The sequence below is a fragment of the Gorilla gorilla genome, chromosome 15, assembly GCF_029281585.2.
Source record: "Gorilla gorilla gorilla isolate KB3781 chromosome 15, NHGRI_mGorGor1-v2.1_pri, whole genome shotgun sequence".
Lineage (NCBI taxonomy): Eukaryota > Metazoa > Chordata > Mammalia > Primates > Hominidae > Gorilla > Gorilla gorilla.
The window spans coordinates 99,387,600-99,459,688 of record NC_073239.2 but is presented as its reverse complement, the minus strand read 5'-3'; the positions used below and the strand labels follow the sequence as shown (position 1 = coordinate 99,459,688).

Below are 72,089 nucleotides of genomic sequence, written 5' to 3'. Positions count from 1 at the left end.
TAAAGAATAAACATATCACATTATTCAATATATATTCATGATAAAAATGTTCAGCAAACTAAGAATAAACCTCTTCGAGGAAGTCTGCAAAAACCTATACCTAACATAATGTACAATGGTAAGAAGGCAATGATATTCTCTCCCAACCTTCCTATAAAACATTATACTGGAAGTCTTATGCAGTGCAATAAGCCATTGAAAATAAATAAAATGTAGACAGATTGGAGGGAAAGAAAAAAACATTTTCTTCATTCTTATGATGCCATCCCTATGTAGAAATTGTAATATATATATATATATATACAAAAAAAACTAGAACTAGTAAGTTATTTTCCTGATCACAAGATACAAGTTAATTATTCAAAAAAATTAATTGTACATCTCTATGTTAGCAATGAATGGTTGAAAGTCCATTTCTTTTCAAAAAGTAGCACTTATAATATCTCTACAAAAACATGAAATATTTACATGAAATCTAACAAAATGTATGCAGGATTTTGATGATGAAAACTATTCAGCATTGATGAAAGTAATCAAAATAAATACTAAGTAAATGGAGAGATATACTGTGTTCCTGAATTGGATACCTCCACATTGTTAGGTTGAGAATTCTTCCCAAACTAACCTATAGATTTAATGCAGTCCCAATCAAACCTCAGCCAAAATTTTCATATTAGTATACTAGCTAATTTTAAGTTTTGTATGGAAAGGCAATAAACTGAAATAGTAAGAATGATTATAAAAAAGAAGACCAGAACTCATTATATCTAATTTTAAGACTTAGTATCCTGTAACAGTGTATAAGACAGCATGATATAGTCCTATATACAAAATTAACCCAAAATGGATGATAAATCCAAATATGAGAACAAAAACCATAAACATTTTAAAAGATAACCTAGGAAAAAAATCCTTACAATATTAGATAAGGTGTATATTTCTTAGACAGAATACTAAGATTATGATTTACATACACCAAAAAATGATGAATTTCAATTCATCAAAATATAAAACCTCTGCTCTTTGAAAGATATCATTTAAAAAATGGAAAAGAAGATAATTAAGAGAACCCACGAATTGTAAGAAAATATTTTCAAATCATATATCTGTTTAAAAATTGTATCCAGAATATGTAAAGGAATTCCAAAACTAAAAAATGCAAAAACAACCAACCCATTAAAATAATGGCCATACAATTTGGAAAAACACATCACCAAAAATATATATAGATGGCAAACACAATTTTCTCAATATTATTAACCATTTGGGAAATGGAATTCAAACCCACAACGTAATACTAATAAACACTCATTAGAATGGTTGAAAATGAACAGCAAAAGCAACAAATACTGACATACCAACTCATGCCTGTAATCCCAACTCTTTGGGAGGCCGAGGTGGGTGGATCATGAGGTCAGGAGTTCAAGACCAGCCTGGCCAAGTTGGTGAAATCCCGTCCCTACTAAAAATACAAAAATTAGCTGGGCATGGTGGCACACACCTGTAATCCTAGCTACTTAGGAGGCTGAGGCAGGAGAATCGCTTGAACCTGGGAGGTGGAGGTTGCAGTGAGGCGAGATCGGACTACAGCACTCCAGCCTGGGCAACAAGAGTGAAACTCCATGTAAAAAAAGAAAAAGATGCAAAATAAATAGAACTCTGATATATTTTTGGTTTAAATACTGCAAAGTGGCTAAAACAACTTTAAGAAACCATTTGATAATATTTCATAACATTAGAGCTATCCCACTCACTGGTATTTATACAAGTAAAATAAAAAATGTACGGTCACATCAAAAGCATGTATGTAAATGCTTATAGAGGCATTATTCATTATTAACAGAAATTAATAACAAGCCACATGTTCTTTAGTATTGCCTGTGATATATTTGCACAATGAATTACTACTCAGCAGCAAGTACTGGTACTGCAACATCATGAATGAACATCACAGGCATCACGCTAAGTGAAAGAAGATAGACTTTGAGTCTACCTACAGACTGCATACTGTATCATATCCTTTACATTGGAAAAGACAAAATTATTCAGACGGTAAAAATATTGGTGTTGGCCAGAGGATGAGGAGAGAGATTGACTCTGAAGAGGCTTGGGAGAATTTTTAAATACTATACAACTATTGTATACCTTGATTGTGGTTGTGTCTACATGAATATATGATTCATCAAAAGTTGCAGAATTGTGAATGAAGGACAGATTCTATTGCATATATCTTAAGTTATAAAATTAAAACAAACACATCTGCTTATTTTCTATGTTTATAAAAAAACTGATGATCTTAATAGGTGAAATAAAAGCATTTGATAAAGTTCAACATGTATAAATAATTAAAAACATCTCATAGCATACTGTAATTAGAAAAGAACTTCCTCAATCCAATAAAGAGTATCTACATAAAACCTTTAACAAAGAACAGACATAATGATGAACTAGAGTAATCAGTAAAAGAAAGAAAGAAAAAGTTTCACTTCTGGAAATGTAGAAATAACTTTATAACAATTTGCATTTAACATGATGTGTACATAGAAAATCATGAAAAACTTTGAGCTTTAATAAGTGATCTAGCAAGGTTTCAAGTTAAATTGTAGATATACGACAATTTTATTTTTATACACCACTCATGAATAGTAATGAAATTTTTGAGAATTATATACAGCTTACAATGTCATCAAAAAGCTTCAAGTATCTACCAATAAATATAATAAAAAATTATAAAATCTCTATAATAAATAACACAAATCAACATCAGGAAGTTTTAAATATCAAAATAATGGGAGAAACACAGCCTGTTCAGTTAATGGAGTATGCAATATTGCTAAGAAGTCAAATATCTGTTCATTCTTCTATAGAATCTCACTCAAAGATTAAAGCTTTGATTTGTTTTTGTTTTTGTTTTACATGTGAAAACTAGTGAATTGTAAATTTTACATGGAAATCTGCAAAGCCCAGATATCCAAGACAATCTTGAAGAAGAGGAATAAACCTTGGAGATTTACATAGAAGGCATGATATTTATTTAAACTGATGTTAAGCAAAGCCGCAGAAATACAGCATAGTCTATTAAGAATAGACTCTACAGGCACCATGCCACACATATATGATTAACTGACATGCAGTGAAGAATGAATGGCCTTCTTATTAAATGGTGCTGGGAAAATTGAATTTCCACTCCTACTGCACATCTTATATAAAAGTCTACTTCAGGTGAATTATAAATATAAATGTTCAAGGTAAAACAATATCGATTTTAGACTAAAACATAAGAAAATATTTTTATGACCCCAAGCTGTCAAAGGCTTCTTACAAGGAATATGAAATAATAACAAAGGAAAAAAGTAAAAGATCAATGGGGCCTTATTAAAACTAAGAACACGTCATGAAAAGAGAACATTAAAAAATTAGAACATCACAGATTGAGAGAATGTATTTGTACAACACACAGCTGACAACTTGTGTTTAGCATATTAAAAGAAATCTTAGGAATCAGTATGAAAATGACAGACTAGTTGATAAATGAGGAGAAATTTAATAATTGCTTCATGAAACAGGATATACAAAAAGCCAATGGGCACATTAAAAAGAGGTCCTCAGTGTAATAAATCATCGTGAAAATGGAAATTTAAACCAATAGGAGGTGCTTCCAATTTCAACCAGGATGAGAATAGTTGGGACAGCCTTGCTGTCCCTCTGAAACTAACTAAGAATCTGGGAAAGGATGCGGAACAACTATTCTGTACTATTGGACAGCACACAGCTCAAGGATGTGTTCCCTGGGAGATGGGGAAGACTCAAAGCGAGCACTAGAATCTCCTCAGCTTTCTGTTGGAAGGCAATTTCCAGACCACAGCACAGGAATAATCAAGCAGGGTACAACATAAAGAAACCAAAACGAGGATAAGGCATCTGGGATTTGTAGGCAGGGTACCAGAAAGGGGGAAGCTATGCAGAGAAACTGCTCCCGAAATCAAAATGACCCCTTGATTCTGAAGCTGAATGGTGAGTTTTGCATGTTGAGGGTGAAACTGCACAGGGCTTGGCAGAAAGCTGAACTATTCCCAGACCTAATTCCAGTTTGGGAGACATACAAACCAGCAAAATTAAAGACCTCATGATATACCTAGGGTATTCAGTATAAACCATGGGAATGACATAGCTTCGTAATAGGGCCAAACCTGGCCTTGGAGCAGTGTTTCTCAGCCTTGTCACTGTTGACATACTGGCCCAGAAAATATTTTGTTGTGGGGCTTGTTCAGTGTACTATAAGATGTTTAGCATCATCTCCATCTTCTTCCACGAGGCACCTGTAACCTTCCTCAGTTGTTTCCAACAATATTTCCAGACATTGTCAAATGTACTTTGTAGGGCAAAATCAGCCGTAATCAAGAACCACTTCCCTAGAGTAAAAGTTATCCTAGACCTACCCTAAAAAATGAAACTTTCAACCTTGGCTTGAAAAGATCAACTTCCCCGCAAGAGAAGTTTTCTGCCTCTAAATAAAACAAATTTAAAATTAAAAAGAAATAACAAACAGCATCAAGCAACAATGCAACATTCATGGGGTCTAGTATTCTTTCAAAATTTACTAAATATGTGAGGAGCAGGAAATTGTGACTGGTAACCAGAGAAAAAAGGAGTTAACAGAAGTAGAGCAAGAAATAACAGGTAATTAAATTAGCAGATAGAATTTCAAGTAGCTCTTATAAATGTGTTCAAGTATTTAAATGATAACATAAATATAATGAAAAGTTGCAAGTAGATAAAAAAACAAAACTTTGTGATTAAAAGTAAAATATCTAAAATGTGAAAAGATACTGATGGGCTTAATAGCAGATTAGACAATAAAGGGAAGATCAGACTACCTAAGGTCACAGCAATAAAATTTATATCATAAAAGCACACAGACAAAAAAATACCAGAAAATAATTAACAGAGCCTCAGTGACCTGAGGGACAATTCCAAGTAGTTACATGGATTAGGAGTTTCTAAAAGAGGTAGAGACAGAAAAAAGAAAAAAGATCTGAAAATACAGTGGCCATTCGTTTTCCAAATAGAGAACATACACACCCTATAAATCCAAGAAGCACAGAAAGTTCCAAGCAGATTTAAACATAAAGAAAACCACACCAAAGCATATCATGAGCAAATTGCTGAAAACTGGTATTAAAGAGAATATCTCAAATACATCTAGAGAAAATATGATACATTAAATATAGAAGAACACAAATAAGAATGAGTAAGATTTCTTATCTGAAACAGTGAAAAAAATTAGAAGAATATGAAGTAGCATTTTCCATAAATGGTACTGAAATAGTTGGACATCTGTACGAAAAAAAAAAGAAACTTGTTTCTTACCTCACATGAATGCATGTAAAATTGTGAATGCATCACAGATCTAAAAGCAAGAGCTAAAACTATAAAATTAATAGAAGAAACATCCTTATAATTCAGGTATAGGTAAAGATTTCTTAAATAAACACAAAATGCATATTTCTTCAAAGGAAAAAATTAACAAATTAAAATTCACCAAAATCAAAAACTGAAAGAAAATATTTTCAATTCATTTATCTAACCAAGGTCTTGTGTCCAGAATCTGCAAAGAATGCTTAGAATTCAATCGTTAGAGAATAGCTTCATAGAAAATAGGCAAAACATTTTAAAAGATATTTCATAAAATATATAAATGTCAGTATGTAAAAATGCTTAATTTTTAAGTCATTTATGACTATAATAATATTTAAAGATTAACACCAACTGAACAAAAATTATTTGTAACTGAAATATATTTGATAGATAAATTAAAAATACTTATATCAAGTATTAGAAAGTATGGGATGCAACTCTAATTCTGACATATTGATGTTGGTCATATGAAATAGTCCAACTACTTTGGAAAAGAGTTTGGCATTGTGTTATAATGCTGCGTAAATGTCTACATACAACCCAAATATTTCGCTCCCAGCTATTTGTCTATTGAAAAGTTAAAATAGGTAGCACAAATATTAGTAAAAGAATGTTGAAAGAAACATCACTAGTAATGGTCTAAAACTGTAAATAATCCAAATGCCCATCAAAATTGAAAAAAATAGCACACACTGTAGTATATGCTTACGATGGAATACACAGCCACAAAGATGAATGAACTATAGATATTCAGAACAAGAGGAATGGATAGCAGAAATTTGCTGAGTGAAAGAGGGGGAATAAGGATGTATATACTTCAAGATTGCATTTTATGTAGAACTTTAGTAAACACAAAGCTCACCTGTAGTGACAGAAAATGGGACGAGGACCTGTGGCTCAAGATAGGTGGGATGACTACAATGGGCATGGAAAATTTGGGAGGATTATAAAAATGTTCTGTGTTTTTGTTGTGATGGTGGTCATGAGGATAAATATACTCATGAAACTCTATACTAAAAATTAATAAAACTGGTTTGCATTATTAATAAAATGTTACATCATTAATTACTTCAAGTTAATTCAAAAATAGGTTATTATTACCAACCCATCATAAAGGCTACACTGATGACAATCAGAACTCTCAAGCAATGTTGGTAGAAGTACAAATAGATACTTTAAAAATATTTCACAGTACTGCCCCAAACTGAACATATGCATACTCCATGACCCAATACTTTTTATTCTAGGTAAATACTCAACAAAAACATGGATGTATGTTCACCAAAAGTCATTTGTAAAAATGCTGATACCAGCAAGCCTTGAAAAAATGCAAACATCTGTCAAGAGTAGAATGAATAATAAATTGTGATGTATTCATTAAACTAAATCTGTTCAGCGGTTAAAACAAATAAACTGCAGCTCTACCTATTGTATAAAAATAGGGATGAATCTCACGAGCATAATACGTCCACTTTCACTCTCTGGACATTTATAATAAAGTGAAAAAAAACACAGAAGAAATGCAAAATATCCTACAGTTTCACAAAGTTAAGAAGTTGATTACTTTGGGACACTAATATATTAATGTGCACAGTAAAGTCTCTGAGTTGCTGTGTAGTAGTTTTCTAGGCCTGCCATGACAAAGCACCACAGACTGGGTGGCTTGCACAACTAAAATTTACTTTCTCAGAATATGGAAGATAGAAGTCTGAGATTAAGATGTCAACACGATTGTTTCTTCTGAGGCCTCTCTCCTTGGTTTGCATGTGATTGTCTTCGCCCTGTCTTCACATGGTCTTCCTCCTGTATGTATCTGTGTCCTAATCTCTTAGAAGGACAGAAGTCATGTTGTAGTAGGGCCCACCTTAATAGCCTCCTTTTTAACTTCATTACCTCTTTAGAGATCCTACAGTACAGTTGCTTTCTGAAGTACCTGGGTTTAAGTCTTCAACATACGAATTTTAGAGGAAACATAATTCAGCCCATAACCAAGATGTAGATATCATTTTTTGGAGAAGCGGGGATGTACGTTGTTTAGCCTACCACAGTATCCATTGTATGTATTGAAATAACCACTCTCCCATGCAGCTAGAATGGTACTAGTTATGTGTCAGAAGATTCTTAATTCTTCATCCTCAGAAGAATTAGAAAAATAGTCATTTGAATCATTTTCTGTCTTCTGTGGTTGAAATGAGGAACTTTGGCCTGATCTCAAGACTGGAGGATGCTATAAGAAGTGTTACAGATGTTATCATGGCAAAAAAAAGTCCTACTTGCAAGAATGAATGCAAAGTCACTTATGGAATGCAAAGTCTGTGCCAGGCACTCCTATGTGCTTTCTATGCATTAACAGATTTGAATTTCACGAGAACCCTAACATCATTTCAGATTTTCACATGATGAACTAAGAAGTTCAATTATATAGTTATGGAAACAGAATTACTAAGTGGGAGACCCAAGGTTTGAACCCAGGAAGTCTGGCTCCAAAATTAATACTCTTAACCACCATACCATTAACACCTGCATCTACTCAAAGTCCCGAAGTATTGGTTTGCCTTATGCAATTGTCTGAAGTTGCATTTGATCAAGGTTATATTTCCCAAGCAATTCCTGTTTAATGCTAAGCTAACAGTTCTGTATTGATCACATTTTAAAAAATAAAGCTGCTGCCTCTTCTTGGGTATCCTAAGAATACAATGCCATTTCCACATGCTCCAAGCATCTACTGGTTTGATTGGACTCGTGCTTTTTCTGTTAAATATGACTTAACGTAGGCTGGCATTTTCTTTGGTTTCAAATTATTTTATTTTATACAAAGATTTCATCTTTCTAGTGTTACTGTACGGGGAAGGCATTTTACCATAATCATAGTTATTATATTTATTTAAATTTTAAATAACTGATAATTTAATTTTCACTCTAAATAATATGATTGGTGAATTACATTACTTTATGCTGAAACCAGAATGATGGCATGGCCAACACCTATGGTTTGGATAGGAATTAAACACTAAGTATATTTGTACAAAGGAATCTAATGATTAAAGTGAAAGGATCATTTTCTAAGATTCTAAGAATTAAAAAGAAGGCTCATAGAGATTGATTTAGAACAGTTATGCTTTGCCGAAATCAGACACAGAAGTAAAATTACTACTGTTGTTCTGTGGAAATTCTAGACCAGACCACAATTTTTGGTGGTGTGAATAATACTGCAATGCATGTCTTGGTTTGAGGGTTATTTAAATACCTAACCTTGTTATTCTTATGGTTCATCCTTAAGACCTATTTTAACAACATCAAATGTATAACAACCAAATAATTTCAGGATTTTGCTATTGTCACTTTAATTCAGTTTTAGTTTAAGTATGGTTATTTATTCCAATTTAATGCATAATTCTTATAATTAGGGCTTGAATGGGATTAATTTTATTCTCTGCAGCTCTTTATTGCTTTGTTATGTCTAGACATACCACACATCTGCAATAAACATGAGTTTGACTTCTTAATGCTATTGAGATGTTTACATCATTTACATCTTAGTAATCCATCCATCATAACAATGTCAAGCAAAATTTACAGTCCTGGTGCCACTTTGAGTGACAACATCACAAAAAGAAGATTGACCGCAAGAAACCCATAGGTGGCAAAGGAAGTAAGGCTGTTTTCTATCCAGAAACCAGTCTGGCACATTTTTTATTGTGTCAGAGCCTTTTCCGCAACTGGTGCTGGATAGAAATTTCTTATCTTGAAGCCATTCAAATAACAGAGAAAGGGGACATCTTGATCTTTATTTTTCCAATACGTTTGCTTGTTTAAAATAATAAATAACATAAAATGCAGCTTTTAATTAATGGTTGATCAAAAATAAGTCCCAAAGCTTTAGGGCAATTGTGAACTAAATATTGTCATTTGATACTTGAAAAGCTATGATAAACTATGGTATTAATTTTTAAATCGTTCATAACAAAAGATCTTAAATTACTTGGCAAATTTTAAAGATTGTTTGAAGCCTTTGCTTTTAATCTAGTGATATTTCTGTAACACTATAATCTGCTATGAAAAGATATAGTCTGTACTTGTCCACGCCAGGACTGAATTGCATCTAAAGAGATAACTGAAAATCCACCTATTGTGTTTATGTATAAATGGGACTATTTTCATCTACCCTATTGACCTTGTTTAAAAAAATATATATCACAGATTGCTATTGAGGCAATTTCCAAAGACTAGATTTTCATTTTCCTGTAAATCTCACAATTCTATTTATACAAGAATTTCCATTATTGTACATATCAATATTTGCATTTTAAAGGGATTATGCATTGGTTAGGCAATGGGAGAGAGTGACAGCAGGAAATGGATTGGAAAGACAATAGGAGAGGGGATATGATATGCAGTAGAAGGCCTCTGGGATGCTCAAATATGAAATACAGTTTCCAGTTTCATAAGTTCCTGATTAAAAGGAAAACATAACAGCAAGACTGGAAGGGCCTAGATTGATTTTTTTTGAAATAGTGCCCACTCATAAAAGAGGGAATGTTTTTGAAATAAAATGATACTAAGAAACTCTTTTTATTTGAGCCAGTTCAATTTAATCCGCACTCAGATATTTGGAAAACATTGGTTGAGCAGAAAAACATGAGGTTATGAACTGTGTGGTATCAGGTAGAATTTGTAAGGCAAACGAGAGCAGATATTGAAGTAACGCTACAAAAAAAAAAAACCCTTAAAATTGCATTCATATTAGCATATCATTCAAACAACAGGTAATATACGTGTTTAATTCTTGGTATTCTTGCATTGGTTTTTCATGAGAAACCTCCCTGGAAGTTAAAAAAAAAATTAACTATATTGAAGTGGAATATACAAGCTGTTTAAATGAGTAACCTGTTTATTAAAAGGCCTGAATTGACATCTGGGTACTGCACAGAGTCATCAACAAATATGCATTAATCTTACTCTATTCGAGACCTTGCAACAGACACGGTGGGAGACTCAAAGATAAATGTGACTTGGCCTCTCCTATTGCTGAACTTGCTCTCTACTTTGGGCCATGAGTCATTCTAAGTGGCACATGTGAGGTATCACATTTCCGATGGGATTTTAGAAAAAAAGATTGATTTCTGTGACCTCGGCTGGTGAGGAAAGGCTTCGTGGAAGAAATCAGACTTGACCTAGATGGTGAAAAAAATGGGCAATAAATAATAACAATAATAACTCATAAGCTATATAATGTTTTATTGGTATGAAAGCACTTAAATTTGGCATTACCTCATTCATCGCTCACAATGGAGAAACAGCAAGCAAACGAGTCTGTCACAGGCAGGATGCAATTGTGGTTCAAGAACCACAGAGGACTACTAGTAGAAGGGAAAGCTAGGGTCAGATAGAAAAGAACCTTGAATCCAGAAGCTATACATTTTGGACTGTTAGGCTATTCAAGTTTTTTGGTGGTGGTGTGTGTCTGTGTGTGTGTGTGTGTGTATATATATTGAAAATCGGGTTGTGTTTTCTCCTTAGGTGGATTGAATTGTATAGATTTCTCCTTAAAGTTCAGAAAAATACAGATCATGCAGAAAATATCTTTGCACGATTATCTTATTTGGAAAGGCATCTAAGACTCTTTTCATAATTGGCAATTTCAAACTGGAAGCAGCATTTATTCACATAATCTTGTAGTTACCACACATTTTCTGCCATATAGGAATCATATGTCTATAAAGTGTTTAGCTGTGGAAAATGAATTATTAAAAAAAAATCCTCTTGGGCAAACCAAGGGTGCACCATAAACAAATGCCCAGAAGGAAAATCTTAGAAGATTGAGATTATTCCATCAAATGAGAATAGTGCAGTCTTAATTCGTATATTCCTTTTCAGAACTGGTTTTACTCCAAAAATATGCAGGGAAAAATCTGCCAGTAGAACTAGCAGAGTCAGTGAGAAACTAATCAAAAGACCTCCACTTAGAATAAAATGAAGACAAATAAATGGCACTTGTTAAGAACCTGAGATAATTACCTGAACTTTTCAACACTTGACAAGTATATATGATCCAGATTAACAATGTCTAGTGATGTAAGGGAAAGCCTTTGCCTTCCTGAGGCACAATGAGTCTGTGCCTTTCTTACTCTACAATTCATATATATATTTTTTTCTATGGGAATCACTTTACATTGAATAGATGACAAATAATATTTTGGGCCTATATGACACAATAGTTTTCAGAGCCACCAAAAATGTGAACTCTAATCTCTAGCCTTTTTATAAATGCTAATTCATCTTCCAGATAATATCCACGTGATGTTAATATAACTTATCAGACATTAAATATATAAAAGATTAATTAATGTACATGAAACTTAGTTACAGAAAAATTTGGCTATGAAAACCAATGATTTATTTTTTAAAAAAACTGATTTCTCATAAGTGAAAACTTCTAGATAAGTTTTAAGTAAAGTCATCAGTAGGAGATGAATCTTAAGTGAACATACCCATACCATTTTGGTAGCGGAAAGGGAATCCAAATTTTTTAAGTATGTGCTATGTTGCAGGTTATAGTAAATATTTTAGTTTTAAGTAAGCACTTTACAAACCTTATCTTATTTAGTAATCTCACCTTTTTTGAAATATATGTTCATAATCTTTTTTAAAAATGGAGAAACTAAAATTCAGAGAGATTCAATAACTTGTTTAACTTTACACATCCAGTCTATGATACCAAATCAGGGTTCTTTTTGGAGATCATGTTGCTTTCTTTCTTATTTTATGGTTCTCCTTTATCCTATCTCCCTGCCATCCCTCATATAAAGCATCATGTATGTAATCAGACATGCAGGACACTCATGCTAGTCCCATGATCCCGTTTTCAAAATTTATGTAGAAAAAGGTCCATTAGCTTCATTTTAGTAAGTTGCAAACAACTGTCAATTCCTACATAGATGTTCATTCATGGGAAAACACAGAGGCTCTAACCATTGATCCACGAAAATAACTGGGTACTGGAAACATAAATACCTACTAGTAGTTGTGAGATATTGGTAAAACGCCTTTAAAATTATGGTGATTTCTGGAAAAGTATTGCTGATGACTCCTCGAATCATATTGAGTAAACAGCTTCAATTATTGAAGGATATCCAGTGTGGTTTTGCCTACTATATGTGACTACAGAAATTGGGGGGGTCATTTTTAGAAAGTATAATTTAAAAAGATAACGCCTTATGCAGTGTTCTATAATTTACTGTGTTCCCTCATGTACCTTTTCAGATTTGAAAGTCAGAAGAAGCAGGCAAGTATTCCTATTTTCTCTATTTAGAGAAAACAATCAAGCAAATAAACCACCAAACCTAGATGGGGAAGAGACTGGCCCAGGTGCTCCAGTGGTGAGTGATAAAGGATGCCTTATTGTTCCATTTGTGAATCTTTCTGACCAGACACTTCTTAACCCTTCCAATCTTTTCCCACAACTGAAATTAAATATACAGAAAATACTGCCCTTGCTCTGCCTTTGAAATCACCAGAACAATCCATAGATTTCCATAGTTATAAGAAATTGTTTTGCTTTGATTTCTCCCTAAGACAGGAAGGAGACCACTTTAAAACGTATTCAAGATGATTACATCTGGGTTTTATAGAGCAGTTATTATTGTCTTTGTCTTCTATTAAATGGGCCAATGAGAGAAGAATTGAGTTCAATGAAATAATTTAGATTAGCCGTATATGTAAAATTCCATACTGAAAATCTTGGGAGATTCAAGAGACAAATTTTAAGCAAAACTGTAATATCATTTCCTGATTTCAGAATAGAATTTTATAGAAAATAAATTACCTTCCAGGGTCGTCTCTCCATCTTAGATAATAGGATCAATGATCATTTATTATGTGAAATTTAGGATATTTTAAAATCTTCCTTTCTGTGCCCAGTACTTGAGTCAATATTTCATTATCAGTAGCAATATGTTTCATTTTTAAAGGCAATTATTGCCGAATATAGATATTCTCATCTCTTATTCAAATGGCTAGAAGTGGAACCTCTTGTTTTGCAAGGGACAGTGAGGCTATTTTGGTCCACATGAAATTATGACAAGCCGAAAGCTTCTGTCTTTACCTATTTTAACTCATTTTAATCACTTTGATGACTGTAAAGTCATTTAAAGCAGTTAACTTCATTGCCCATGGTAAAGTTTTTGCAATTCAATAGCGTGATGTATAGGTTGGATTTGTGAAGTAAAGTATTAGAGATTGAAATCAATGGAGATTAACTTTTGTATTAGGGGAAACAAAAGCTCACTGACCCTGAGAAGGAAAAAAAGAAACTAGGCAAGATGAACTCCCATTTATGGATTTGTTCCAAGATTCAGCCTTTTCCAGAATCTTTTTCTTTTTTTTTGAGATTGAGTCTTGCTCTGTCACGCAGGCTGGAGTGCAGTGCAGTGGCTCGATCTCAGCTCACTGCAACCTCCACCTCCTGAGTTCAAGCAATTCTCCTGCCTCAGCCTCCAGAGTACCTGGGATTACAGGCACAGGCCACCAAACCCGGCTAATTTTTGTATTTTTAGTAGAGATGAGGTTTCACCATGTTGGCTAGGTCGGTCTCGAACTCCTGACCTCAAGCGATCTGCCCGCCTTGGCCTCCCAAAGTGCTGTATTACAGGCGTGAGCCACCGCCCCCAACCTCAGAATCTTTTTCTATAGAAAATTAGTGGAGACAAGACCACGTTCTCATCCCTTTAGAAAAGTAATGTGTTGAATATTAAGTTCAATAAAGAAAACTAGCATAGTCAGACATATATAGCTATAATGCTAGTGTATTCTTAGTTTGAGCTTCAATTAGTTCTACATCATTCCATTAATAATTTTGGCATTTCTCAGATTATGAAAACAATATGTAATAATTCAAAAAATTACAAAAAAATTGCAAAACAAAACTAACCCAGTATCCCACCATGAATACATAACAATTTGATGTATTTAAAAATTATATAGACATTCGTGGATTATGTGGCCTATGAAGATTTCATGATACTTCATTACAGAACATTTTATCGTGAAATATTTGCATAAAACATGTTTGAAGATTGGAAACTTGTATTTTTTTACTTTATCATAAATTAATCACTACTTACATTTACTTTATACATTGTTACCAGAAAGGGGGCTGGATCCAGATCCCAAAAGAGGGTTCGTGGATCTCATGCAAGGAAGAATTTGGGGAGTCCATAAAGTGAAAGCAAGTTTATTAGAGAAATAAAGATACAAAAGAATGGCCACTGCATAGGCAGAGCAGCCTGAGGGCTATGGGTTGGCTATTTTTATGGTTATGTCTTCATCATATGTGAAACAAGGGGTGGATTATTTATGAATTTTCCAGGAAAAGGGCTGGCAATTCTGGAACTGAGGGATCCATTTCCATTGAGAGCATATAGGGTTACTTCTGGATGTTGCCATGGCATTTGTAAACCATTGTGTTCCGTCTCGCTCTGTTGCCCAGGCTGGAGTGCAGTGGCACCATCTCGGCTGACTGCAACTTCTGCCTCCCGGGTTCAAGCGATCCTCCTGCCTCAGCCTCCCCGAGTGGCTGGTACTACAGGTGCGTACCACCAGGCCAGGCTAACTTTTTTGTACTTTTAGTAGAGACGAGGTTTCGCCATTTTGGCCAGGCTGGTCTCGAACTCCTGACCTCAGGTGATCTGCCCGCCTCGGCCTCCCAAAGTGCTGGGATTACAGACATGAGCCACTGTGCCTGGCCTTGGCAAGTTTTGATGGGCTTCTTTACAGCATCCTGTATTATCAGCAAAATCTTTGTGACCTGTATCTTGTGCTGACCTTCCATCTCAGACTGTGTCTAAGAATGCCTAAACTCCAGAGAATGCAGCCTAGCAGGTCTCATTCTCATTTTACCCAGCCCCTATTTAAGATGGAGTTGCTCTTGTTCAAACACCTCTGACACTATTTTAAACATAATAAAGCAATATGTAATCACTGCAGAAATCATTCAAATATAGAAGAAAATAAAACACATATATTTTTCAAAACAGTAAAACTGTGAGCTGTGTGTGTGTGTTGTAGGATATCTAAATGAAAGTTTTATCTAAAGTACCAATCCCTAGGTCAACATTCCAAAGTGAAGTGAGAGACCATGATGCTGCGTTTACAAGAAAGGTGTTCAAAGACCATTATGAGTCTTTTAACCCCTCACCAACGTCAAAGGAAATAAAGGTCAGAGTAGATTGAAGGTTAGAGTAGGGTTATTATACTGTTGGAATTATTAAGGTTAATTAAAAAAAATACTGCAGGTGTGCTATGAGTCCTATATTCCCAAATAGAAAAGATAGTTGTTTTTCTTTCCCTTCTTTCTCTTTTGACCTCAAGTCCAAAAGAGAAGTACAGTAGCTTTTCTGGTGTCTGACTCCTGCTTAGGAATTCTAATTCAGAAAGATTGCTTGGTTAAGTGTTGATGGTGAAGCAAATAGAGAGATATCTGTTTCAGGACTATCCTTTCAGCTTGTTAGGGCAAAGATTATGTTAACGTATATTGGACTGAGTATTACCAAATCTGGCCAAGAAAAATATAGGTGCCCAGTAAAATTTGAATTTCAGATAAACAATGAATGTACTTGTGATAAATATTATGTGTAATAGTTGAGATATACTTATACTAATAATTATTTCTTGCTTATTTAAATTTCAAATTTAAGTATTTGTCCTGAATGTATCTGTCAGCTCTACTTAGACTACATGAGGGCCATTTGTGATAGAGATCCATAGAGAGGTGGTGTTGGAGCCTGTCCAAGGAGGTTCTGAGAGGGGTAAACAGACACAGTAGAAACAAGCTGAAAGCACTACTATATGCCCAAGGGCTGACCCAGCAATAAACAACTCATGAGACTTGACCTGCCATTATTATTAACAAAAGAAAGGTTCTACAAGCCAGGGACATCCAATACTATGGAGAGCAATGGTCGGCTCTCTAGAAAGCCCATGAAGATGCTCAGATCAGTACTCTGTCGTAATTCTGTGAGGAAAAAAAATGTAGTATGCCATTTTGTTCATAAAACTGATATGATAATAGTACACAAAACAAGGATCATGCAGTTTTTCACATTTTAAAATATTGAAAGTTTCATTTCCAGCCCAATTTGTATACAAACATTAAACAAATATATGTATGTATGCATACATACATAGCAGTCCTCAAAGACACAAAAGAAAGGCTGTAGCATCTGTAAATGAAGACTGTAATCATACTAATGATAGCTTAATCAATTGTCCTCAGGAAATCCAGGGAAATAAGAGTCTCTTTTTAAATAGGTAAACAGAGACAGAACACATCAGGTTAATTGGAAATCATAGTTATTTATTCTTCAAACCCTTCTTCTGTTAAAATGCCTTAGATAACTCCCTCAATAATTTCTCAATTTAGGGCAAACTCAACCACTTGGATTATATACTTGCCTGCTGATATTGTCTATACCATTAGAGTAACATTTATTAGGCTGTGTTCACATTAATTTCATACGGAGTTTTTAATAGGAGTTAGAAATGGTTATAAAGTTTTGGTGATGTATGATTTTCGTTTTAAGGGAAGAGTAGGAATTATTCAGGTCAAAATGAAGGAAGGGTATTTTAAGTCAAGAGAACAGAAATTGCAGAGACACAGAGTATTAAAGGAAAACATTAATCAAAAAGTTAAGATGGTCATTGCAGTTGAACCACAGGCTGTCTTGCCAGGTAGTTAAGAGGTATGAGATAATGTAAGATCACATTGTGGAGAGCTTTTGTGCAGGACAATTACCTGTATATTTAATCTCAAATATGGTGCAGTGCCCAGTGACAGTTTCAGAAGAGTTAAATAACCAAATTTGTTTTAACTATATTACACTAATTATTGCATAGAGAAAAATGCCAGAAATTGATAACTAGTGGCCCTTGTTCTTTATTAGGCCACGTTCTGTTTGATCATTGCTGCATTTTTAAAGATAATGTGAATGCGGAAAAGTTGAAAGCATTCCCTCTGAGAACTGGAACAAGACAAGGATCCCCACTCTCACCACTCCTCTTCAACATATACTGGAAGTGCTAGCCAGAGCAATCAGACAAGAGAAAGAAATAAAGGGCATCCAAATTGGTAAAGAGGAAGTAAAACTGTTGCTGTTTGCTGATGATATGATTGTTTATCTAGAAAACCCTGAAGAGTCCTCCAGAAAGCTCCTAGAACTGATAAAAGAATTCAGCAAAATATCCAGATACAAAATTAATGTACACAAATCAGTAGCTCTTCTATATACCAATAGTGAGCAAGCTGAGAATCAAATCAAAACTCAACTCAAATAAAATACTTAGAAATATACATAACCAAGGAGGTGAAAGACCTCTCTACAAGGAAAGCTACAAAACACTGCTGAAAGAGATCATAGATGACACAAACAAATGGAAACACATCCCATGCTCACGGATGGATAGTCAATGTTGTGAAAATGACAATACTGCAAATTGCAATCTACAAATTCAACTCAATTCCCATAAAAATACCACCATCATTCTTCACAGAATTAGAAAAAAAAAAATCCTAAAACTTATGTGGAACCAAAAAAGAGCCCAAAAAAGAGTCAAAGCAAGACTAAGCAAACAAACAAACAAAAACAAGAAAACAAACAAACAAAAAACAAATCTGAAAGCATCACATTACCTGATCTCAAACTATACTATAAGGCCATAGTCACCAAAACAGCATGATACTGGTATAAAAATTAGGCACATAGGCCAATGGAACCGAATAGAGAACTGAGAAATAAACCCAAATACTTACAGCCAACTCATCTTTCACAAAGCAAACAAAAACATAAAGTGGGGAAAGGACACACTTTTCAACAAATGGTGCTGGGATAATTGGCAACCCACATGTAGGAGAATGAAACTGGATTTTCATCTCTTGCTTTATACAAAAATCTACTCAAGATAGATCAAGGACTTAAATCTAAGACCTGAAACTATAAAAATTCTAGAAGATAACATTGGAAAAACCCTTCTAGACCAAGAACCCAAAAGCAAATGCAATAAAAACAAAGATAAATAGCTGGGGCTTAATTAAACTAAAGAGCTTTCTCATGGCAAAAGGAGCAGTCAGCAGAGTAAACAGACAACCCACAGAGTGGGAGAAAATCTTCACAATTTATACATCTGACAAAAAACTTTTATCTGGAATCTATAATAAGCTCAACATCACTAATGATCAGGGAAATGCAAATCAGAACCACAATGCAATACCACCTTACTCCTACAAGAATGTCCATAATCAAAAAATCAAAAAAAAAATAGATGTTGGTGTGGATGCAGTGAACAGGGAAGACTTCTACACTGCCAGTGGGAATGTAAACTAGTGCAAATGCTATGGAAAAATAGTGTGGAGATTCCTTAAAGAACCAAAAGTAGAACTGCTATTTGATCCAGCATTCCCACTACTGGGTATCTACCCGGAGGAAAAGAAGTCACTATACGAAAAAGATACTTGCCCACACATGTTTATAGCAGCACAATTCGCAATTGCAAAATCGTGGAACCAGCCCAAATGCCCACCAATCAACAAGTGGATAAAGAAACTGTGGTATATATATACAATGGAATATTACTCAGTCATAAAAAGGAATGAATTAATGACATTTGCGGCAACTTGGACGAGACTGGAAATTATTATTCTAAGTGAAGTAACTCTGGAATGGAAAACCAAACATCGTATGTTCTCACTCATAAGTGGGAGCTAAGTTATGAGCATGCAAAGGCATAAGAATGACATAATGGACTTTGGGGACTGAGGAGGAAAAAAGGTGGGAAGGGGGTGAGGGATAAAAGACTACAAATTGAGTGCAGTGTACACTGCTCGGGTGATGGGAGCACCAAAATCTCACAAAACACCACTAAAGAACTTACTCATGTAACCAAACACCACTTGTTCCCCAATAACCTAAAGAAATTAAAAAAAAATTTTAAAAAGAAGATAATGTGACTAGACAGTGACGATGTTTCAGCACAACACAAGCCCTTTAGGAACTGCTTGCATCGTTAGGCACCTCTGTTACCTGCTGGCCCCTAAGGACTTCTAAGATTGTGACTCTTAGTGCAGATGAACTGGAGTGATGAAGAGACTGGTTCCGAGCTCAGCTCCATCACTTAATGGGTTGTGTTACCTTCACAGTTTCTTCATTTGTAAATGGAGGTAAAAATATTGCCTATCTCATGGGATTGCTTTGAGGACTAAATGATTTACTGCATCTAAATAACTTAGCACAGAGCTTGGCATATAATAAGTGCTTAATAAATATTAACTATTGTACTTAACATTATGATATCAGTTAGGGAGCTTGAAAAAAAATCCATGTCAAAGATAACTGAATTCTTGGACTAAAACAGAGAGGAGGTGAAACAGATTAGTTGTAGAGATACTTCTAAAATTATCATCAATAGAATTCTAATTAGATAGAAAGTTATGCAAAAGCAAAATAACCCACTGAAGTTTAAATTGCATTCATGATCTAATGACAACAATGGTGGATTGATAATCAGACAAGCTGATAATTTCTAGAAAAGGATCTTCCTGTGCACCATCAAATTAGAGTAGATAAGCATCTGTACCTCTCTGTTTTTACACAGGCTCTCTGTGTGTGATATAATGAGCCACCCCTCTGGCTATGCAGGTCACAGATGTATTTATGCTGAAATCTTTTAGGTTCATATGTTCATCTTGGAAATATGATGTTGTAGAACCTCACATTATAGATCCAAACCATGGACACCTTGGCCACATTTCATAACTGTGTTCAGAAATGCTCAGCTGCCTTTTCATTTACTTTTTATAAAATGTCATTGAAATCAGAAGAAGATGACACAGGGTTCTGTAGTTAGAAGTAGGAAAAAGTTCTGCATTTTCTGCTACTCATGTCTTCAATTAAACTTGTTGTTTTGGGACAAACTCAAACTAAACAAAAGCAACATCTCTGGTATAGACCTTATCTCCCAAATGCTATTATGGTGCTAATAATGTTGACCATTGGAGAGTAAGAAGTGGTGAGACATGGACCTTCCAGGCCTGCAGAGGCTATTGCTTGCCTATAGGTTCCATCAGTTGCCTTTTGAGAACTATAGCATAATTAATCTCCATTTTCTATTTTCTATATGAAACATGAGAATGTTAAAAAGAATTTCATGACCTAGATATCTGTTAAATTAGCACAGAACTCCCACTCTTACCCTATGAATAGGGAAAAACAAATAGTGTTGAATTTGGTCTTATTCTGAGATGTAGAAAAGTAAAGTAACTGCTGTCATTTTGATGTTCCTGTACAATCCCTAACTGCACAGAGTAGAAGTGGAGAAAAAAGCTGCACACAATGATGAATTAATAATAATGTTTTGGGCTGGGTGCCCTGGCTCATGCCTGTAATCCCAGCACTGTGGGAGGCTGAGGCAGGCAAATCGCCTGAGGTTAGAAGTTCAAGACCAGCACAGCCATCATGTTGAAACCCCCTCTCTTCTAAAAATACAAAAACTAGCTGGGCGTGGTGGTGCATGCCTGTAATCCCAGCCACTTGGGAGGCTGAGGCAGGTGAATAGCTTGAACCTGGAAGGCAGAGTTTGCAGTGAGCCAAGATTGCGTCACTATACTCCAGCCTGGGAGACAAAGCAAGACTCCATCTCAATAATAATAATAATAATAATAATAATAATAATAATAATAATGGTTTGATTCCCCATGCAATACCTTTTGCATGTACATTCCCAGACATTGTTATATTAATCAATTATTTTAAGATAAAGATGAATAATCTGATTAAGAGATTACAAGATTTTAGTTAGGAAAAATATTGGCTTTAAGATGGGAAGATATTTTGGAAATTATAATTTACTCAAATGTCTGAATAGATCTTAGGATAAAATATAATGGGAAATCTTTATGTTGTTTATACTTGTATAAGAAAGAACAAGTATCCATTGCCTCAGATCAATCTGTATAATAATTGAAGAACATAAAGCTAAGAAATGAGAATTATTTCCTCAATTTCATGTTTTTGTTTCTTAAAATCTTTAACATAATTGATTCATATTTTCAATTCACTTTGTGGGTAGTAGTTTTAGTTATTTCAGGGTTGTCATAGTTGTAGTTAATTCATGGGGATACGGTCATTTTCCGTGACCATTGCAGGTATTATTAGTCAATCACTGTATTCTCACACTGATAGATTTTGCTTTAGGAATCCTCTCACCGGAGGAAGATCGGTTTCCATACCAATGAGGCCTACAGTTGAAACCTAGCTGCTATTCCATATATTTTATCAAATCTAGGCGAATACAACAAAAGTTCACATTATTTTCCATGGACAAAATCTCTACAAAAGTCTTTTGCCCCATTAATTTGGCAAAACCTTGTCGTTAAGCTGTTTCTAGAAATCTAATCTCAGACACTACCTGGCAATTAAATTATTATGTGAGCTTTAAAATCTGCAATTGGAATGCCTTCTGATGTGGTTTGGATATTTGTGCACCTGGCTTTAAATTATTTGAGGTCCAAGATGTATTTCCCATAGCATTTAGCATCCTGTATAACCTCAGTATTAAAATTCACAGAATAACTTTTGTTTGAGAGAGTATTGATCCTATGCCTTTTTTTCTCAGAGGTATTACAGGCTGATACGATTTACACTCTCATTTGTTTACACATGTTAGAACATTGAATGGTTATTTCGCATATGAGAAACAGCTAACGCAACTTATATGTCTGAACCACAAAGCAATTATTCAAGCCTCAAGTAATCCTTTGAATGAATCACAATGCACTGAGAAAGTAAAATAAGCTATCCAATTATGAATATTTACTAAAGAGAAAAGCATTATAGGAATGTCCAGCGAAAAGAATAAACAGAATAAAAATACTGTGGGGAATTTGCAACCAGAAAGAGTAGGTGATGCTTCAGATCAATGCTGAAGTACTTATTAAGAAAGATACTTAGACATCTTTGTGTAGTTTCAGAAATATGTCTTTACAAAGATGGTCTATGACAGTAAAACTGGGAAAAAATAGACCTGCAATCTCTGTCTAGTCTAATATTTTCTCTGTCCAGTGTAATTTTTTTAAATTCCGTCTTTTTATCTCCCCATTGAATCTTATTATCACCTGGAAGGGAGGCTACTTTTGATGTGTATACTATTGTCATCAAGTAAGTAAGATGAGTATTTGTTTCCATTGCTGCCTAACAAATCACCAGAAGTTTAACAGCCTAGAACAGCTAGATTTATTATCTCAAGGTTTCTGTACATTAAAAGTCCATATATGAGTTGACCAGATTGTCTGTACATTTGAAGTCTGTATATGAGTTGACTCGGAGCCATACAAGGTTGTAATCAAGATATAAACCAGCTATAACGTAAGACTTGGAGCCCTCTGCCAACCTCACTGGTTGGTAGAATTCATCTTCTTGCGTCTGTATGACTGAGGTCCCTGTTTTCTTGTTAGTTGTCAGAGACCACTCTCAGTTCCCAGAGACCACCCGTAATTTCTTACTACATGGGATCCATAGACCGTTCACAACATGCATGTTTATTTACTTTCTTCTAGGCCAGCAGAAGTATGTTTCTCTAATTTCTTCCTCTACAACCAACCAGAGAAAACTCTCTACTTTTAAAGAGCTCAACTGATTTGGTCAGGCTGCGGCAGGATAATCTTTCTTTTGCCAAAAATCATAGCATGAAGACTGTGTACATCAAGGGCCAGGAATCATGAAAGACATCTAAAAATTCTGCCTACTACAGTGACCAGGGTCATTTAAGGGATCATTAAAAGATGATATAATAATATTTACTCTCAAGTGAAAGTGGCTTGGAGTTCTACAGTTAGTTTATATTTATAGAAACTGTCAATTCGATAAGTAACTTTCAGTTTCTGGAAAAGATGAGTATTGGTATGCAGCAGGTCAAGCTATCATGCTTGATTGCCTCTGTGAACTTAGATTGCTTGACCTGCCTTAATCTTAATTCCCACATTTATTAACTTGGAATTTAATAATGCTTATCTCGTAGAGTCATTCCAGGCATAAGTTATAAGATTTCCTTTAAAGAATTTTGCAAACCATAAGGAATGAAACAAATGTGAGTCATTGCTATTTTCATCATGTATTATTACTTATCTTTGAAGCCCTAAACAGCTGTAATATTTGGGCTTGTTTTATTTAATCTATTTATGGAAAAGCATAGCTTTAATTTTCAATTTAAGAAATGTTATGATGTCTGACTTTGTGTAGGCTTTTTCATTTTCTTTTCTTCTTCTGATTCTTTTTTTAATGTAGGAGTTACAAAGGTGCTCCTGTGCTTCTGATGGCAGATTTAGCACACGAATTTCTGGGAGCAGCATTTGTACATCAAAGGATGTTCTTCTTAAATAATCTGCTAATTAAATTAAAGCTGCTTCAGAGCATCTTTTGCAGTATGGAAGTTTTTGATACTGTGTTAATGTTTTATAATCAAGTCTCCAAACGGATTTCTCCAAAACACATAGTGAATGGGTGAAATATGGAGTTAGAGTTTGTGTGTATATTAATTTTTATGACAGGAAAATAAATAAGGGAAAAAGACTAGGCATAGGAATAAACACCTCTTTTACCTACCATAAAAAAGTAGCTTCTTTATTGTTAAAAATCACTGAACATGAACATGAAAAGCAAAAGAAAAACACAAAGAGCCTCTTTAACTACTGTTCTTGTGGTAGAGGTAGGACTGATATGCATGAATAGTTTTCCAAAGGATCAGAGGAAAGAAGAAAGAATATGTCCAGAACACCGCAAACTAAATAATCATCAGTAAAATGGAGTTTCATTGGATTAGTATTCCCTGAAGGCAAAATATAATAGTAGGAAGTCCTGTCAGTCTAATTTAAGGAGGTTTATTCATTGGAATACCAAAAGTACAGAATTACTAAATTTTACTAAGTGGTGGTGGTCTTCAGTAGATTTTCTGACATCTCAGCTTTTAAGTATTGATTTTTATTAAATTTCAGTAGCAACATTTGAGTTTAGATAGAATGCACCATTAACTTAACAACACCTTGTAGTTAAGCTCTTTCTAGAAAACTAATCTCAGACACTACCTGGCAATTAAATTATTATGTAAGCTTCAAAATCTGCAATTGCAATGCCTTCTGATGTGGTTTGGATATCTGTCCAGCCTAAATCTCATTTTGAATTGTAATTCCCGATGTTGGAGGCAGGACCTAGTGGGAGGTGTTTAGATTATGGGGATGGATTTCTCGTAGCTTGGTACTGTCCTAAAGACAGTGAGTAACTTCCCGTGAGATCTGGTTGTTTAAAAGTATGTGGCACATCCCCCACACTCCCTTGTTCCTGCTCTCACCATGTGACCTGCCTTCCACCATGAGAACAATCTCCCTGAGGCCTCCCCAGAAGCTGACCAGATGTTGGTGCCATGCTCATACTGCCTATGGAACCATGAGACAATTAAACCTCTTTTCCTTATAATGTACTCAGTTTCAGGTATTTCTTTATAGCAATGCAAGAACAACCTAACACAACTTCTCACACACAAAAAAATGCATCTAAAAATGTAGGCATTCATTGTTTTATACGCCCCATCTGTTCAACTGCATTGTTGCCCTTGAATGATAGGTGATAAGGAAAGTTAGATGAATTTTTTTGGCTTTTCAGATGAATTCATTTCTTTCAAGTATGTAATTAATTTTAAGCAAAAGACAATTTTTTTTTTTTTTTTAAAAGAGTCTCGCATTGTTGCCAGGGCTGGAGTGCAGTGGCACAATCTTGGCTCACTGCAACCTCAGCCTGCCAGGTTCAAGCGATTCTCCAGCCTCAGCCTCCCGAGTAGCTGGGATTACAGGAGCCTGCCACCATGCCCAGCTGATTTGTGTATTTTTAGTAGAGGCGGGGTTTCACCATGGTGGTCAGGCTGGTATCTCAAACTCCTGACCTCATGATTTGCCGGCCTCAGCCTCACAAAGAGAACAATACATTTTTATCTAGAGGAAGTATAAAACTTAAAGCACTTAAATTCTTTAGTCCCCACTGAATGATAACTTTGCTACTAAAATAATTTAATACTAACCAAATTAAAACAAAGGGCTGAATAATGCCAAAGGAGGAATTTCCCATTAATTTGTGCTGTTGATTGGCCCTAAATATTAATAAACAGAGAAAATGAGGAGAGAGAGAACCTAAGTGGACATGGAATGACAGTAAACTCTGACTAAAAATACACATTGAATTTAAGTGGTCTTAATTTTAAAAGTCAAGCACTTATGTAGTAATTTGTAAATAAGAAGGATATGATAGAAGATAAGATCCAGAATTTGAAGAGACAGCAGGAAAAAGGATAATCAAGATGGGCAAGGCCTCTTGATAAAATATGATGTAAATACATAAGAAGAATAACCTTCTTAACATAGTACTTCCAGGAAAATCTTAGGTTCTCTTTTCTTCTTGGAGGTCATGATCAATGCAGTATTTTCATGATCGTATTATAATTACCAGCAGGAAAATCTGTCAATTATCATCAAATATACCTCAACAGTCTTTGAATACTAGTCAATGTATCCAGTAGGTGAATTAGAAGTTGTAGATACTAATAGTAATTGTTGTGATTTTTCACTCTAAAAACTCCAGCAGCTAGTCAACAGCTGCTTGCCCAAGTATCCACATTTTAAGGAATTCTGCAGAGTAGGTTACAAGATGCTCATTTATTTTATTTTGAGACATAGTCTTTCTCTGTCTCCCAGGCTTTAATGCAGTGGCATGATTTCGGCTCACTGAAGCCTCTGCCTCCTGGGTTCAGGTGATTCTCCTGCCTCAGCCTCCTGAGTAGCTGGGATTACAGGTCCACACCACATGCCTGGCCAATTTTTTGTATTTTTAGTAGAGACAGGGTTTCACCATGTTAGCCAGGCTGGTCTCGAACTTCTGACCTCAGGTGATCCACCCGCCTGGGCCTCCCAAAGTGCTGGGATTATAGACATGTGCCACCACGCGCAGCCACAAGGTGCTCTTTTATGAGAAATTTGTGTATCCTGTTCAACGGATTGAAACTATCGAGTATTTAACGATCTGTAGATAGAGGACAATGCACATAGGCAATCTGCTTGTCTATTAAAGCAGTCACTGCATGTCAATAAATGTGTGTGGTATTTGAAGACATTAACATGTCCATATTTGACTTTGCATTCATTATGCAATTCATACATCTGTATTGTCCATTCATACCTTTTATTTTCCCTAGAGAAAAATGGAATCGGGACAAATGCCAAGGGAGGGAAAGTCTCCTGACTACAGTAACTAATCCGTGTCAATAAAGTCTTTTACACAAACAAAACTGTGGACAATGGCAAATGTTACATTATAAATTATCTTTTCCTTACTTTTCCTGTCCATGAAATCTCCACACAGGTCCAGGGGTAAGAATTTAGTGATACCAACCAGTGGTGGAGGCTTTTATTCAATAGGATTTTTTAAATTAAACACCTGATGGGCTTTTCTCCAGTTCAGACTTTCTTTTCATTCCCATGGCCCTATGCTAGAAATAGTAAGAAGATGTAAAGTAAGAATAAGTAGTTTTAGAGCACTTTTTAAGAAAAATTTAGTACTTTGTGCTCAAATCATGCTGGCGCTGATTTGATGAGGTAAGAGGTCAGGGCTGGGGAAATAGGTAAATGAGCAATCTTTCTTAGCATATGAAAACAGCCAATCTATACAGTGGCTGAGGACATAGACACTAGCTCATATTGAAGAAATCAATATTAGTCAGGCAGGCTACAGCACTGAGTTGGAAGACAGAAAATTATTTGGATTATTTTCTTCCCTGTTGTCTACAGGGAACAAGAAATGGGAACAAGAAAGCACTATCAGCAACCAATGGAGAAAAGGGGCACGACCTCCTGAAATACACTTAAAGATGATGACCAGGAAACTAGCAATGCATACAGATCCATTAAAAAGAGATTCCATGGAAGTCATACATAAGAGTTAAAACTCTGGCAATTTTCACTAATGCCCTTTGTCAACAAAATAAATGAAAGCCAAATAGTTAAACCCTAAATTAGAGAAATAATCCATCATTTTACCAATCCTCCCAGGAAAAATATGTAGTACTTTACAGGAAGATAGAAAAAAAAATTTAAACTGTAATAAGACTATTGTTTCAACTGGTTTTTTTCCTGTTCATTTCTCCATTTTTTTTCTGGCCATACAATAGTGGCTGCAACACAAAAATAACAGACTCTCATTCTACGATTTTTAAAAAATTTTCTGACATATTTTGATTGATAGATTATGACTTTATTTGCACTGGTTGGAGGTCAGTTTGTTTTTCTTTTCTGTAATACAGATTGAGGCCTGATATGTTGTAAAGAATGAAGGAAAGCAGGAAGGAGAGAAGGAAGGAAGAAAGAAAAGAAGGAAGGAGGAAGAATGGAAAGAAGGAATAAAGGAAGGGAGGAGGAGGGTATATAAAGAAGAAGGAAAGAAAAAGGCAAAAAGAATAGTTTTAGAAGAAACATACCTCAAGGAACAGAAGGTAAATCCTCTTAATCATTTCATGCTTTACAACTAGTTCATAAGAATATGAATTTGAAAAAATAAGAACTCAAACTATACAATAAAAAACAATATTAAATCAAAAGGGAAATCGAGAACAAAATAAAGGAATTGAAGGCAAATAGTATGATTATAATACTAGTATATAAATTAGAAATGTTTGGAAACAAATGAGTCTAAAATCTAAAATACTAAAAGTTAACTCTTACATGTAGTAAACACAGATTAAAGTTATATGTAAATTAAAGAATGTGAACGTAACCTATTAGGAATTGAAAATATACACAATGATCTAGTATAGAAACAATCGGTGTCATGAAATAGAGAGCTGAACAAAACTGAAATTGAAGTTGGATATATAATAAATTTATTTGAATGGACGGAATGTTTTAATTATCGTATCAAGAGAGCATATTATGTATGAGAAAATGATGATGCAAATTCTTCACCAATACCAAGTTTATGCTAGTTAAGTTATTGAGCTTCAGCAACAAAATACATGTGTGCATCTTAGCCGAAAAATAGAAAAAGGAAATAAGAACTACAATGGTGAGAAATTCAGGCTGGCTTTAGATTTCTTCTTTGCAATATTTAAAGTTAGAAGAAATCAGAACAAGGTCTATGGAGATTATAGAGAAAAAGTTTAATTTCCAAGAATACTGCATTCTGCTGGGAGAATGTTAAAGAACCAGCAACAGGTAGATATTATCAACCATGACAAACTTAGAGTACTTGTTAGAAAACCTTAAAAGAAACTATTAAAGGGTCATGACACTCAATGGCAGGACCATGCTGTGAAATATAAAGTAGGATGTATGAGGGAATTAACAACCACAACAAACTCACTGGAGAGAATTAGTTATGAACATGCGCTCCCCTCAAAACTCATTACCTCAAAGTTTAGAAACGGCAATATTCCAGTAGAGGGAATCAGTGTCCATAATGCTTTACATATTTATAAGGTCGAAGGTGAAGGGAACATCTGTGCAATTAGGAAAAATGGAAGCACCCTTGTCATAAAGGCGGCTTTGTGTCAGTTAGCTGCGTCTTATTTCTGCCAAACACAGACATGTTTGATGATTCTGCTTTTAAGTAAGGTACCACAAGGAGGGAATAGACAAGCCTCAGGAGCATCAGATTTGTCTGTTATCAAAACTTTCATTTGGACTTCAAAACTTCCTTCAATTTCTATTGTCTCTTATAGTAAAATTAAACTAATTATTGTTATTAAAATTGTATTTATAATATAGACTCATTTGAAGGTATTTATATAAAATGTTTATTCTACTGGTCTATATTTTCTATTTGTCCTTCTACCTGTATATAAATGTAGAGATATGTCTAAAAAATGTTAACACAATCTAACAATAGTAATTTCTAGAATTAAATGCATTATTTTTACATTTATTATTCTTATGCATTTAATGTCTTTACAAAAAGTGTGTATTATATTTTACTAATTAATAGAGTGATTATTTCTCAAGAAATCTTGAAGCAAAATGCAAAGATGATAGATGATAATTGTAGTTAATTTTGGGTGGCTATTATATTCCTTGCTATAAGACAAGCATTAGAAAAAACAGGGAATAAAGAGAAAAAGCCCTGAGATATAGAGGTAAAAGCTATGCAATAAAAAGACAACCAATATGTCTAGAAGATGGAAAACGCCAGAGCCAGGGCATGTAAAGCTCTACATCTAAGATAAGAATTTTGAATTTTATTCTATGTAGAATAGAAAGTCATTGAAAATAGGGGAGTTACATGATCAAATTTTCCTTTAGAAATATTGATCTTGCTTCTGTTAGATAATGAACTCTGGTAGTAGAGAATGCCAGGTGCAAAAGTGGGGATAAGAAAAACACTTAGAAGATTATTGTAGGGAGAAATATGCCTATCATTTAGAACATGATTAGATGTAAAATATTTTTGGAGGTAGGACCAACTAGATACAGCACAGGTAAAAATAAAGACGAATATGGAATGCATTATATATTTTTGATCTGAGCAACTGATTGTGCCATTTATTTTGACAGAGAAACTTGGCAGTAAGTGAATTCGATGGGAAGAATGTTAGTAACATGTTTTGGAAGTATTAAATTTGACATAACTTTAGACCGTAAGTGGAGATATCAAGAAGATACTTGGGTATGTGCCTGGAGTATAAGAGAGAGATAAGTGTTAGAGATTTAAATTGAAGATTCATCCACCTGGAGATGGTCTTTGTAATCATAGAACTGGACAAAATTTTCTATACAGAGTGTATAAAATTAAAAGAGAATTAAGAACAGAGACCAGCAGCACTATAATATTTAGAGATATGGTGAAGAAACAGGAGCCTTAAAAAAAAAGGCTTGAAGGATTCTTCAGCAAGGAAAGAGAAAAGCATGAATATGAAGAGGCATGAAAGGCTACAGATAAGATGTCTCACTAAGTGGAGGTGGGGTGGTAATCAATAGCATAAAATTTTGCTGAGAGATTAATCAGATGAAAGCATATTTAGCTTTCACAAGCTTTTATTTATAGTTACATTGATTAGGTATCATGACCTTATAATTTCAGTGTATTATGTGAAACAGCAAACAATTATGTAAAACAAATACATAAAAATATGATCATATATCTCAAATTATACATATTTAATCCCATATTTTCTAGAAGTTTCATAGTAACAACCTCTGGCATTGCTTATAGAAATATTACACTAATAATTAAATATACATTTTTCTGATACGTGTTTAATTTGAGAAACATCATTAGTTTCTTTTTTTTCTTTCTTTCTTTTTTTGAGAAGGAGTTTTACTCTTGTTGCCCAGGCTGTAGTGGAATGGTGTGATCTCGGTTAACCACAACCTCTGCCTCCCAGGTTCAAGCGATTCTGCTGCCTCAGCCTCCCGAATAGCTGGGATTACAGGCCTGCGCCACCATGCCTGGCTAATTTTGTATTTTTGGTAGAGGCGGGATTTCTCCATGTTGGCCAGAATAATCTCGAACTCCCCACCTCAGATGATCTGCCCACCTTGGCCTCCCAAAGTGCTAGGATTACAGGTGTGAACCACTATGCCCAGCCTATTAGTTTCATTTTTTAAAAGACATTAACAAAAAGAAAAATGGGATTGCTTAAACGGCACTGTCCCTAAAATTAATTTTTTAAAAATTACAAAAGTTGTTTCTAAATATATCTTATGGTTAAATTTGAATGTATTCATTGGGCATGTTATTCTATTTATATAATTAACTTTTTAATTTAAAAACATGTACTAAAATTGCCTTACGCATAGCTACCAACCCAGATTGTTAGATGTTTGTCTAACAAACTGTGGCTTCCTTAGACACATTGAAATAGTCATCAAAACACAAATCTTGTGATGCTAAATTTGTAATATTGACACCAAGGCTACATTTGCTACCTTCAGGTTGAGGGGGAGATGGCAGGGAATTGGCATATAAGCAACTATTCAGTATGCCAGAAATTTTGCATATACAAATTTATTTAATATTCATAGTAGTCTTGGAAAGGGAAGACATTAGCATCTACATTTAACAGGTGAAAAATAGGAATGTTGGAGTCAAGTTTTAACAACCTCCAAACATCACCAGCACCACACTTTCAATACACTGTGGTAGCTCAAAACTCTCCAGAACTCTTTGGCAGTAGATAATCCATGCACACTGGCCCTGACAAAGGCCCAGATCTCTTCAATTTTCTCTGTATGTTTTCTATTTCTGGTGATGTATACTCATTTTGTTTTGTAAATTTCCAAAATGTCATATGCTGTATCTTCTCTTTCCTATAAAATTTTTGACACCTTACCATAGAAGGACGAACATATGCTGCTGATAGTCAGATAATAAGATGGCTATTAACATAAATATTCTTTCATTTTGCACATATGGATCAAACCTTCTGCAGCCTTATTTTCACATTCCATCTGAATCCACATGTCATTGGAAATAACCTACTGACATAATGTGGAATGTCTGTTCCTTTGTGTGGACAGACGGAGGGCCCCATTCAGACAACTGTGCAAACATTGAGCAGTAACATAAAATAAACTCCTAACATTTTATATGAACACTGAAATCAGTATATTTTGCAAAGCGGTGAGTGAAAGGGAAGTTCAAGAATGAGACTATTTAGACATTTATGCAGAGAAATAAATACATGTATAAATGTGAGATATTTATCTGTGATTTAATTAATCATTGACTAGTTAGTTGAAGGATGACATGGGATTCTAAAGCTGTTGGAAAGAAGGAGAGTGGGTTGTGTAGTGACCTGGTAATGGTCTGGGAGAAGGCTAACAAAAGAGGAAAGAGAATGATGATTTAACACTAAAGGCAACAATAAATGTGCATATAATAGAGTGGGAGTTGGAGAAAGAGAGAGCAAAGGTGCTTTAGTACATCCTAGGGTCTATAACACAGAATGCAGAATGTGTAAGGTTCAGAACTTACTTAAATGGAAAACAAAGCAAAATTAGAAATGCTGACAAAGAAATGCTACCCCGTCTCTGCCACAAGGACCATTGATTCATCAGTTCAACAAAACCAGTTAGCACTAAAAACCAGTTAGCAATTGAAACCAGTTCGAAAGATGAATGGAAACACAGAATTATCAAGCATAGAAACATAAAATTGTAACTTTATCTACTATCCACATTGTGTTGGCCCCCATGGAAGGTCTTGTCAACTAGCGTAGTACTTAGAGTTCCAGGATTGCATCCATGAAGGATATAAATCAAATGTTCTGGAATCTGGACACTCACTGACATGTATAATCATGCTGGACATATGTATGGAGATGCCATAATTAAATATGGGTAAAAATGTAGACATCTTTCCCTATTTGTAAGTGTCCCATTTCATTCTGAATAAAATTTATGCTTTTATCCTATGGCTTCCAAGATGCAGGATTATCTAGTCTCTGTTTATCTCTACAAACTCATATCCTGCCATACATTTTTTTATATTATATTGTAATCACACTTCTCTCTTTCAGTCTCTAAAATCAATCAGATTATTTAATAAAAGAGGAAGTTTCTGTATAACATTGAGAAAAAAGGAACTTGAGAAAATACTATGTCTGTGGTCCATCCTCCTTATTCCTCAGTGCAGAGTAGCTTGACATATGACCAGTGGCATTTCAATTCTCAAGCACATAGTGTCAATAGTTGGTTGAAAGACAACCTCACAAAAGAACATTAATGTCTAAATCCCTGGCACCTGTGAACGTGACTTTGTTTGGAAAAAAGATCTTTGCAGATGTAATTAAGCTATGAATCTCAAAATGAGACAATTCTGAATTACCTGAGTGGCCCCTAAATCCAAGATTGAGTATCCTTATAAGAGATCGAAGAGGAGCATACAGAAAGAGAAAAGAAAGAATGTGAAGAGAGAGGCAGAGATGGGAGTGATGTGGCCACAAGCCATGGGAGACGAGGAATACTGACAACCATCAAAAGCTGGAAGAGGCAAGGGATAATTTTAGAACCTCTGGCAGTAGCTTGGCACTGCTAACACCTTGATTTCATACTTTCATCCTCCAGAGAAGTGAGAGTACGTTTCTGTTGTTTTAAGCCATCTAGTATGTGGTAATTTTTTACAGTAGTCCCAGAAAAATAATGGTAGAGATGGATGTATCTGGCTTTTGGAATTTAGCCATCAAGATTATTTAACTAACTCTCTGCTCAGTAAACAATTATTTCATTGTTTATTAACTAATTAGTATTAGTTAATAGATTTCTCAGAGGAAAGTATGCTGGTCAATCAGTAAAATATTATGTTGCTTTTGACATACGGCAGAATTTGACAAATTTGACAATACTATGAAATTCTAGTTTATTTAATAATCTCTTCTGGATTTGGTTAGCTTGACTCAACCCAAAGATACTGATTAATGAAAATATCCTAATGCATTAAAGTCCTGGTGCTGTGGAATCAACTAATTGCCTTAAATCCCAACTATGTCTCCTTGTAACTACATCATCGTGAGTGGCTTCCTTTACCTCATAAGCATTTTTTTTACCTGTGAAAAGGAAATATTAATGAAATTATTCCAAGGCTCAATTTGACAGCATGTGTACACCAATTATCACAGAATCAGGGAGAAAATGTCTTAATGAATGGTGGGCTTTATTATCATCTTAATAATTATCATCATCCCATTCTTCCCTACAAGATTCACACTTAATCACTCTAAAAATATATAAGGTTAACTGTCTTTAACGAAAGAAACTTACTATGCAAGATATGTACTTTCTGAGTATAGTATGTGAGATTCACAGGTTTCCGGAGAGGTGTTTCCTTTTTCCAGCTTTCCATCGAAAAGATCAGTTGCACAGAATTTTATTACCCTATACAACTCTCTGATTGGTGTTAATGGAACAAACTCATGCCAAATTCTTAACGTCTATATCAATTTATATGCTGCTTTAAACTTAGAGCTCTGATCCTTGCTAACTTGCTCACTTTAATCTTCTATGATTCCATTTCCTTGGATTCTGAATATAATACATTTTTTTCTTTTACAAGTGAATACATTTGCCTGTTAACAGAGAGGTCAATTAGCTTAAAATGTACTGTAATAAAAATATTTACTACTTCATTCTTGATGAATTGGGAATGTGTGTTTTTCATGTTAGTTTTGTACGTGAGGATGAATAGCTTTAGGTCCAGCAACCACTAGTTTTGATTACTACTATACTTTACATCCAGGGTAAAAATGCTGTCAAGAGCAACATAAACTTGTACAACTCTGTGCAGGATCTCTTCCATTTGCCATCCTCTCCTCTCATCATTCTCCATCCTTCTCCTTTTGTTTTCTGCCCAGAAAGTTGATCTATATGCACTACATCAGTGTGTTTGTATGCCTTAAGCTACAACAGGAAGTCTTAGGGAGGAAGGAGTGTGAAATAGGATTCACCTGCCTCCTTCACTTTGAGGATGCCTCAACCTGGCTATGCTCTTAACCAAAGGTCACTAGTCTCTCAACATAGTCTGCTTTATTTAACATTCTTTTATTTGTTTTTTTCTGATTTCTGTTAACCAAACCCTTTGGGCCTAGAAGTTGACATTAATGCAACTTTTAGTCTGGAATCCTGCAATAGCTCTGTTTTGCCTACATATTGGTCATACCTTTGCAATTTTTTTTTTTGCCAGATAAGAAAAGGAAACACATTCCTTGATTTTTTTTTAATTTTTTCATTTCCATAGGTTTTGGGGGAACAGGTGGTATTTGGTTACATGAGTAAGTTATTTAGTGGTGATTTGTGACATTTTGGAGCACCCATCACCTGAGTAGTATACACTGAACCCAATTTGTAGTCTTTTATTCCTCCCCACCCTCCCACCCTTTCCCCTGAGTTCACAAAGTCCATTGTGTCATTCCTATACCTTTGCATCCTCATAGCTTAGCTCCCATTTATGAGTGAGAAGATGTAATGTGTGGTTTTCCATTCCTGAGCTACTTCAGAATATTAGTCTCTAATATTACTATTAGAATAATTGTCCACTTCCATCCAGGTTTCTGCAAATGCCATTAGTTCATTCCTTTTTATAGCTGCGTAGTATTCCATCGTATATACATACCACAGTTTATCCACTTGTTGATTGATGGGCATTTGGGTTGGTTCCACATTTTTGCAATTGTGAATTGTGTTGCTACAAACATGCATGTGCAAGTATGTTTTTTGTATAATGACTTATCTTCCTCTGGGTAGATACCCAGTAGTGAGATTGCTAGATCAAATGGTAGTTCTACTTTTAGTTCATTAAGGATTCCCCACACTGTTTTTCCATAGCGGTTGTACTAGTTTACATTCCCACCAGCAGTATAGAACTGTTCCCTGTTCACCGCACCACGCCAACATCTATTATTTTTTGATTTTTTGATTATGGCCAGTCTTGCAGGAGTAATGTATTATTTCATTGTGGTTTTGATTTGTATTTCCCTGATCATTATTGATTTTGAGCATTTTTCGTATGGTTCTTGGCCATTGCTCTACATATATAAAATCATCTAATTAGAACAGCAACACTATGAAACTGATATTGGTTTTTATACCTATTTACTATATGTGGAAATTGAGGCAGTGAGAAGCTAAGGAATTTGCTCAAGTTCACATGTCAATAGTGGTGAGGTGGTGATTAAAGCTCAGGTAATCTGACTCCAGAGCCCAGGTTCACAAAAGTGCTATAGTTCTTCATTTGACAGCATCCATTTTTATAGAATAATTTGTACCCATGAAACAAATGCTTTAAGACATTTGTTTTGATAATATGAGAAAATGTATGTGATATTGGTAAGTGAAATAAAATTTTGCTTTGCAAGATACATAAGCGTATAAGATCAAGATTGGAATGTCATAAACAAAAGATGTTTCCAGAAATGGAAGAATAGATTATTCAAATTGTTGTTATATTTTGTGTTTGCCAACATGTCTAAAATAAACTTACATTAATAAAAACATAATTGTGGAAGTAAATTTTCAATATTTTGTAACACAAAATATTATATGGTATCTTTATCATCTAATAATGCTGATGTGTTGAACAGCATATAAATAGCACTAGCAGTTGCTGGAAAAATGCCTATAAAGTATATATTTATTTCTTTTTATTGATGACTTTTTCTTTATCCAAAATTCTTCTCAATCTTAATCATGATCTCAATCTTAATAACAGGCTAGCTAGAGCTAAAATGAAGAAGATGGAGGGAGGGCATACACAAAAGGAAAAGGAAGTTATACATTCTTTCTAAAAGAAAAAATAAATATAAAATATCTGGCAAAATTTACTTGTAACAAAGAAAATTTGTCCAGGGCTTTTAGACAAAAATTAGCCTATTTAAGGAAATAACATATCTCAATTTTGCTACTTCAATACACATCATCAGATTGTACAGGTTTAAGATTTGTTTGTTAAAGTCGAGCCATTGATCTCTTTGCTCTTTCTTTTGTACCTTCCTCTCCTCTCCCCTCCTCTCCCCTCCTCTCCAGGCTCCTCTGCTTTCCTTTCTTTTCTCTGTTTCTTTTTTTTTTTTTGTCTGAGATGGAGTCTCACTCTGTTGCCTAGGCTGGAGTGCAGTGGCTTGATCTCGGCTCACTGAAGCTTCCACTTCCTGGGTTTAAGTGATTCTCCTGCCTCAGCCTCCCAAGTAGCTGGGATTACAGGTGCCCACCAGCACGCCTGGCTATTTTTTGTGTTTTTACTAGAGACAGGGTTTCACTATGTTGGCCAGGCTGGTCTCAAACTCCTGATCTCAAGTGATCTGCCCATTTCAGCCTCCCAAAATGCCAGGATTACAGGCATGAGCCACTGCGCCCGGTCCTTTGTTTATCGCAATGGAAGATTAAATTAGAGGGAAAGGAATAAAATCATTTGCTAGAGAGCTACAACCATCTAACTTTTTTCTTGCCACCCCCAGAGTAAAATGGTTTGGTTCAACAAACACAAGGACCTAATTATTGAGTCAGCATTTTAAAAACTAATGCAAAATTATCAAATTAATAAGTAGCAGTGAAAATGAGCCCTTTTATAATAAACCAACAGAGAAATAAAGCTCACATTTGAGCTTCATGGTTTAGTAAATGTTTAGGATTGAGAATATGTCTGTAAGACATGAATAGATTTCAAAATGCACATTTTTAGAAGAAACATGTTAATGAGTACTTGGGGGTGAGTGGGGGAAAAATAGGAGTATATTCTCTCTCTCTCTAGAGATAAAATGCACTTATCGGGCCATCTTCCCATAATTATCTTACACTCTAACTCTCAGCTTACAAAGTGTTCATTGCCTGGGCTACTGCTCAAAAATGCAAAGTGAATCATATCACTGTCTGCTTAAAATCTGAGATATTCCCCCCCCCCCTTTTTTTTTTCTGGTGAGGTTTAAGTCCATGGTCATGGCATCCAAAACCATTTATAATCCAGTCTCAACTGCACTAATTACCACTTTTTTGACTCCCTCTCAAGTACCAGTAGCCCTTGCTAGAAAAATATCTCAACACTTGATGAAGTCAAACTTTTTAAAACTTCCTTATTTTTTTTTTCAGATATTATTCTGCCTAATCCATTCTCCTCCCTTGATAATGACATTTCCCTGTTTGATTGTTTTCTATTTACAATTTTGGTTCTAATTTTTATACATTAACATCTGTGAGTTTCTCAAGGAAACAGACCACAACTTTTTCATAGTCTTATTCTTTGCATCCAATACCGTGTCAGACCCAAATAATTAATAGATATTGGTAGAATTAAAAATTAACAATATAGGCATTTGTTGAAAGAAAATATTTAAATGAAATAGGTGAAGTTGTGTAAAATACATATTTCATTTCTAAATCGCTCTGAAGTAAGCACATTATTTTTCCTAAAGTTTTGGAAAATAAGGTAAAAAAAATTCTTCTTAAAATCTATTTCTGTATATATCTACAGGCTATTATGAACAATGTGGCTACAAGTGAGTTATTAGCCTGACCAAGATTATTCACAGACTAATAGGATGTCAGAGGGAACATGCAAACTGCCTAGAGCCTCTGGCTCATCCATCCATAGGTTATCAGTTTGGATAGTGGATGAAGTTAATCAGATAAGGTGATCTGTGGCTCTTTCTTAGTTTTGTGTTTGTGTTTCATTTTGTTTCCATAAAAATAATCCTTCATATTGAATATATTCAGTTTTATAAGTATGCTAATAACTCTCTAGCTTTCTGTTTTCTAGGCTGGGATATTTCCTACTCATGTCGACAGCCTTCAGTTTCTGGTAATGATATTGCTGGCGCCCACACTGTGACCATATTGCCCTCTTATTAGGGCTTTTGATTGTTTTCTATTTGCTAGGAAAAGGCAAACTAAATTATTTTAATTCATATGCATTTATTCATTATTTTCCTCAAGAGCATAACTCTGAGTTTCTACAGCTTTTTAGTTAATACTATCATTGCTGATTTACATTAGGTCCCTCTAATTCCATTTATTAATTTGCTCATTTCCTTTAAACTCATCCTTACTCTTCCCCTCTCCAATATGCAACCATTCTAGTGTGTTTAGTGTGTTCATTGTATTTCCTGTGATCTAATAAAATGCACATAGATTATATAATGGTGTTTTTTCAATAAATTTATTGCTTATTTTCTCACTCAGCAGTGTAATTTTAACATGTACCTGTGTGCACATTTAGTACATTCCCTCTACTGTTATGGAGTGTTCCACAGTGAATACCCATTAAATTTGACTTAATCATTTCCTCAGTGCTGTTTTAATTGCCTCCAATGCTTGGCTATGCAAACAACACTGTGATGATCATCCTCATCTTTCTTAGGTTCTTAGGTTAGCATTTCTCCAGGATGTATTCCAAGAAGGAAAAATGGTGGGTCTGAGGATGTCTAGAGATGCACATACTGATTTTAACAAAGAACTGCCAGATTGCACTTCAGAATGGCTGCACCAGTCTATACTCCCATGAGTAGTACATGAAGGTTTCCACAAGCCCAACATGCCCAGTGCTTGGCAGTATATACTTTCTAATCTTTGCCAATTTGCTGGATGAGAGTGATACTTTATTGTTGTAATTTTGCTTTTTTCCCCCAGTGAATGTGGGGATGTATTGACATATTTCTTTGCCTTTCTTAGTTTGTTTGGGCTTCTACAAAAAATACCTTAGACTGGGCAATTTATAAATAATAGATTGGAAAATCTATTTATAAATAATAGATTGTGCAGTTCTGGAGGGTGGGGATTCCAAGTTGAAAGTGCCAGCAGATCGAGTGTCTAATGAGGGTTTGCTATCTCTCATTCAAGGATGGCATCTTGCTGTGTCTTTAAATGGTGAAAGGACAAGTCAGCTCCTTTCATCCTTTTCTGGAAGGGCACTAATCCGGTTAATGAAAACCTTGCCCATGTAACTTAATGACCTCCTAAAAACCTCACCTCTTAATAATGTCATGTTGGTGACTAATTTTCAAAAGAAACATTTCAGGGGACACATTCAAACCATAGTACTGGCCCTTTGACTTTTCCCATCTATAAATTCCTTCTTGGTGTTTGTGGCTTATTTTTCTATTTGGATTCTTGCCATTCTTTTTGTGATAATCTGGTAAATTTCAAATTTCATCAATTACTGACTATATAAATTAGAAAACGCTAGTATCTTCTCTTAATCTCACATTTATTAAACTTGCTCATTTTCCACGAAGAAAAGATGATTAATTTTGCAAATTTATGTTTTTATGTATTTATTTTCTTTATATTTGTACCTTTGCAATTTTATTTATTTATTTTTGAGATGGAGTCTCACTCTGTCCCCCACGCTGGAGTGCAGTGGTGTGATCTCGGCTTACTGCAAGCTCTGCCTCCCGGGTTCACGTCATTCTCCTGCTCCTGACTTTGTGATCTACCCGGCTTGGCCTCCCAAAGTGCTGGGATTACAGGCATGAGCCACCGCGCCTAGCCATTGCAGTTTTATTTTAAAAGATATTTCCCTTGTTGTTTTCTGTTAGATCTATAGATTTATCTCGACAATTCTATGCTCATAGGTAAGGATTTAGTTTTATTTGCTCCTTAATGAAAATGTTTTCTTAATGAAATCTCCTGAACAGTTTGTCCTTTACCAGTTATTTTTTTGGTGCCGTTTAAATCATGGAGGATTAATTTCCCAAACATGGAACTTTTTCTGAAACGCCTGCTGAATGTCATATGTTTATTTAAGTTCTACTGTGTTATTAACAATAGTTTTATTAATATGACCTTGAGTATGTATTTATCACAAGCCCTTGCTTTCTGATCATTTTCAAAATTAATTGATTTTTCTATGGTCTTTAAATATTTAATATAACATTTTGAATACATTTGTTAGAATCTCCCATAGTTATTTTCACTGTGACTGATTAAAGAAATAAACAATGTTAGGGCCATATATAAAAACAGAACTCTGATCTTCCCACAATCTGCAGCAACCAACTTAAGAAACAAACCCATTATCTGCAATAACCAGCCCAGAATCCAACCTGCTATAATGAGACTTGTGGGAAGTCAGACCACATCTCTAGCAAACAATCTAAGAGGGCAAACAGTAACCCCTGTGACAATAGGCCCTAAACAGCGAGAACTTGATTAATAACTGGCAGTTCTCCTATTGTTGTTCCTAATTCCAGTATAGAACAAACCAAAAAGCTAAATATGCGCACCCTAACAATCACATAAGAAGCCCTCCTTTTAGTTAGCTGCATACAGCTTCCTCATACCAATAGCTTTCAATCAGGGTGCAACTGAAGCCTTCCGTTTCTTCCACTATAAAGTTTTCCCACTCCTCTGCTGTCGTTTAGTCTCTACCAAAACAAAAGTGATGGTGGCTGACTCCCTAAGTGGGGCAAGCTCTGAGTCAATGGTCTTTTCTTGTTTTTATTTTGTTGGTCTGTATTTATTTCCACAGTTGAACTAAATTTATAGATTAATCTGGGAAACATTGAAAGATTTATAATGAGTTGCTCCACCTAAGAACATGGAATACGTTTTCATTTATTCAGAATATATTTCATTTGCATTGTTTTAAAGTTGTTTTCACAGGTGTAAACTTTTTATCAGGTTAATTTTTTTACTTCTATTATTCACGTTTTCTTTTACTCTGTTTTTCTGCTTAATTACTTCTTTAGAGGAAAGTTCTGGAACATCCACACACTATTATTTAGTATTTATTTCTCTTCTGGCTGCTGTCTATTTGATGGTATATATTGGGTTTACATATGGTCTGGAGAGTTACATCTTCTTGCTATATTTTTTATTTAGCAGTATACTGCCGTTCCTATTTGTCTCTCAGGATATTTTTTCCATGCATTTTATCTTGCTTGATATTAAAATGGTACTAAATTTTTTTCTTCCTCTCTTCCTTTCGTCCCTTCTTTCATCCCTCCCTTCATCCCTCTCTTCCTTCCTTCCTTTCTTCATCCTTCCTCTTTCCTTCCTTTTTCTTCCCTTTCCTAACTGCATGGTATAAATTCTCATTTATTTTTTTGAGTGTGCTTCTTGTAAATAATTTTTTAGATTTTATTTCAACTTAAATTGAGATTCTCTGATGTTTATGTCTAACGTGAAATTTATGTTAGTTCCTGAACATATTAGAAATTCTTTGTCATCTTATTTCATAAATTTGATCTCTTCTGCTTTCTTTTTAATGTTCCTTTCCCCTTTACTTCATTTACTTACTTTTTCTGCTAATGTAAAATTTATATTTTCTGTGTTTATTTTTATGTTAATTATGTTTATTTAAGATCCATACTACCATTTATTACTCTACCTTCTTAGATTTATCAGTACTATGTTCTCCCCTAATTCAGCTGGTACTTTAGCTTAACCTTATATTTCTTTATTCCTGCTCTCTTATGCCAACCTAAGGGTTCATACTACCTAAAGACTTAGTTCTAAATGTTTTCATGGTTATATTGTTTTTCTTTCATTTTACCCTTGATTTTTCAAACAAAAATAAATTTTCTTAAGTTATGTCATGATTTTTCTTTCGTATATCTTGGTATAGGCCTCCTGAATTCATTTTTGTTAATTTAAATCTTCTTCCAGAGATGTTTTCAAAATGGGTTTGTTTGCAAAATTTCTGTGAAATGTTATTATGCCCTTATATTTAAGTGAAAATTTGGCTCATCTTTTTTCCTATTCAATGATCTAAATTAAGTAGCTGCCTATCATTTACTTGTAGTTAGTTTCTCTTGATCAAGATAATCAGCAGTGCAAGTTATTTTGGATTTGGGGGTAGGAAATGATCATTCCCAAGGCAATGTGAAAGAGAGGCAAGAACACAACTTTAGAGTTCTCTCTCAAACTATGTCCCATTCTTCACTCTAAGCAGTAGCTACCATCACTCCTTTTCTACATATGAGTGGATAAGTCTTTACTCTATCAAATGACATATTTTTAATTTTTTTTAATTTGTGCTCTCTCACGTTTCACCAAAGTTGTTATTATCAAACTTATTAGCAAGATACATTGGTTATAAGAAAGCCGTTGGGTCCAATAAATAGAATAATGGAATAAATAGGAATATAAGGAAAACAGGCATCCAGATGGCCAAGTACATGGGGGAAAAATCACTTTTCTTTCCTCCTTTACTTCATCTTCTCACTCTATTTCTTGAATGTGATAACTTAGAACTTTTGTGCAAAAGCAAATATTTTATCTGTGGCTGGGTGATGCTAAGTACTCTTTCTATATAGTATTTGTTTGTGCTGTTAATTGAACTGGCAGTGAAGGGCCAACAAAAATTAATTTGCTTTCAATGAACATGTCATAGATGGCCAACCTCACGCTTATAACAAGGCATGATCATGTAAAAAATAAAAACTGAGGATTATATGCAAGGAGTAACACCAGCTACTAGCAAGGATTCCAACCAAATCTCAGTTACAGCATCTGGCTAATAAGACACCTAGCTTCCATTTATGGCCTTAATAGTATTAGTTTTTCACTGGGTAAACCACTGATACTTACAAACGTTCTAGTTGTTCAGAAAATATGCATTTATATTGATCACATTGTATTTAAAACTCCTATTAAAACTTACAAAAGTAGTCTCTGAAATTTAAAAAGCAACAAAAGGAGTTTGTAATAAAACTTGAAAAAACAAATACAGGACGCATTCAAGTAGTGCTAATTAACTGGCCTTCAATAACTAACAGTAAGACTAAAACAATTGTTTTCAGGTTCTATGACCTGATTCTATAAAAAGAAATAATGTTATATTAAATAATAAAATAAAAACTGATGTACGCATGAATAACACCACATATTTATTGGTAGAATATTTTCTATTACATAGAATAATATGTATAATATTTTTGTATCCATAATAATTTGTAAAATAGGCACTGTACATCTTACAAAGATGATTCTAATTGCATTTCTTCTTTAGTTTTCACAAGGCTGTGATGTGCATGTTTTCATTATCTTTATTTGATGGAGAAATAACTGATTCAAACAGATTAATCGATGTCCTGAAGCTAATAAGAGGAGTTGTGACTCTATCATCTCCTCTGGTTCCAACATCTATACTCAGTTATACCGAGGAAATTTAGTATAATAATGACTGATATATATAATAAACCTGAGAACTGATTTTCTTCTGGATTGCCTCCTATCATAAATATATTATCAATCTTGTTTTATGGATGAGAGCTTTTACAATAAATCCTAAACATCTGAGTACTCAAAATGCACGAGGAGTGTCTACTGATAACTTAAGCAAGATGTTAGATTAGCCTAATCACATTATTCTTTGTTTCCATGCCATTTTCTCAATGTGGATTTTGATGACACACTTCCGATTTTCTATCCGTGTCCTCATCTGTAAAATTGGGTTATTCATAGTACATATACTAGGGATATTAATTGTATCTCTATAGAACAGGATCAAGCACATAGTAAGACCTTAAGAATAGATTTATTGATGATCGTATTAGTAAGAGGAATTTCCTTATTATTATAATCACCAACTGAGTATCGCTTTCTCTGGTCAATTAATAAAGAGAGTTAAATATGGGCTTTCATGATTCAGCTAGCATCATTTATCAAATATTTTTAAGGCCTGTGAGTTCATTTTCATGACTACATAAAATAACAAATTCATTAGAATCATCTTATTGAATAATATTGTGACCCATAGAGGGTCTTGGCTGCAAGTTGTCCAAGCTCTCGGCATTTTCAACAAAGAATTGGACAAAACACACAGAAAAGCAAGGAAAAAACGAAGCAACAAAAACAGACTTCTTGAAAATGGAAGTACACTTCACAGGATGGGAGGGGGACTGCGCAGCAGCTCAAAGGCCCTGGTTACAGAATCTTCTGGGTTCCAAATATGCCCTGGAGGTTTCCCATTGGCCACTTGGTGTACACCCCATGCAGTTGAAGTAGTGGCCAGCAATCAGAGGCTAAAGTGAAGTTACAAAGTTGCACTCCACAACCAGAGGCTAAAGTGAAGTTACAAAGTTACACTTTGCAATCAGAGGCTAAAGTGAAGTTACAAAGTTACACTCCTATGCAAATGAAGACTTTGGCCTGCAATCAGTCTGATCGGTTGTGGAAAGCAACCAATCAGAGGATGAGGTGAAGTTACAAGTTACACTCCTATGAAAACATCTGATTGGTTTGCAAAGGGAGTAGCTTCTGGTCCTTTTGTTACTTAGGTGTGAAAAGTTGGGGTTTTCCTTTCGATTTAGTTCTAAGAGTCAGCATGAATCAGCCTTAGGTTCCCTGCCTCCAGACCCTATTCTTCTGCTTCAATGTCACATTTTATTTCTGAACATATCAATTTTGAATATACTATTCAAAACACATATTTTCTAGTGTCTTCATTGTTTTCACATTCACTTGTTAATGATAAAAAGCTAAAATGTATGCCCAATTTAAACTTCATTTTTATGCTTTTTACATGTAAATTCTTACTTTATTTTTAGAATTTAAAGGTGAGTCATCTATTTGTACTCACCATGGGTACCCACATGATGAGCAATGTTCTTTAGGAGCAAGATACCTATAGTACCTAGAATATAGGACAGCAAGAAGTGTTAGAATTTGAGATTGAGAGTCACTTATTTAAAAGCCACATCACAGTTTGTCAGAAATCATAACAACTTTTGCCTGTAGCATTTTTAGATGGATATAATATCTCACTTGTTTTCAGATTTTTCTCTCCTAAAAGCATCCTGTGGCATCAATTCACATTATGAACTAATGGCAACAATTTTGTTCTAAATCCGTAAGGGAAGAAGATGTTGTCAGAATGTTGGCCAGGATTCACTTTCCTTTTTTTTTTTTTTTTTTTTTGTCAGTCTTCTACACAGGAGCCTTTTGAAAAATGGTACTTCTAATGACACAGGTGTGGGTCTTGTAATGTGAAGTTAAATTTGCTGTCCTTCCAAACAGAAAGCATTTTTTGCACCCTGAAAATTCGAAAGCATTTGGAAATCTCTTGATTGACTTGGCCATTTATTTGACTCTGCACCAAAAAAATAACCAATCAAAAACAAACAGGCATGGTGAGCTGCCAATCTTCACCTCGGAAGTGAAATCTCAGTCAATAAAAGGTTCGTGTTGGAAACCCTGAGTGACATTTAACTAAGGGGTGCAAAGCATATCAATGTATTTTTGACACCATTCCTTCCACACAACTGTCAGCAAGTTTAAATTAACACTGGAGGTCTATAGGTTTCAATGACGGATGAAGATGTTTAAGCCACATCCCAGAACAAAAGAAGTAACGGCTTTCACGTTTATTCAGATGCCTATGTATTTGTGTTATTTCTTTTATTTTGCTTATATATCTTCTTATGTCACTATAGACACTATAAGATTTGTATACGTTTCTCATGCACAATATGCTACACATTCCCCCAAGAAAGGATTTCAAGTTGTTGCTGTCATTTAACATTCTTTATGCTAAATCCGCAATTTTTTATAAACCAAAAGCAAAGTATACTCACCTGAAATATATTGAATTTTTATACTATTAGATAATATGATGCGTGCATTTTTTCCGATAAACGATTTTATAAAACATTAGGTCATTTCATGTCCTCTCCCTCCTCACTTTTCCTAGGAAACTTAGGGGTTGAAAATGTGAGAAACTAATTGTCAGGTTAATGCTGTTAAGACTCAGCAAGGACTTTTTATGAAAAGTGCACACTTGTTGTTAATCATGTCATTTGGTGGATACAGTGCCATGCAAACTATATTAGTCTTAAAGAAAATATTTTCACGTGCTATACTGAATTCTTTTTTCTCACTGAGAAGTGCTCACATATCCATTTTGCTTTAGATCTGAAGTCAGCAAACTTTTTTTGGTGAAGGGTCAGATAAATATTTTAGACTTTGTGGACCAAAGGGTCTTTGTTACAAATACTCAACTTTGCCACTGTTGTGCAAAAGCAGCCATAGACAATATGTAAATGAAGAAGTGTAGCTATATTTTGATAAAGCCTACTTAGGAACACAGTAACATGAATTTCATATATTTCTTATGCACCATGAAATATTTTTATTTTGATTTTTTTAAAATAATAAAAATGTGTAAACTACTCTTAATTCATGGGACATACAAAAACAGGCAGATAGCTGGATTTGGTTGACAGACCACAGTTTGCTGATCCTTATTTTAGACATTTATACAAACTGCAGTTATCACTTCTGCTCATTCAACAATCAGTCAAGCTGTGCATTACTGGTTGGTTGTTACAAAAAAACAAAGAGAGTAAGCTATAACTTTATTATTATCAATACTTATAGACTGTTAAATTCATATGACAGGTGAAATCATCAGTCTTATGACTTATTCTCTGTATATATAATAGTGGGAAATAATGTTTAGAAATTGTGTGTGATTTGGGGAAGTCTTAAAAATGAAAAGGCAAAATTGACTTTCAGTTTTAGTCCTTTCAAAAGTCGCCTTTCAGCTGTAATAATCCTTTCTGTCTGCTCTGAAAGAGGTTATATTACATAAATGATGAACGTTCTATTATGAAATAATTTTTGTTCATAAGGAAACATTTTCTGCTCCTCTAAGATGAAATAAACCAGGTAAAATTTGCACATATATTTGACAGTGTGATAACTGATCTTCAACTAATATATAACTGTGATTGCTGTAACTTGCTCATTGTATTTTTACTGTTTGAAGCATATTTTCAGAGCTCAGAGACAAAGATTTGAACACCTTCTTTTCATATTTAACTGTCCTTGAAATGTACTTGAAAATAAGTATTTCTACTGACAACTGAAGAATGACAAGGTTCATAAATTTGGAAAGGAGAACTTTATTTCCCATAGGTAGTTGCAGCCTGCAGGGTGGCCACTTTGACAGGCTAGGAAGCATAGCCTCTGGCCAGAGCCAGAAGCAGACACTTTCAGGGAAGGGTAAAAGGAACAGGAATTTATACTGAGCAAAGTGGCCAAATATACATATTGAATAAGCTATAAGAAAAGTCATGAATATTTATGGAAGGAGAAACATGTACATGTGCAATTGAGCTTCATGCCTCTCCACGGGTCCCATGTTAAAAAAAATATATATATATATTTGGCATATATATGCCATGTATGTATGCATGTATGTATGCATGTATGCATGTATGTATGCATGTATGCATGCATATGTATATATATGCGCCATATATATATATATATATATATATATATATGGCAGCCTTAGCATATATGAGCATGGAGGTTTTTGGCCTTCTGATGTCAAAAGGTGAAGCAAAGGATATGAAAACCCTCACTGCATATTCTCTGTAGACAAGCCAGAACCACTCTGTGGTCAGTGGCAAAAATAAAAAAGAAGAGGCAACATCAGGAAGTTGGCTGATATCAGTGGTGGAGTCTTTTGAAAGGGCTGGTTTCTGTTTAGTACTTAGAGAAGAAAGGCAGATGGCGGTTTGCACAGGATGGTGTATAAGGAGGTGTGTCTGACCTCCCATCGGTCATGATCAAGATATTCAGTTTTCAAGGTTTCTCTAAGGTCCCCTTGGCCAGGAGAAGCTCTGTTCAACCAACTGGTGGTGGGGGAGCTTAGGAATTAATTGTTATTTCTCACTACCTACAGACTACTGCAAGCTGATGTAAAGCAACTTTAACCAAAAATTCATTTAAGATTAGAAAGTTACAAAGAGAATTATAAATTTGCTTTCTGAGGGATTAGGAAATTAAACACAATGGGGAGTTTTTTTGCCTATGGTTGTTTCATTACCATCTTGTCACGGAAAGTATGCTGTAAGAGGAAACTTATTTTGCTCTCTAATTCTGGGGTAAACCAAGGAGATCTTTGACCAAACCATACTTTTTTCTTCCAGCTCAGCAGTTCTTTTATTTGTCAAGACTCTGAGAGACAGTCCTGTGGAGAAAGAGACATGCAGAGATCTCCCTCAGTGTTTTATAATGTAGTAGCAGAAGTCCCTTTGAGAACTTATGAATATCTTATCTTCTCAAGGGATGTGACAGGTATGCTGTACATAAAGAGATGAATGGGTATTTTCTAGGGAAAAAAGTGGGAAAAAGGGCAATTAAGACATAAAAAAGGGCGTTTCAAGGCACAGAGGCATGAAATAACAAGTCACATGTAGAATCAAAGCAGTTTAGTGTTTGTATGGAAGCCCACAGGTATGGTTTTATTATTTATTTTATTAAGTTAGAACAAAGACCACAGGCAACAGTTACAGCTTTATCCTTCAGGCGGTCATTACAGTTTTAAAATGGGAAGTTATATGATAATAATTGTACTTCAGAAATATCCCTCTAGCTATATAGATATAGATGATATAGATATAGATTATAGATACAGACACAGATATAGACACAGATATAGATACAGATATAGATACAGATATAGATATAGATATATAGATACAGATATAGATATTGCAAAGACGAATGGAAGTGATGCAGGCAAACCCCAAAATCGGGGTTCAGCTCAGGAAGATTCTTGGTTTTGCTTAGGAAAGAATTCAAAAGCCAGACACAGTGAAATAAAGCAAGTTTATGAGAGCACAGAGTACGGCAAAATGGCTGCTCTGTAGAGCAGGTGTATCCCATAGGCAGAACAGCACTGTCGCTTGCTGGCTAGCTTTATGTATAGCTACTCCTTAATTATCTGCTAAATAAGGGGCAGGTTATTCACAATATTGTAGAAAAGTGGTAGAGAGTTCCTGGAACCAAGGGTTCCTCCTCTTTTAAACCATATAAGGTAACTTCCAGGACCTTATATTGCTGTGGCATTTGTAAATTGTCACTGCACTAGGGGGAGTGTCTTTTAGCATGCTAAAGACTTGTAATTAGCATATAATAAGCATTGAGGCAACTAGTGGTTGCTTTTCTTGTTATCTTGGTTTTAGCTGGTTTGAGCTATTTTCTTTACCGTATCTGGTTTTGACTAGATCCTGTTTTCATCGGTGGTATCTTAAGCGGTGGTCAGAAGAAAGTCCTGCTGATTACCCACCACAAAAGGAATCTTTTGCAATAGCAAAGATGATCAAAATTAAGGGGAATAACATTAGTGATAAGGTGAAAGGGATCAAATTCTAGCTCGTGTTATCAAGGAGTTATAGTACCATTAATTAAGATAGAGCATAGAAAAAAATTTTATAGAAGGGAGGTGACATGGAACACAGTTTTGAATGTGCTAACTATAAGGAAGCTATGAGGCATTTGAGTAACTGTTCCAGAGTATAGTTGAAATGCATATTTAGAACTCAAGAGAAGATTCTGAGCTAGAGATATGTAATGGGAATCTTAAATTCTCTGTTTAACATGTATATGTGGATTTATTAAATAATATTGAACGTGTACTATGTGGCAGCCAATGCTCCAGATAATAAGGATTTCTCAATAAATGAGACAGACCAGGTTCATGCTCTCTGAAATTTTAAAGTAACTGTATTATATATTTTACAATAATCTTTGCACATATTGTACAAATACAAATATATTAAATGTGCATAATGAAAAAATATGTCCCTTTCTCATCCCGTATCCTCAATCTCCTCTCCTGTAGGAAAATATTTGCAGATAAAACTCTTCTTTGCAATTCACAACTATACTTACACATATCCTTATATAATTGTTTATCTAGTTAGAAATGTATTTTCCAGTTTTCTATACTTGCTTTTATTTTTCATTTAACAATTTAACTCTTTTCATGAAAACACCTGTAATATCTTTCTTATAGTTTTTAGAACATAAGTTAATTTATTAAATGTATAAATATAACCTGTTATTGACTAATGCCTCATTAATGCAGGTTATTTTTGCCATTTTCCCATAACAAATAATGCTGTAGCAAATAGTCATGCAGACACAAATTTATCAGTAATATACACTCCTTGAGATTAAATCACTGTCAAAAGGTATGTTTATTTTTAATTTAATACCTATTTCCAAATTATTCTCCAGAGAGTTCGTACTAATTTACACTTACACCAACCATGAACCTGAACTGTTGAAAATTCGTCAACACAGTGTATATTATAAATTCTTCTATTTCCTTTTTAGGTTTTCTTTTTGAAAAGTGGAAAGATGTATCATATTGTCATTTTTATTTTTATTTTTAAATTGTGAGTGATGTTGAACATTTTTTCCAAATGTTTATATATTGTTTGTGCTTTGTTTTCTTGGAACTACATCTGTGTCTCCTTTTTCCATTTTTTAAATTGGTTTTTGTTCTTAGTGTTTCATAAAATGCTTTAATATATTTCATATATTAGCCTTATTTGAAATATTGTAAATATTTTCTTGTTTTATAAATTAAAGTTCTCTTCAAAGTTAAAAAATTACATTTGTACTTTTCTTTTCTGATTCCTAGGTTATCTGCTTTTGGTAAAAGGTCATTTCCCACTTCAGCATAGTTATTTTAAACATTTACCAAGTATTATTTTAACTGAAACTTACAACAAGCCTGTGAGGTTTGTATTAACATTCCAATTGTGCAGTCATTAAACAGAAACTGGGAGAGATTGAGAAACTTGCTTTTGGTCACAGAACCGTTAAATTATTGAGCCTGAGTTTGCAACCAAACTCTGATGCAGCTCTGGTGAAGTTAACCTGATCCTGAAGAAGACCTGCAGTTACCTCTTTGGATGATTGTTTTCTTTCTCTTCTGAGAAGACTGCTGAGCCCTCCATTGCCATGGGGTTTGTGTTAGTCTGTTTTCACACTGCTAATAAGACATACCCAAGACTGGGTAATTTATAAAGAAAAAGAGGTTTAACTGACTCACATTTCCACAAGGCTGGGGAGGCCTTATAATCATGGTGAAAGGTGAAAGGCATGTCTTACATGGTGGCAGGCAAGAGAGAAAGCATGTGCAGGGGAATTCCTCTTCATAAAACCATCAGATCTCATGAGACTTATTCACTATCACGAGAACAGCACAGGAGAGACCCGCCCTTATGATTCAATTACCTCCCACCCGGTTCTTCCCATGACACATGGGAATTATGGGAGCTACAATTTGAGATTTGGTGGGGGAGACACAGCCAAACCACATCAGGGTTGTTCTTCTATCGGAATAAGCAGTGCACTATAGAAAGGAGGCTACAAAAGTTTCAACCAAGTAACCACAGAAGAATAATAATCTGCATATTTTTTAAAAGGCAAATTATTTTTATTGATTCAAAAAGAACTTAAGAGTAACTAATGCATTCATTATGTCAACCAATAAGTTTTGAACATGTGTGTCAGGCTATTTTAAATGCTTTTCCTTAGTGAATCAGACAGGCAAAGTCTTTTATCTCTAGAAGCTTTTATTTCAGCTTCCTGTTAATGTGCTCTGCTGCTTTTTCTTAACTTTTTTTTTCCAAATAACACAACATGTCTCTTTCTTATAGGCTTTTTGTGTTTCCTGCATAAAATCAAAAGAAGGATTCTGTAGATATTATCTTTTCTCAATAATATACATTTTTCTGTCATGGACACTGTGAGGTGCTATCCAGATCCTCTGCACACACTGAGCTGTGTATTTCCTTAGCTCATGTTAGTGTGGGCTGATTGCTTTTAGCTGAATCCCCCTTCAGGTCTTATCATCGGCCAAACTCAACATTATGCCCCTTCCCAGGGACAGTGCTAATCTAATGACTGGTTGATGCAGCAGTTCAAGGGCCTGGCCTCTTAGTTTTAAATAACAACTTTTGAAGGATTATGGCAGGTCTAAAATTCCTCATGGAGGCTAAGTCCTCTATTTCAACAGTATCACCCTTCAACTTTCCACCATTCAATCTTGTTTTCTTCACTCCTCATTGTCTCCTGAGAATTGATGTCTGCACACAACTGTTTCTCTGCACCCAACCTACACTTTCATTGCATATTCTACCAAGAGGCACTTTTATTTCAGCCATATGTTCTTTTCGTTTGTTTGTTTGTTTGTTTAAAAAAAAACTTATTTTAATCTTTGGGTAAAGAGCCCTATATCTGGCATTTTTTTTTATGTTTTTGAAAACAAAGTCATATGTATTGACTTTTAGAAGTTTTATTGGAAGGAGGAAAGTTACTTTAAAATATATTTTATTTTCTTTCTTTCACTGATGCTTTTCTATGAAAACCTTATTCAAACTGTCCACAACCCAAGTCTCACAAACCAAGCAATAAACTTTATAATATGAGGCCTTCTTGTAAAATTCCAGTTGTAAATTTTCAGATTTTGTCCAGAGCTTAAATTGGCAATTAAAACTGAGGAAAGAAAAACAGGAACAATAGTCTAAAAATTGAGCCACCCAAAACTAATTAAACAAAGAGACATTGAATTTTTTACTTGAAAGTAACTTGCCTCAAGGTCAACAATTAAAATTCAGGTCAAACTTAACCATCTAAACTTACTACCTCCTTAATTCCTCGATGTTCTCAAAATCTATCTTTATAATTTTAGCAATGTTGTTTTAAAGGTAAACAAATAAATCATATAAGCTTGGGGTGTAGAGAGTGCTATTCAATTCGTTTATGGGGTAAGTTTAACCAGTGGAAAGTTGGTTCTTTTTAAGACCAAATTTTTCCAAGTATGGAGTCTAAATAACTAATATTTTTATTAATTTGATCAGCAATTACTGAGGCCTTCAATGTCAGATAATATTTTAACCATTGGTGAAACAGTGATAAATGAAATTGGCATCATCCCATCACATAAATGTGTGTTCTGGATGAGATGGTCTAAGTTCTCTAGATAAGGGGAGGTATTGTAATAAATCTTGTTGTTTCATATCAATATTTTAAAGTCATATTTTTTAAAGGCCAGAACAGTTGAGTAACTGGTATTACCAAGTGGCAATTGTAAAGTGCTCTACAACTCTTACATTTAGAGACGGTGAAGTCCATTACACATTTACTGAGTCCCAACTATGAGTCAGGCCCAATTTTCTCTCTAACTCCTGACCTCAGGTGATCCACTTGCCTTGGCCTCCCAAAGTGCTGGGATTACAGGTGTGAGCCCAATTTTCAGCTTTCCTTTTATAATTCAGTACTGTTCAGGCTCTTGTGTCTGTTATTATCGTCATTCAGCTTCCTTTTTTCAAAACAGAAGAGTATGTCTGTATACACTATGCTTACCTTTTACATATTATTTTCCATGTTATTTTCATGGTAAATAACCGCTAAAAAAGTTGTTTCTACAGAGAAGGTCCATTGTTTTGCCACATTCTTTTTAAAAGAAAGGTCCTGCAAAATACATATGATCACTAATTCAATAAATACTTATTGAGCACCTGTAATGTGCCAAATACTATTCTAGATACAAAAACGAAAGTTGTCACTGGGCACAGTGGCTCACGCCTGTAGTCCCAGAACTTTGGGAGGCCAATGCAAGTGGATCACCTGAGGTCAGGAGTTTGAGACCAGCCTGACCAACATGGTGAAACCCTGTCTCTACTAAAAATACAAAATTAGCCGGGCGTGGTGGTGCATGCCTGTAATCCCAGCTACTCAGGAGGCTGAAGCAGGAGAATTGCTTGAACCTAGGAGGCGGAGGTTGCAGTGAGCCAAGATGGTGCCATTGCACTCCAGACTGGGCAACAAGAGCGAAACTCCATCTAAAAATAAAAACAAAGTAGTCAGAGTCTCTGTTTTCATGGAGCTTTATTCTAATCTGAAAGAAAGACAGTAAATTAAAACATTTCACAGTGATATTACTATGAAGAGATATCTCACAGAGATGTATAGAGAGGAGTATGGGTTTGTCCAGAGGGTGGCATGAGGTTTGGGTAAGGGTTAACCCTATACTGGGGGTTAGGAAAAGCTTCCTAAAGGCCTGAACAGTGTGAAGTATGGGGAGGGGGACAACTCCTTAGCTGTACCCTGTTAATAATCACTAATATCAAACATTTACACATTGACACACTTATGCATGTTTTATAACAAACTCAGCATTTTTCACATGATTCTAATGAGACCTTGGTGTTCTCCTATTGGTTTGATTTGTACCTGTGTATGTGCAACATTTAATTCCCCATATCAAATATAAGCATTTGTAATCCACCTCCTTTTCAATTTCTTGAGCAACACTGGGTACAAGTTTGTGATAGTGAAAGCAGCCTCAAAAGAACAAAATGAGCCCCAGAAGAAAACAATTAAATATCGTGGAATTTTTTAGACCTACCAGGTCTTAGGAGAGTCTGAGCTTCAGTGAAACAAATCTCCTGTATGCCAAAGCACCATTTACCCATCTCAAGCATGAAGTTTTGCGACATTTCCATACTTCCAGTCATAGTGACCTCTAATTATTTAACTAAGTGGATGTAGATTTAATGCATAAAATTGGGCAATATTTCCAGCTCTTTTTGTTAACGGCCTGAAGCCCAACTTTTTTTCCACTCCTTCCATTTGTCTGCCTTGGGAGTTAAAAGCAAACTTGGAGAAAGCCAGAATTGCTCTGCCCAGTTGTAACCATTATTGGATTCCTGGACCTTTTTGCCTTTCTTGTTCTGCCCTCCCTTTCACCTCCCACCAAAACACAATCTCTGCCTAGAAAACAATACTTACATTTTAAGACCTTGTTAACTATTGATTTCACAAGAAAATGCCTCTTACTGCTTTAGTCCATGTTGAACATTCCCTTTTCAAAACCTTTTCCTGTACAGAGAGTCACTATCTTACCATATTGCGCATCACGGTTTATTCACGCATTCTTGTAGCTAACACGTATTTTTGTAGAGGAAGAGATCTTTATTCTAAACTAGCCTACTTCCCATACACAAATCAATAAGTACCTGTTACTTAGGGAATTGTTTGATCAGCAGAACTAGTCTAAGCTAAATTGTAAAACAGGCAATACAATACTTCAGTGTTCTTATTCTCGTACTCTCCCCACTCTTCTTACTATCACAGAATAATAGGTTGGCCAAAGCTAGCCCCTACATCTGGTACTCTCAAATTTCATCAAGATGTCAAAGTGTGCAAATATCAGTAAGATAGTAAAGAGGCAATGATGCAAATGCAGGAGTTCCAGGAGGTGAAAGGAAATGATTTTGAGGAGATAAAGATTTTCTTTCCCCTCAGTTCAACACAGAAGTCATCGCTCTCAGTACCAACCCAGAGTAACAATTGCAGCTATTCTTTATCATTTCATATTTTGATGAAACATTTAGAATGCTCCTGGCAAATCTGTTAGCTGTGTGTCATCAAAATATTAAGGTAACCTAAAAACAAAAGAAGAAACCAACAGCATAAAAGTTGAATCAAAGAAAGAGTGTTCTCTACCCGCTATCTGGTATAAGGCGCTACCTTGTTGAGTAGGTTAGTCTTTGAAGGGAGTCTGTTTATGTTTTTCAGCCATCATCCTCCTCAGAGGAGCTTTTGATATCTTCCTTGTTTGATGTTCTGATGCCTGCTACAATGTGTACAATGTGGACTGTTTTATTTATTTTTTCGTTTTTGAGCTTGGCTGTGCAGTAAATGAACATTCCACTGACAAAATGCTGTGAGTAATTAATCAATAGAAAGGTGATTAATTAGGTAAATCTGTGAGAGACTGAGGATAAGCAGAAAAGGGTCCTTTGAAAGATTCAAAGGGTCTGCTTCTGGTGGATTTCTAATTTTCCCTTCTGCATCATGAATCCTTTATGCTTCCTGAATAATAGGAGGTTAGAAGAATAAAAATATCCTCACAAATAACAGTGTAAAGTGGAAACAATAGGAAATGTCATCATCCTCCGTGGCAATATTCTGGGTGGGAAATTTCATCACCTAATGAAAAAAGCACTTTGATGGATTAATGTAGTGGGGTTTAAGAGAAATATTCTGATCATTGCAAAATCAGTGAAGATGAAAAATGTGAGCAGGTAATTGAATAGGAAACATTTATATGGCATTGAAGCTATGCTGGCAAAAAAATTATTATTAAAGTAACCTTTTATTTAATATATCATCATCTATAAGATGTGCTTTGTAAAATTTCAGCTTAGAAGGACTTCCTTTTTAATCGTGTAAAGTTTTGGCAGCTCTTTTTATTAAAGGATTTTGTAACTGAAACTGAATATAGTTTAGGGTATATAAATTAAAATGAACCTCAGAGACCACATAGGCAAGCATTTTGTAGCATAAAGACTTTTCAATTAATCATAGAGATGGTTGGTACATAACCTTCCTTACGAGCAGGACTCACCTTAATAATTTTTATATTTTGTGTTTTATGCAGTATCACAGCAAAAGAAAGAAATGCTGAAAAGCTAACTGAGAAAACTCTACACAAAATTATATAATACATAGTCATAAACCAGGAGCCTTTTAGGTATTAAATGGAACAATTCTTTTAATATCTATGTTTTTTCATTTATATTCATACCAGGAAATAGTAATGTCATCTTGTCACTATGGTTCTTGGGGAGCACAGTTGGGGTAAGGAGCTAAGCTCTTTTGTACCCCTTTATTCTGTTCCAGACTCTTCTGCTCCCATCCCTGCATCATCAGTTTGGGAAGTTGATTGCATTAAATCATGCTCCTTTCCTCACTGAGTTGTTAGTGGTTATTATGTTTAATATGTATTGCTTATTTTTAAAATTATGTTAGAAATTAGAGGTTAGAGAAATTCTGCACTTTGGTTTAAATGTATCACTTTGATCCTGTTTTCTTTTGGTCATTCTGATTGCAGAAAGGAGAGAACTTCAGTTTATTGTTGCTATGTTCAGTACTTAATGTTAATTCCCATATTCGTCAAACAAAGGTCCTGAGATATGCAACAGTATCTGAAGAGACTTTGATCACGTGATTTTTGTCTTCATGGAGTTTAAATTGTAGTTGCTTTTTTTTGCAAGGTGAGGGTTTTTTTTTTCATATACCTTAGATATTGAGTTTTATTTTCAAAGAAATTAGAGTGCAAAATTAAGTAAAAAAAAAACTAATTAATTTAAAAATAGTGTACTATGTAAACAGCAATACAAGTGGAACTTGAATAGCGAAAATCATGACAAAGATACAAAAATAAATGAAGTTTGAGAAACATTGCCTTGCTTAAGGCCACTTAAAATGAAAGACCTAGGCCCATAGAAAATAATAGAAAAATTAACTCAATGTGATAGGACACAGAAACAGAGGGATCAGAAAGAATATGGTAGCAGGCAGGGTTACACTGGTAACATAAGTGAAGAGACGCTTAACCCAAGGGAGTTGGGCTTCTGTCAATAATCCCTCCAACCTGAGAACAAGATTAGAGAGTGGAGCTTTGAGGCTTCTGGGGAGGTCAAGTGAGGAGGGAACTGCAGAGGCTGGGGATGAAGCCCAAAGGATTGCATGTCCTGTAATTAAATAATGAACTCAGAGGGAAGAAAGTCCAAAGGTTAAAATGAAGTACATGGCAGGAAGTAGAATCAGCTACCAAACAAAACAAAACAAGCCAGATCACAGAGGAAAACGTGATTGTATTCTGCTTTCATTCTTTTTAAAAATCAAAGCAATGACTATTTTTTTAATTTGTTGCAATCCTTTCTCTCTTATTTTGTAATTCTCATGTAGTGGAGCCTCATCTTAATGTAGGGAAGTATTAATTTTGAGAACTGTTTTGAAATACCAACTTAGAACTAGTATGTGTCAAAATTGTCTAAATTTAACATTATAAATGATGTAATTATGTGAAGTGTTTCTGGAGGAATCCTGTATTTATATTAATACCAGTCTAAATAGAATGCATTTCACTTCATCAGTCATTCAAATAAATTATTTAGATTTCTCTGCAGCACATCTTAAAATAGTAGTTTCAAACCTCTGAAGAGATGATATAAATAACTTTATTTTGTCAAATGTTTAGTACTCTTTGTTAATGATGCTATAATATCTAGTGAGTGGTCCTCAGTTACTAACATGTCTCCAAACACTGTTGATAATTATCTTAATGCATGGATAATTATTTACTTTTACTAATACTGTAGAAATTATCAAAATATTTAAGTCTCTTATTTAGGAATCCTAGTTACTTGTATAGCCTATGATATTAAACATTTGACTAGTAAACTCAAGATAAAATGCATGCAGTTTGGAATATATTTCCACCTATCTTGTCACATTCTCTCTGAAATTCAGTTGGAAAATATAACAATTTCTTCGTGAATGTGTCCATGAATAAAAGCATTTCTAAAATTGACCTTCTGCATGACTCAGAATATTCTCCTTGGCATGGATTTCTGCCACAGATTTGTAAAACAGAAACACAAAAGCTCTATCTAAGAAGGAAACCCCATGTACACACTTCTTTTTACCACTCGCAGTCTTCACCTACATAATAGCAATGTGTGTCTCCATATCACTTGTCTTTTGATTTGTCTTGTCTTTTGATTTGTTCAATCATTGCATGCCTCTATAATATAAATATTATATTACCATGCCTTCTAAGGTCATTGATGAAAGGTATTTTATTCATCCTTGCATCTTCTATTCAGGTTTTGGCACATAGTAGGCACTATAAATAAATGTACAATCAATGAAGCAATGCTGTGCATTTTAAACTAAAGATAGCTAACTAAAGTCAAAGAACCCAAGTAATTCATTTGAGTACACACTGTTCAGCTGGAACCCAAACAGAAATCCAAGTCTTTATTCTTCAAATACCACCAGTGCTTTAGAGTTTGGCACTTGGCCTCTCCTAATCTTGTACTTAAATCCTGACATGTTTATTTTCCATTTTAAAAGCCAATCGCTTTATAAAATGCTTTGACCTACTTTTTTGTTTTTTATAAGCCTCCATTTTATACCCTATGAAATGATGATAAAAGCAGTGCCAAACTTACTGAATTATTATGAGAATTAAATAAGATAATACATGTCAGGCATTTATTCCAGTGCCGGTACAAGCTAAGTATTTTTTTTAAAAAAAACAACTTATGTACTAGCTATTATGATAACACCATATCAGACTTACTCTTTATATAATGCAATAAAAATAAATTGCATTTGAACTGCAAAAAAGAGAAGAAAACAAGAAAAGTTCAGATCAAATTATAAAAAACAGATATCAAAAAATAATATTTAAAGTGACAGGGATATTAGCACTCAAGCAAGTCTCATATCTTTCAGTGGAGGTTTTTTGGAGGAAACAAAATGGAAATGCAGAGAACAATATTAGTCAATGACACTGTATATATGAATAATAAATATATTCAGGCAACACAAAAGAGAGGAGCCTAGGAATGAAGGTGAGATTCCTAATGACACTGAACACATTTTGATCCTTCTGAGGCCAATATTTTTAGTTCCCACATGAATCAGGAGTAATATTGCCTTAAAATTTCAGTTGTTCAGATCTGGAGTCAGACTGTCTTGATTCGAGCTTAGCCCTAGCAATGTCTAGCCATGTAATTTCGGACAAGTTACTTAACCTCTCTGTGTCTCAGTTTCCCATCTGTAAAACTGAGATTATAACATGCGTTTTAAATATTTGCTATGAAGATATAATACCTGTATTAGTCTGTTCTCACGCTGCTAATAAAGCCATACCCAAGACTGGGTAATTTATAAAGAAAAGAGCTTTTCTTTAATTGACACAGTTTAGCATGTCTAGGGAGGCCTCAGGAAACTTATAATTACGGCAGAAGGTGAATGGGAACCAAACACATCCTTCTTCACATGGCAGCAGCAAGGAGAAGTGCCAAGCAAAAGGGGGAAAATTCCCTTATAAAACCATCAGGTCTCAGGAGAACTCACTCACCATCATGAGAAAAAGATGGGGAAAACTGCCCCCGTGACTCAATTATCTCCACCTGGTCCCTCCCATGACATGTGGGGATTATGGAAGCTACAACTCAAGATGACATTTGAGTGGGAACACAGCCAACCCATATCAATACATTTATTTTTATAAAATGGGGAATTTTAAACACTACTTAGTGACAAAGTGTAAGGAATAATGAACATTTATGAAAAAATAAAAGCATTAATTAATTTTTATAACAAGCCTGTTAAAACTGCCTCACAATTATAACACAAATTTATAATTTATAGCTTTAGTGAAATTTAGTGTATCACATTTAACTGGAAGAAGTTTTAGAATCGAATGTAAACTTCTTGAAGAAAGGCATTAACTATAATGTGTATTGTTTTATCTTAGTTCTTTGCTTATTTGGCTGGCACATAATATTTGCTCAAAAATTATATATTGGATAAATGATTAAAGCAAAAGGGATACAGTTAATTATGTGCCAAATTCCTTGTTAAACATTTGCCCTCATCGTATAAACAGTCTCAAAATCTTTCTGCCCTTTTAATGAAATTTGTTCTGAGCTCATTCTTCTATCAGAAGCTACATAATAAAGGAATTCACCTAAAGAAAAAGAAAAGATAAATCCTTCAAAGAAATTTACCTTAAAGACATGCAAAACTGATATCAGCTGAAATTTCATATCCCTAATTGCATCTACCTGCTAATTCTCTCTATCCAAAGAAATTGTTTTGCATAAACAACTTCTCAGTGAGAAAGACATATTTATCAGTAGCATTTTTCCAATTCCTCCTAAGGTAGCCATACATACATTAACGTAAAAAGACCAGCCATGTTGTAATAAGCACGGATAAATTTATATTATACTTAGCTTATATTAGATACTATGCTATGAGTGGTTTCTTTCTTATCTCATCCCACTCTGTGAATATCTTATCCATAAGACATGATTAACTCAGGAGATGTAAGTCATTTTGCCCAAAGCCTGAGAGCTAATAGGTGGCAATACAGAGATTCCAAACCCCAGATGTCTGGCTCCAAGTTGCAAGAAACTTGTGATGGGACAGCATCAAGTGCTTGCCTAATAAAACATAATGTTAGGGGGTCATTCTTCCTATTAAGATGGAGTGTTAAGATATTTGAATAATTAATCAACCCAAACTTTAACAATGATGTAAGTTAAATGCTAGCATACCTAAACTTCCAAAATACTCAAATAATTTCACACCAAATATATGATACAATCATCTTTTATTATTTTTGAATTAAGTATTTTAGTTATGATAGTTATGTAGTTATGTGTATTTAAATATAACATGGTAATATGTGTGGTGTCCTGTTAGGGTACCTCTCTGAATGAGATTGGTCATTACAACAACCTAAACATAGTTTTCTGGATCATTGAAGCTGGTCTCATAGATACCTGGTTCAGCTGTTTTGCCTTAGGCCATTATACTCAGACAGTCTTTTGATACCTCCAGGGAAGGTATCAAATGCCAATAGCTGTCACTGCTACTGTGACCTGTTTAAATTTTTTAAAAGCAAAGCTATGAAGGTTTTCAGTCTTGGTCATAATAGTGACCTTTGGTAATTCTCTTAAGACCTGGAGATACAGAATCGCTGTGAGTTTGCCTCGCTTCTAGGGCAGCTATATAAAGTGGTATTGCATTAAAATTAAAGACCTTGAATATTCAGAAAGTAGGACTTATGCAATTGAAGTTTCTTAATTAAAAATCATGATTCACTTCTCTGAGGATATTTGCCCAAGAAAAAAGTTTCACAGTTACCAACACTATGCGTTCTGTGTCACACATCAGATTTCCATAAATATAAAGCATATAACTATACATAATATTGTAAAGGACAATCATTTTCTTGGCAAGGTTACAACCTAAAAGAGGTGGACTTTGTTCAGAAAGTGCAAAAATTTTTAGTTCACTTTTACAAGTATCTATCTCTGTATCTTCTGGAGCATGTATTTTTATATACCAATAATCATTTATGATACACTTTCTGCAGAGAATGAAAATTGAACTGAAATTAGCACTACTATTTGTTTTCTGGCATTAAAATATGTTATGGATGCTACTAGTCAGTGTAGAGGCAGCTGGAATGATTGATGGTGAAGATACCCTCTTCAACACCAAATCCTGATTTTGCAGAATGATGACAGAAAAACCATACTTCCATCCAGAGGACAGGGTGGGTGACATAGTAGTCAGATTGTCTTGATTTGACCTTGGCCTTAGCAGTGACTAGCTGTGTGGTCTTGGACAAGTTCCTTGACCTCTGTGCTTCAGTTTTCCATTGGTAAAATGGAAATAATAGCATTTATGTTGTATGTTTGCTATGAAGAAACGTATGGGTAAGTGACATGATTGAAAAGGGTTTGTAAGAAGCCTTCCAATAAACTCATCAAGGATCTTTTCTTGCATCCTACCTGCCAGGCATCTGCTCTTTTAGGTGAATGCTTCGTAGGCCTGAGATAGGTATCTTTAAACATTACCTTCCCACACACTGAAGTAGGCAGTTCTGTCCTATATGCCAATGAAATGGTCAAAATGAAGGAGTGAAAAGTGTTGTGCTGTGGGTTTCAGTGGTCAGATTTTTCTCCCAATTTTTGATGTCTATAATTCTCTGTTAAACCATGAAGATTAATAGCCCTAATGACAAGTGAATCATTGAAAACTGTTAAGCATCAGCGAGAAGCTAACCATCTGATGACCGGAATGAGCTAGTAAGGGAAAAAAGCATTCTCTGTCACAGACCAATGATCCAATAGGTATGTGGATCATTTGACTTCTGGAGTGTTAGTTCCTTCACATGTTCAGTAGAGCTCCCTCGGCGTAGAAAAAAAAGGCAGCCATAAGACTACATGTTCAAAGTGTTTACACCTATTTAGAGATAGGAAGACAAGTAAAATAGCTTGAATAATTATTGTTGTATGGAGAAAATGCTGACTTTTATAAAGTTACTTTAAAACTTACTCAAAGAAATGAACTGGAGAAGGTATTTTTTGTTTTAATTTATTGCCCCCCCCCCACCTTTTTTTTGTCATTCCAGAAGAATTGAGCTCTGCCGCCTCAAGAATAGTGGTTCTCAAAGTGTAACGTCAAGAGCAGCACTATCAGCACTGTCTGGGAGCATACTGATGCATGTTATCGTGGGGGCAGGCAGTATATGGAAAATTTGTACCTTCTCCTGAATTTTGCTATAAACCTTAAACTACTCTACAATGTGTACTTATTTTTAAAAATGCATGCATTTGACCCTACCCCACATCTACCGAACCACAAACTCTGGGGCTGGACTCAACAATCTGATTCAGCAAGCCCTCCAGGTAATTCTGATTCACATCAAAATTTAAGAATCACATTTCAAGAGTATTCCTGAATCCAACAAAGCAGGTGGTCAGCCTGACTTTTACGCGATAGATTTCCAAGTGGAAATCAACCTCCAGTCTATTATTCATTCATTTGTAAACTCTGATTTGAAAGCACACGGGAAAAGTGGTTCTTAAAAACATAGTTTTCTGCTTTAGACAAGAACACTTGTGGATCACGATCACAACAGATGGTTCAGTCTCTAGCGCAGGCTGAAAACATTCATTGATGGAGTGTGTGGCTGTACGAGTTACTAGCAAAAACCCTAGCTATTGTTACAGGAAAACCAGAAGTAATGTTGGTTCAGGAACAAGGAATTCTCTTTCATGTAATCATCAGAGGTGAATGCTCCATTTCAAGATTTAGGGACCCAGGTTACTTATGTCTTGTGAATATGAGGTTTGTCCTGAAAGAAGTATGTGAGACCTTCAGTTAAATTTGTTGGCAGGAACCTAGTCACCTGGGCACATCTAGCTGGAAGGACAGGCGAGAAATCATAGTCACTGACTTACCAATCAATTACAACTCCATTATGTAGAAGTAAAGGGCAGGGGGTGGTGTATAGGGAGGCTTTGTGCAGCTGTGTCAATGGATTTAGGCAAGTAAACAGTAGACTCCATCTAAAATATTTTAAAACCAAATTATTAATACTTGAAGCAAACTTTTAGAATCCATCTAAATGATTAAAAATAGGGCCTAACTGGATAATATCTGATATGTCCATATGAGATTATTGTGTGCAGATATTGAACATGGTGTTTATAGAAACTTTTTAACTGCCGGGCACAGTGGCTCACTCCTGTAATCCCAGCACTTTGGGAGGTCGAGGTGGGAGCGGATCACGAGGTCAAGAGATGGAGACCATCGTGGCCAACTTGATGAAACCCCGTCTCTACTAAAAATACAAAAATTAGCTAGGTGTGGTGGCACGCGCCTGTAGTCCCAGCTACTCAGGAGGCTGAGGCAGGAGAATCACTTGAACCCGGGAGGCAGAGGTTGCAGTGAGCCAAGATCGCGCCACTGCACTCCAGCCTGACAACAGAGTGAAACTCCGTCTCAACAAACACAAAACAAACAAACAAACAAAAAATTTTTTATCATGTATGAAATAGTTAAGCAAAAGATATTGAGTAGGCATTATTTCATTAATACAGAACAATCTCAACTATCTAAAAACTGTGCAGAAGGAAACAAGGAAAGGAATTCTATTTTTAAAATTCAAAATCTATTTTTGAGTTTCTACTGTGTACCTGGAACTGTGCTAGTGTTTGGAGACATAACAGTCAACAAGATAAAACTGTGGACACACAAGAAATAATATACTTCAGCTTATAATAGTAGGAAATAAAACTGTTTAAAACTCATGCCCAGGTGGAGAGGTTAAATTGATTCATTTTTATGCTCTTTTATATTTTTCATGTTTTCTATTATAGGCATGTCTTACTTTTATAGTCAACATTATAACAAATGCTTTTTTTCCTTATAAAGAAAAATGCAAATAGATCTCCATAAAATTAAACTACTACATTAAAGAGTAAGAGAAAGAAAAAGAAGATTATATGAGGGAATCTTTTAAATAAACGCTTCCAATTACTTTCAAGATGCAGCCTTAAGCCAATATAGATTTACTGAAGGTTTTTTTCACCTTATATGTCTGCAGTCTTGAATAATCACAATTGAGCATGTTGCCAGTTCTCTAGAAATTTATTCTGAAAATAAAATAAGGATATGTTTATGTTCCAAACATTGCATTTATTCATGAAGAAATAAATGGCTTTTTTCAAAAAAAAAGATCTTTTGAAAAAAATTGAATTTATTATAGCAAGACCCTCACTTCAAATTCAAATTACCTGGAGTGTGTTTTTGTTTCCCAGTTAGTTGATTTTCTCCAATACTGCTGTCAACAAATTTGTGTAAACTTTAACCATACTTTGCACACCTCTTTTTCCTGGCCCCAGAACCAGACTTCATTTTCCAGATTGCCTTTCAAAAGATGGTGGGCATGAACCGAGCTCTATCTAATTGCAAGTGAGCAGAAAAACATGTATCATTTTCAAACAAAACATCTGAGAAACAGCGGAGTCCTCTTTATGCCCCCTTATTTTCTTTCTTCCAGCTGGGTGCAGACAATCATTAATCCCCTGTTAATGCCAAAGACAGGTGATGGAGAGAGTTTTTGCCCCTGGATCGTCAGTTGAGAAGAGTCATCTCATGTCCTGACCAGAACATCCTCTTTGGCCCGTTATATCAATGAGGGTAAACATCAGTCAAACCATTGTGTGCTTGGCATTTAATTTTCTGACAGCCTAATCTACTCTAAAGTCTCATATAGGTTGTTGAGGGCACATTTGGTATTTGTGATCGTAACTCTGAAGTGAGTCTAACACTGGGTATGGGGTGGTTTGATCCTCATAAGAGTTTGAAGGCAGGAGATCATTGAATATTTGTTATAGAAATAATGAATTCAATGTGGTTGGAAAATTGTTAGACTGAGAGTGCTGGAGTGAGTGGCTAGGATAAGTAAGGGAGCTGTATTAGTCCATTCTCATGCTGCTAATAAAGACATACCGGAGACTGGGTAATTAATAAAGGAAAGAGGTTTAATTGACTCACAGTTCTGCATGGTTAAGGAGGCCTCAGGAAATGTACAATCATGGCAGATGGAGAAGTAAACACGTCGTTCTTCACATGGTGGAAGCAAGAAGTGCCAAGTAAAAGGAGGAAAGCCCCTTATAAAACCATCAGATCTCATGAGAATGAATCACTATCACAAGAACAGCATGAGGGTAACCGCACCTATGATTAAATTACCTCCCACTAGCTCCCTCCCAAAACACATGAGGATGATGGGAACTACAATTCATGATGAGATTTGGGTGGGGACATAGCCAAACCATATCAGGACACATAAGAATAGGAGTTGATAGTCAGGGAATGAGACTTTAGTGATTCAAGGTCTAGAGTAGAATCTTAGGAGTAGGTACCTAGGTAGGAAGGAGGAACAGATTGTAGAGGTCTAGAAGGTGATGAATCTGAAAGATCTTCACTTCAATTACAAAAAGAGCAAATGGATATTTTGCAGAGATGGGTGGAGGCGCTCTTACTTTTTTGTGCCCAGTTGGAATTAAGGTGTGATCAGACATAAACATTTATCTTCATTCTGCTTGGTGGTCCACTACCTTACAGCCATTTAACATCCTAAGACATTTTCAGGTGATTCAGAAGGAAGTGTTATTGAATCACACTTCAAAATTCATATTGTGCTCCCATTGTTCTTAATGATTTAGCTGAAAGATCTAAACTGTCAAATCATAACAGAAATGCACAACAGTGTAATCAGAGAATAGTGTTTTTCTTTGCTTGGAAAATAAAAACCTTATTTCACATTTGCATTTTCCCCAAGTCTGTTTGCTGTAAAAATCTAAAGCTAAACACAAACCCAGCCTGTTGCTTCTTCCAGCGAACATTAATTGTCTCCAATCATTGTTAGAGCATCTGTTTCACATTTTGACAAGTGCACTTATCTTCTTTTTTTCCCTTCATTTTCCTCTGGTAAAAATAATGAATAAATTACAGGGGGATGACAAATGTGTTGATAATCAAGATGAAACATAAATGAAGTGGAAGAGGCTGTATTTCTTTGCAGAGTTGTAAATTGCTTTCTTTTCTTGTGCATCAGCATGCCTGACTTAGAAACTAAAAATACCAACACAGGGAAAATTAACAGAATTGCTCCAACAGAAATTATTTTTCATAGGTGAAATAAATACACAGAATTTTTTTCTGACGTTGTGTACCATAGTTGCCTCACAATCTGGGTAATTTAGGAAAGAGCAATTCTAAGAGGATTAAATGGTAGTGAATCTAGTACATGTTAGTTGCATTTGAAAATAACTGTTAAAGATTTAATGGAATTTGGGAGTGTCCAGTTGAAGAGAGAAATCTTTACTCTGTTCCCAGTGTATCAACTTCTGAGAGAAAGAGCTCCACCCTAGTTGTCAGGAGACTTCAGCTCCATCTCTAGCTCCTTCCCAGCAGCTTCACTGTGAAAATACAAAGTGTTAGTATGGCAAGCTGGCTAATCACTGCACTCCGGGTTCACATCAGTGAAAAATAAAAGGTTGGATAGATGAGCGGAGGTCCTCAGTGGTGGCCCACTGACTAAGAATTGCAGAAGTGCTCCTTTTTTTTTAAATCTTTCTTTTGATTGCCTTTAGAAGGGATTGGCTCTGTCTAGTATGACCATTACTTATTTTCCAACACCTGGGCAGTAACCTATCTGAAGTCTAGAGGTATTTGATTTGCAGAGATCTAGACTAGATAATCCTTTCACACTCATAGTGCTCACATATTCCATATCTTTTATTTCTGTCTGTCTGTATTCAGATTATTGATATCCTGATCCCTTTTCTTTCATTAACATTATACTTCTAAATTTGAAACCAGAAAAAAGAGTTCAGAACATACAGAGTCTACATGATCCATCTGAGCAAGCACAAGCTCACTGGCGAGTTATTCCCTAGTTATAAAATAAATATATGTTAAATAAGTTATAAAAGAAATACGTGTGTGTGTGTATGTGTATATATGTGTGTATATATATATGTGTACATATATATCTATATATATACACACACACACACATATACAGCCGGGCATGGTGGCTCACGCCTATAATCCCAGCACTTTGGGGGGCCGAGGCTGGTGGATTGCTTGAAGCCAGGAGTTTGAGACCAACTTGCCAACATGGTGAAATCTTGTCTCTACAAAAAAATACAAAAATTATCTGGGTGTGGTGGCACATGCACGTAATCCCAGCTACTCGAGAGGCTGAGACAGGAGAATTGCTTGAACCCGGGAGGCAGATGTTGCAGTGAGCCGAGATCACGCCACTGCACTCCAGCCTGGCAACAGAGCAAAAACCCTGTCGAGAAAGAAAGAAAGAAAGAGAGAGTAAGAGAGAGAGAGAAAAAAAGAAAGAAAGAGAGAGAGAGAAAGAAAGAAAGGAAGAAAGAAAGAAAGAAAGAGAAAGAAAGAAAGAAAGAAAGAAAGAAAGAAAGAAAGAAAGAAAGAAAGAAAGAAAGAAAGAAAGAACGAACGAACATACATGAATACAACAAATCCTAAGAGGGACAATTCTATTTACACATTGAAGCATAGTAAAGCCTTGGCATATGCTTTATTTTGAATGGATATTTTTAAAATACAGTAACCTTTGCTGGGGAAAAAAACTGTCCCTGCACCTGCAATGTCTGTACATATACTTGAAAAATTTTCTTTATGAATGGATTTCCATGAGACTGCTAGGCTAAATGTAGAAAGCACTGTGCAAACATGAGTTCCACTTTATATATGCAAATATATGTTGAAACTTAGAGTTGCTGTCTTGCATGGATAAACTATGTCCCAGTAGATTTGAATTAAGAAGGAAATGTCTGAAGTAGCGATAAGGAACAACCACAGTAATTAAGAAACTTCTCTATTCTTAGAAAATTGACACATCCTGTATGTGGAAAATTGCCACTTTATAAATATATTATGCAGTTACTACCATATGGGCTGTTTTGCTACAGCTATTAAGATGCAATTTAGTAAAGATTTGAACTGAAGAAATAAATATGATATTTGCCCCACAATATAAACTGAATGCTATTTTTGAATTTATGTAAAAATTGGCTCACTTTTTCTATTGTTTAATATCATGTTATCTTTCTTTGTATATAAAATATTAAAATATTTGAGTCAGAAGTGAAATACATAAGCTCTATATATTTCATAGTAGATATCTTTAAACTCACAAATTTAATTCTTTCAAAAATGATTTTGTCTTGGCATAAAGTTTTCACTTTACATGAATTTCTCTATATATTCACCAAATAGAAACGATATTAAAATAAAATTATTAAAACATTGTTTATTCTGATTCGGTTTAGAAAAAAATGTTTAATCTGGTTTATTTATATAAGGCACTAATTATTTCCTAAGGAAATAATTTCAGTATCTGGACAAAATGATAATTTTATCATTGATGCCGTTTAATGCATGCTGTGCTTTGGTTTCACCAGAAAACAGACTCTGAGAGAGTTTATTGCTCAGGAAGATTATTAGGAAGTGACCTTAAGATCATCAGTAAGGGAGATGAGGAAGCAAAATTGGGTAGAGAGAGAAGTGTAGCCTTGATAGAGACTCAAGGGCCTCATTTGACACCACAAGAAGCTAGGGAACTGGAATGTCTCTTTGGAGGTTTAATGCTTATTATCAAGCAGTGTAGAAATATTTCAATGTTTTAACCACCATCACCCTAAATACATACCAGTGAATAGTAGCCCTACCTGTGAAATTTCCTAAGATCTATTTTCTTTCTTCCTTTTCAATTAATCTCCACCCACTCTATGCCTTGTCTGACAAATTCATCCACAGTGGCATTTTTTCCCTGTCTTTTGAACATATGAAACTTCTTCTCATATTAGACATTTTCATTTGCTCTTTCTCCTGTTTCAAAAACTCCTTCTCTCTATCTTCCTATGACTGCTTCCTTCTCATCTTTCAGCTTCAAATTAAATGTTGCCTCTTGGGAGAGCACTTCTAAGGCACATTAGCCTCTCTGCCTCTTCACCCACTCTTATCCTCTTCAAAGCATGTATCAGTATCTAATTTCCTTGCTTATTTACGTACTGGCAAGAAGTTAACAATTTATCTTCCCCTATCAAATAACAATTCTTTGATAACTGTCTTGCTCAACACTCTATTTCTACTGCGTAAATGTCCTTCACTAAGAAAATTTCCAAATCCAGAATATCTGGTGGTGCATATTAATCAAGAATAAATGTCTGAATTAATAGATGCTAACCTCAACGCACCTCCTTTTCTTCCAACACTGCCTCTTAGGTTTCACTCTCAGCCTCATCTCCTCATTTTTCTTTGTCTTGTCCCCCAGTTGAACATATTTCTGAAAATTTATATTGAAAATTAACCACAGATGTTCCATGACTAATTAAAAGAGATGAGACAACGTACCACATTCCACCCTCAACTTAAAATTTCAACTGTCTTAAATCACTCATTTATTTAGAAAACATTTATTGAGCTCCCTTTGGAGCCAGCACTCTGCTACTTGCTGGGGATACAGTGCTGAATAAGAAATGGGCTTTACCCTTAAGGAATTCACAATGCTGTGGAATGACTTATCTCTAAGCACAGCAATTCAAATAAGCATAGTCAGTGCATGGCCCAAGTATGCACAAGGTGCTGGGCAAGCCATCAGGGGAAGCAGGTGGCGTACAGAGTCAATAAAATTTCATTGATTCTCAGAAGTCATGAGTCACCCCAAGGATCTGGAAGGCCAAAAGCACAAGATAAACATGCCTCTACAAATGGCTCCTTCAATTGGACTGGATTGTGGGTGGAAACTTTAAATTGGTAAATATTTTCTTATAGGCTATCAAAGATTCTACCTTTAAATTAAAAAGAAAATAGCAAAAAAACTACACAAACTGAAACTTTGTGCGGTTCCGAGGGTGTCTGATTTAAGCTTCTCTAATGGTATTCCTTTTATATCCAGCTTTGCAAGAAAAGGAGTTTATTGCTGTGATTTGGGATTTTCACCTTCATATATTTCTATCTCTTCCTTCTATCATTAATAAATTTACTGACCTCTTGTTGCCACCATCAAAACCAAGAGTATTATTTGAAAGACATATGTCCTTTAAAATTATTGCCAAGACAGGGCATAAGAATAGACTCAATCCTCCTGACTACAATTTTCTCTTCAAGATCAGAGTTCTGTTGTAAGACAATGAGAGCTCTGTGCTAGAGGGGAAACAGGTATCCATAAAATTGAGCCCCCTAGAACCGTCCACTCAGATAATTTATCATTCTACTCTCACAGAATTGTGATGTTCCTTCGCCCCGTCACTGCCACCTTGTTACTTTTGTTTTATACATCCTTTCAGATTTTCACATGATCACAACCTTACAGCAACCTTCAAATATGCTAGTTAGCAAAAATATGAAATGCCTGTTACGAATT

At 35.0% G+C, this 72,089-nt stretch overlaps 1 long non-coding RNA gene across 1 annotated transcript; it reads left to right on the top strand.

Moving 5' to 3' along the window:
- Window positions 1-14,891: 14,891 nt before the first annotated feature.
- Window positions 14,892-63,820, top strand: LOC129526730 (uncharacterized). Its single transcript, XR_008671465.1, has 3 exons — window positions 14,892-15,004; window positions 27,802-27,990; window positions 63,741-63,820. It is a non-coding gene; the product is annotated as an uncharacterized lncRNA (long non-coding RNA).
- The last annotated feature ends 8,269 nt before the right edge of the window (window positions 63,821-72,089 follow it).